At 36.2% G+C, this 72,089-nt stretch overlaps 4 protein-coding genes across 4 annotated transcripts; 1 reads left to right on the top strand and 3 right to left on the bottom strand.

The window, feature by feature from the left end:
• Positions 1–4,988: 4,988 nt before the first annotated feature.
• Positions 4,989–6,635, bottom strand: LOC100459198 (olfactory receptor 13G1). Its single transcript, XM_002809209.5, has one exon. It carries the CDS (start codon positions 6,404–6,406, stop codon positions 5,480–5,482), a length of 927 nt encoding a protein of 308 aa, XP_002809255.3. The 5' UTR covers positions 6,407–6,635; the 3' UTR covers positions 4,989–5,479.
• A 30,154-nt stretch (positions 6,636–36,789) lies between these two features.
• LOC100458835 (olfactory receptor 6F1) lies at positions 36,790–42,545 on the bottom strand. Its single transcript, XM_054560760.2, has one exon. It carries the CDS (start codon positions 39,069–39,071, stop codon positions 38,145–38,147), a length of 927 nt encoding a protein of 308 aa, XP_054416735.1. The 5' UTR covers positions 39,072–42,545; the 3' UTR covers positions 36,790–38,144.
• Positions 42,546–46,641: 4,096 nt separating this feature from the next.
• LOC100458467 (olfactory receptor 14A2) lies at positions 46,642–51,745 on the bottom strand. Its single transcript, XM_054560690.1, has one exon. It carries the CDS (start codon positions 51,708–51,710, stop codon positions 50,766–50,768), a length of 945 nt encoding a protein of 314 aa, XP_054416665.1. The 5' UTR covers positions 51,711–51,745; the 3' UTR covers positions 46,642–50,765.
• A 4,774-nt stretch (positions 51,746–56,519) lies between these two features.
• On the top strand, positions 56,520–65,731 carry LOC100458105 (olfactory receptor 14K1). Its single transcript, XM_054560686.1, has one exon. It carries the CDS (start codon positions 63,030–63,032, stop codon positions 63,972–63,974), a length of 945 nt encoding a protein of 314 aa, XP_054416661.1. The 5' UTR covers positions 56,520–63,029; the 3' UTR covers positions 63,975–65,731.
• Positions 65,732–72,089: the final 6,358 nt, after the last annotated feature.

Genomic DNA, 72,089 nt, shown 5'->3' with positions numbered 1-72,089 from the left:
TTGAGAAATGCACCATCGGCTTTGACTGAATTATGAAATCCCAAATACTGCTGAAGGGTCAACAATGAAAGACAGTTGTACTGAGAAGGTAAATTTTTGAACGTCTCTCTATTTATATAGAGGGTTTCCCCTTGATAAGTAACTGAGGATAAATATTTGAAGAAATATGATGAAGGTTTCCAGCAATACTCATAATAATTGAAACATTTAATTAAAATAGGGCTAACATAATTCATCAGCCTCACAACATCAGCTGTTTTCCAAGAACTTCTTATCACTGGGCCTCTTGTTTTTTTATACTAATGTATGTTTGTTTGTTTCATTCCCCTCCCCCAACTTCCACAGAAAAACCCTTGTGAAGAGAGGAGATGGATGTTCACAATTTGTTCACAGTGACTCAGTTTATCCTTATAGGGCTCTCTTACTTCTCCAATGAGCACTACCTTCTTTTTGTGGCCCTTGCCATTATCTGTCAGGTGTTCTTGGTGTGAAGTGGAGACATTCTTTTGGCCATTGGGACTATGATTAAGTTGCACACTACTCATGTATTATTTTTTGGCAAATTTGTCCATCTTAGACATATTGTGTTCATCAGCTACTATACCTAAGATGTCTAAGATTCTCTAGACTGAGGATCACAGCATTTCTTTTGTTAGGTGAGCTTTGCAGCCGTATTTCCTAGTGGCCCGGGCTGGGAAGAAAGCTTTCTCAGTGTTCTGGCTTATGACTGGTGTGTGGTCATATGTTTCTCCCTTTGTTACATCCTGATCATGAACAAATTGGCTTTGTCCAGCTGGTTTATGGGACCTGAGCAGCTGGGTTTCTAAATTTCCTCCTCCTCCTTGTAGTGTCTACCCTCTGCCTGTCTTTCTGCAAGCCTGATCAAGTTAACCAGTATTATTGTGATATCTCACCAATGGGGGCCCTGTTGTGCCAGTCCATGTACCTGGCAAAAATGCTTGTTTTAGTGGAATCAGTTATCTTGGGGATCAATGCTTTTCTGGCTGCCTTTAACTTTTACATATACATCATCTCCACTATCCTAAAGATCCAGTTTGTAGAGTGGAGTGCAAAGTGCTTCTCTACATGCACTTCCCACCTCCTTATGGTCTGTTTGTTCTATGGCATATTGACATTTACCTACATTTACTCCTTCTCCAGTCAACACTCACATGTCTAAGACAAGCCCAGACTAGCCACAGACAGGCTCATCTCTATGCTATACAGAGTTATTACCCTGATGTTTAACTTCATCACTGACAACCCGAGAAACACAGAGGTAAAAGGAGCCTCAGAAAGGTTTTATGTCATTGAACATGTTTACAGAAACTGTAATTTAAAATAGAATAGAATGACTCAATGTTCCACTTTTAATTCATAGAAAAATAATTTTCCATTGATATATAGAATACATACCTACATATGCATATAAATTTATAGAAAATACATATACATATAACTTCAGTTATATCTATTTATATGTATATGTATATTTCTATCTGTGTCCATTGGGAACTTAACATTTATCAGCCAAGGTAGACTTTTTTTTTTTAAGTTCCAGGGTACATGTACAGGATGTGCAGGTTTGTTATGTAGGTAAACATGTGCCATGGTGGTTTGCTGCACCTATCAACCCATCACCTAGGTATTAAGCCCAGCATGCCTTAGCTTTTTTTCCTGACACTCTGCCTCCCTATGCCACCCCCCACCCAACAGGTCCTAGTGTGTGTTATTCCCTGTAGAGTTTTGCAAAATAAACCAGGAACTGTTAGTAGTAATTACACTGGTATAAAATGTTTAAAATAGGCCTGTCTTAGGCTGGGCGTGGTGCCTCACACCTGTAATCTCAGCACTTTGGGAGGTGGAGGCAGGTGGATTACCTGAGGACAGGAGTTTGAGACCAGCCTGGCTAACATAGTGAAACCCTGCCTCTACTAAAAATACAAAAAAGTAGCCAGATGTGGTGGTAGGCACATGTAGTCCCAGTTACTTGGGAGGCTGAGGCAGGAGAATCACTTGAACCCCAGAGGCTGGGGTTGCAGTGAGCTGAGATCATGCCACTGCACTCAAGCCTGGATGACAGAGTAAAACTCTGTCTCAGTAAATAAATAAAATGGTCCTATCTTAAGTAAACTTGGATCTATAGCACCTTAACTATATTCATACTCATGCTTATACCCGTAGCCATATTTATGTCTACCAATATCTATATTGTGTGTATCTATATGGTTTATATCTGGCTTTCAACCTGTATTTAATCTAGCTGTAGATGTTTTCTTTTTTTCTTTTAATTGCTCATTTACATTTGGAAATTGCTAAGATAGTGGATCTTAAATGTAATCACAATAAAAGATAATTATGCGAGGTGATGGATATGTAAATTCATTTTGTTTGATAATTTCACAGTTTATACCTGTATAAAAGCATCACATTGCATACTATAAATATATGTATATGTGTGTGTGTGTGTGTGTGTGTAAACTATACCTTAAGGCTGGGGGAATAAGCTAAAGTGGTCAGCATAACCTATTATGTAATAAAGATATATCTATGTTGGAAAATTTTCTGATATTGTTATCAAATATGTAAGATTTAAATGACAGTATTTTCATTCTATTATTTGTAACCTGTTTAAATGGAATAAAATACCCATTTATGGCTATCTGGTGAAACTGTTGGGAAGTAAAGCCTGTTCATTGATCACCCTTCTATGTTTGTTGTTATTGATACTTCTCCTTTTTGTTGACATAACATGCTATGACTTCTTCGGTAGTTTTACTTTCAACCTACTTGTTTTGTTACTTTATGTGTTTCTCATAGACAGTTTATAGTTCAATTATGTATTTTTATCCCGTGTCCAATCTCTGTCTTTCAATTTGCATATATTATTGCATCATTTACTTTTAAGGTAATCATTAATATGCTACAATTTGTCAACTTTTTAATTTGTTTTCTGTTTGTTTCTTCTGTTTTTTATTTCTCTGCTTTTCATTTATTGATTTTCTGATGTCTTCTTTAAGATTTTTAAGGATTCTAACTTATGTATAGCATTTTTATTACATCACAATGTATAGTTTTTTAATACCAACTAGTGTTATAATTTTTCTTTCAACCATAAAGTGTAATTTAAGGAACTCATGAGAGAAATATAGTATATTGTAATTATTTCTCTTTGTACAAAATTTTTTTTCCTTTATGACATTGTGACTTTCGTATCTCTGTAGAAAACCATATATACTGTACTCTTTAAGAGAGTGGGTATACAGTGTTTCCACCATGAAAATGATAATTATGTGGGGTAATGCATATCATATGTTAATTAACTAAATTTAGTCACTCCACAATGCATCTATACTTCAAAATGTTAGGCTGTAAACAATAATACATAAATTTTATGTCAATTATTTTTGAATTACAAAAATAATTGATGCAAGTTGATCTCAAAAAGATGTCATAAAGAAGAATAAATAAAATGAGAACACAATATCAACAAATTATATGAACCTAACAAAATAGCCTAAAAAATAAACCAATAGTATTCTATTTTCAGAAATATCAAATATGTAAATACCTTAATAAACTTGAAAATGCATGCATTAAACTAATACTGTATACTATACTCTCCCAAAAAAAGAGTGGAGATTATTTACCAGCACATATAAAATAACTTAAAAATGGATAATTTATTTCACCCTAAAAATGAGTCTCAATAAATTCCAAAGGTTCAAAAAATTACAAATATTGTGGAATGTGTAATACATGTATGCACATGTGGATGTATGTATATCTGTACATATAGGTATATATGTGTGTGAGTGCACATTTATATGTAAGACCATTATGAAGCTATTTCTAGATTATATTGTTAAGTAAAAAAACTATAATGCAGAAAGGGATATTTAATATTTGCTTATATTACAGTTTATGTTATATATAACATATAATGAAACACTGCATATATACATATATCTAAGGTTATATATATAACAGTTTATGATATATATAACATAACATTACATATACCTATATAGTAAGGTTATATATGTTATATATAACATAAGTGTTATTTCTGCATGTTATATAACATGTTACTAATATATGTAACATATAAAACAAAATGTTATATATATAAAACAAAATGTTATATATGTAAAACATGAAATGTTTTATCATTTTCTTTACCAATTTATCTGATGATGGACACAACTGCTCCAGATGTATTTGTAAGGCAAAATTCCAACATGTTTTCATAATTGTGGAAACATATTGTAAAAATATGCTTTACTAATCACAGCAAATGATATATTTCTTCCAACTTGTTATAAGATGTGTTGTATATTTTTATTGTATAGCCTCAGTTTTGGCATTCTCACTCTCTCAACCTAATTTTATTTCACGATTTAGTTTGTGACTTCAAATCTGCATTTATGATACATTTGCTAGTAGATACTCATAGCAACTGCCATAGTATAGACACCCATTTCTTATCCAATCTATGTTACATCCAAATTTTTTCAGGGGTGCCAAGTGCCTAATTTTAGAATATACTCTTCCAATTGGTGCTTACAACTTGAAATGGTGTAATATAGCTATAGCCAGTGTGATGTAGCTTATATTTACTGGGTTAACCTTATAAAAATAATAGACAATGCTTCATTTGCCCCGTGAAATCTCTGTCTTTAACCTTCATTCTACTTGGGTTATGGATGAGATGCCTAGTAATACAAAAGCCATTCATGATCCTAGGGAAAACAATGTTGAAGGGCAGAACAAGATGACTGAAGGTGCCTACTTCATTGATGGCCCCACTGAACTGCCATACACACTGTTGACTGCCTAATGTCAGACTAATATTGCAGGAGGCATGAGTCTACTCACTGGTTTAAAAGGACTGAAGTAATATTGTGTCACTTTTTCCTGAACACATGGAGACTTTAGAATTTGCCCAATAATTTTATTCAGTAGAGCATGGTTTTTCTCCAATGAAATCTAAATAACGTAATGAGGTTCAACCCCAGATTAGATGCCTGATTATCACAATGTTCTAAGTGAATGAACCCAGCCTATTAAGCAAGGGAAAATTTATCACACACACTCCTCTCCAGCTGACATTCACATACCAACAAATAAATGGCACAAAATACACAAAATGTTTTGTGATATTTGCATGTATGATGTGCACATGCACGTATAGGTAAATATTTGTGTATATGCATATATAAGTATTCGAAGTTATGTACATATTTTTGGACAATGTTGGAATGTATATTATATATATGTGAGGGTATTGTGCATATTGCTTTATGAATATTCTTCACATAAAGAGTACAGAATTTTGGAGACAATGAGACTGCTAGGAAGAAGGCAGGAATAAGAGGGAAGGGAAAATTTGGAATGGAGATAACTATGAAAAATCAGTAAAGTCTGAGATGCTCTAGAAGATGGTTCTAGAGTACAGAGGTGATTTTCCTTGTTGAAACTATGAGTGTTTCAGAAATGCAAACACCTTCCTAATTCCTGCCTGCATCTCCCTATTCTGGAAGCTGTACACCATCGGGTTTAATATGGGAGTCACAAGAGTATAGAGTGCAGCTACCACTTTGTCTCTTTCAAATGTATAGCTGGAAGCAGGGCGGATATAGGTGTAGATTACAGGAGAATAGTAAAGGGTCACCACTATGAGATGGGATGAGCATGTTGAGAAGGCCTTCCTCTTGCCTTCTACTGTGCCGATACGGAGAATAGCAGCAATGATAAAACCATAGGAGATGCAGGTAAGAATAAAGTCCCCTATGGCCAGGCTAATATCAGCAACATACACCATCACCTCATTGATTCTTACAGGGCTACAGGACAAAGCCAGCAATGGGAGTATCTCACAGAAGAAGTGGTCAATGGTGTTTGGCCCACAGAAAGTCAACCTCATGATGAGAGCTGTGTGCACCCAGGAATTGGTGACTGCGATAGCCATGACCATGCTGAGCAAGGCTGCACACATATGGTGGTTCATAATAGTACTGTAATGAAGAGGGAAACAAATGGCCACATAGCGGTCATAGGCCATGATGGTGAAGAGAACCATCTCAGCTCCCAGAGACCATGTGAAGAAGAAGAGCTGGGACATGCAGCCTGCATATGAAATGGTATTTTCTGATGTTAGCATGGTCCCCAGCATCTTCGGTATGATGCTTGTTGTGCAGATGATGTCCACAACAGCCAGTGTCAGAAGGCAAATATACATGGGAGTATGCAAGGTGTTGTTATAGATTATGGCAATGATGATGAGCATGTTGCCGAGAAAAGCCACAAGATAGATAATGAGAGAAAAGAGGAAGATAATTCCCTGGAGTTCAGGCTTTTTGGTGAGGCCCAGAATAATGAACTCAGTTACAACGCTGTGATTCATCCTGCTTGGGTGATTGAATGGCACAGAATAAACAACTGAAAATTGAAAGAATCTGTGTGTTGTTAGGAGATAACATGAGGAGTGTGCGTACTTAGGGACTTAATTCTTGATTGGACACAACTTTGCTGCAGGAATTCCCATATGATGGAGTTCTGTATTCCAGGCAATATCCTCTGTTTTCCAGACTAATCCCATTCTCTGATGTGTGTTCCTCCATGGATGACTCAAACTGAAGCCAGTGGTTGAGAAGAAAAATATTTTAAAAATGCCTTCAAATATTTTGATATCATTTTCACTTAAAACTTGTCTACACACACATATATATATACACACACATATGTATGTATTCTGGATATACATATATATCCAATGGAGCTATAATACAAATTATTACATACCTCAATAATTCAGTTAATTGCATGGTACATTTAGGTGTCCTTGAGATATGTATGAGTGAAGAGACTTGAAATAATACAAGCTGACAGGGCTAATTATAGTGGGGATATTTCAGATGAAAAATGCCCAGCCTAGTATTTTGAGGCTGTATATTCATGAGAACATTGACTAACGTATCACAGTCCAAATACTAAACAATTTAACCAAATGTCTGTATTAGTAGTTTTTCATCAGTTTGAGAAGCACATTGCCACAATTCACTGAACCAGCTATTTGTTTTGCTGTTATATAATGGCAAGGTAATTGGATTTAAAAATATAAAATGTAGGGTTGTGTCTTCATTTCATTATAGCTATAGATTGGCCATTTAAGCTCCGTAAGATTTGGATTTATTATTTCTAAACATCGAATAAATTGAAATAAATATCAGATGTTAGAGAGACAGAGCCATGATTTCTAAAGGATACCCAAGGATAAGTGGCAACTGGAGTTTTCTGGAAAATAATTTCTAGGACACAAGAAAAATCTGTATCCTATGTTATTTTCCCCCAACACTTCTATAGCATTCTGATTTCTGTTTTCTTTTATTTTCTTTTTTTAAAAAAGATGGAGGTCTCACTCTTACCCAGGCTGGTCTCAAACTCCAGGCCTCAAGAGATCCTCCTGCCTTGGCCTCCCAAACTGCAGGGATTACAGGCATGAGCCACTGCACCTGGTTGCTGTCCATTTTCTTTTATGCTTATTTATTTTGGTACATTTGTATGCACAGACAGTTACACGAATTCATGGCTTTTAGAACTATTATGATTAGATGAATCTAGTGAAAGTATTCAAAGTAGTTGTGAGTTTAGTCATAAATTTATGTTTATCAATGTTCTTTAAGTTTTCAGAGATCATATTGTACCTCTGATGTCTAAACAGAGACAAATAAAAAACATTCTTGAGTGTGGGTCCACAAATCTAGTCTGTTTTGCTCTCTCATGCCTTGTAACCTCAATAAATTGTTAAACAAATTTTAGCTACTGAGAAATTCATCTTTAACTTTTTAAACTGGAAGAAAAAAATAGAGCTTTTGTCTAATCCATAATCCATTTCAGAATCTCTAGCTTTAGTATTAATTTACCCATACTGAAGGAATGTTACAGCCACCATTATTTGGGTCTTTGACATGTGACAGGCTCTATGTTAGGTCCTCTGCAGAGATGATATAATTTTGTCCTCACAAGCACATTGAGTCTTTAATATTTTTATCTTTATATAGTTGATAAGCAAACAATGCATGGGAGTAAAAATAATAGTAGGTAGATTATGTGTCTCATAAGTGCCAGGATTAACACCTAGATCATCTGACTCCGAAAAATTTGCTATTAACCTCTCTGCTATATGCATCCAAGCAAAACACAAAATAATATGGCAAATGTACACAAAAACTAAGAAATATAAGAGAGATCTGAAAGAATATGGATTTTTATTTTGAATACAAAATGATTTGGAAGAGGAAAATATAGTTGATTCTTAAAATTTAATTCAAATATTAGAATATTTGAAAGATCTGATACTGAAGTGATATTAACTAATTTAGAAAATACTATGTGTTGAATATGTTTTCAGATAGTAAGAGGTTCTGGTCTGGTCATTTCATCTTAATCATAAATCTGACATCAAAGCTTCTTGAGATAAATTTATAAGATAACAGACCCCTTTCAGCCTTTTGGTGATATTAATCACCAAAAACAGGCACTCAAATATAAACTGAGCTTTCATTGTTGAAGAAAAAAGCTTTTTTTTTTTTTTCTTGGAGAACTGTTACTTATTAATGTAAGTACTGTTATTTATCAATGTTATTTATCCATGTAACTCTTACTGATCAGTTTTCCTAAAGCAGGGGATGAAGAAGGAGATCCCAGTCCCAAGTACACAAAGGCAAGTTTCACAAAATTCTTAAAGTTCACAGGAGATAGAAAAGTGCACCCCTGTTCCACCATCTCTAAGTTAAGAGCAAAGGCGAGGGAACCTGAGGATTCTGTTTCTCTTTTCTTCTTGTAATGTCCTCACCCCCTTCACTGGAGTTATGACATTGGTTTGCTTGACTTTGTTCTCAGTGCGGGTTCCTTGGTTTGGGTGGTTATTGTGTGTGAAGGAGGCTGAACCTGGAATGACACTATGGCACAGTTCACTGTGAGAGGGTATCTACTGACTATGAAAACCTTGTTCAGGATGTCCACCATTGGCTTAAGGTGGAGGTATGTACTGTTTTCTATCCATTGGTGTCCAAACAGTGGTCAGTAGTTTCTCTTGAAATTCTGCAATTGATGTTAGTCTGACTTGCATGCTACTGTAGGCTCCAAAAAAGCCACAGTTTCCAGAAGAAGAGGGTCTGCCTGCATCAGCAGGAAAGTGTCTTTCTCCAGAAATAGAAAGTCTATTTCTATTTGCTGCAAATCAAAAGCCATTTACTCCTGGCCATGTCCATCCCTGGTCATCTCCTCTGAAATTATCAATTCAGCTTTAGTAATTATGTTTAATCTAGCTTAGATTTTCTATTGATCAAAATCTGGAGGCAAGAAAAATCGGTGAAATTTAGTTTGAATCATTATAATACATATGGCCTAATCTTGACCCTGTCTGTGACCTTCCATTTTTAACAGACATTCTTCAGGCCTCAGTCCATCCCCATTGGTTAAATGGAGATAACAGTAGTAAACTCACCGAGATTCTTTGAGGATTAAATAATGAATATGAATCTTTAGCCCTATTCTGGGGACTTATTGAGCTACCAAACAAAGGTAGAAATAATTATTATTTAGAGTTCCAAATATATAATTTTGAAAAATCATGTTTTAGTATGTGAGTATTCAGTCATTAATAATGAGGGAGTTTTTTACTATTTAATGGAAGAAATTTCCAGAAATATATTTGAAAAGATTGAATAAATATTATAATAATTTAAGAATAATCAGATTGGGTTAGGGCAATAAAAGATAATTCAATTAATTCTATAATAATTACAATAAAGGTGACTTCATTAAATATTTAAAGGCCACAGTTTATGCTAATCATTATGCTATTAGATTATGACGATGTAGAAAATGTAATATACATTCTCAGTTATTTCAGCATCAGTGATAAAACAATGAACAATAAACATATTCTTTGGGACCATGAGAAAATCATTAGAGTTATAAAACAATTTTATATAGTAACATAACACACAATTTGGTCTTGGATAAAGTAATGAAAAGACTAGCCAAAAACATGAGTGTGGTATCTGAAACCCTAGCACCCGTGATTTTTATTGCTTAGTCAATATTCCTTTATATTTACCATTTATACTATTCTTCTTTCTCCTGCATATCTTCCCTTATATGGGACCATTTTTATTCTCATGAATAACTCTGCTTTTAGTCCACATGAATGTGGTATTGTCTCCAAAAGTAAGCAGGTTTTGAGGAGTGTGAGTGGAAAGGGAAGAGGAAAGAGAAGATAAATTCCAATAAAACTGGCCTGGTGTGTGGTTCACACCTGTAGTCCCAGCACTTTGGCAGGCTGTGGTGGGCAGATGGCTTGAGCCCAGGAGTTTGAAACCAGCCGGGGTAACATAGTGAGACCTCGTTTCTACAAAAAATACAAAAATTAGCCAGCCTGTAATCCCAGCTACTCGGGATGCTGAGGCAGGAGAATCGCTGGAGCCTGGGAGGCAGAGGTTGCAGTGAGCTGAGATTGTGCCACTGCACTGCGGCCTGGGTGACAGAGCCAGACCCTGTCTTAATGAAATAAAAATAAAAATAAGAAAAGATAGGACTACTTGAGATTATTATATTCAAGTGTAAGGAATTATTTTGTTGTTAAGTAGTCGATAGGGAGAAATTTTAGATTTCTGAGAGAGGAAGTAGTATGTGACATACCCCAGTTTTAGAAAGCCAGCCCTGAAGGCATCATAGAGGATGAATTCAGAGGGAGACAGTATTTGTCCATCTTAAACGGAGACTCTGTTTACAGGCACCAACTAGTTTGTAGAACATTATCAATTTAAGTTTAACAATAGGATTTATTTATAATAATTAATTGCCAGAATAAAATGAAAGTGATATAAAATATAAAACTACATACAGAAAAAACTTAGACCATTTTGTTTGGCAGGATGCAGTGCACTGCCAAATAAACACTGGCAACGTTTTCCTGGAAGGAGTGAATTGAGGTCACATTCTGTTTACTTTAGAACACCAAACATTTACTAATAATTCACAATGATGCTTGATTTATGTGCCATTCACCATGCTATTTTGCTGAATCATGAGAATAAGTTTAAGAATTAATAGGGCCGGGCGTGGTGGCTCACGCCTGTAATCCCAGCACTTTGGGAGGCCAAGATGGGCAGATCACCTGAGGTTGGGAGTTCGAGACCAGCCTGACTAACATGGAGAAACCCTGTCTCTAATAAAAATACAAAATTAGCCGGACATGGTGGCACATGCCTGTAATCCCAGCTACTCAAGAGGCTGAGGCAGGAGAATTGCTTGAACCTGGGAGGCGGAGGTTTCAGTGAGCCGAGATCGCACCATTGCACTCCAACCTGGGCAACAAGAGCGAAACTCTGTCTCAAAAAAAAAAATTAATAATATTTATGTCACTATTTTACATACGAAGTAGTTGGTGAAATTTGGTAGTTATCAAATATGCTCATTGTCACACAGTCAGACACTGGCAACATGGAAATCTGAATCCAGGGAGTCTAATGACAAAATTCACTCATGTTGCGTTTTATAAGCCAATGTTATACCTATGTCAACTCCAAGAGCACAGTTTATTCTTATGTATCCATTACATCATTATCATCATCTCCGTTTTCAAGTATTTTCATCTTCATTGTCATAATAAACAATATCGGCATACATTTAAAGGGCCTATGTTGTCTAAGGCAAGGTGCTAAGAACTCACCACAGCAGCCACTGTGTTCTATGGGGACAGAGTGATACAAATTTCCTTATACTCTCATATTCCTGAATGATTTCTGTTAGACAGTTTCATTCTAGGCAACTTTCTATTAGGTAGGGCTAAGTCAGAGGTGATTCTAGTTCAGGCATCCTTTAAGGAGAATATTACATTCTCTTCAGCTTAGCTTCACTGTTGAAGTACGAGAAAAGAAGTGAAAGTAGCTACTTCTTAATTTTCTAGGTTTCGAAGTGATCGAGAGGTAGAAAGGAAGATCAGTGTGAAAGCAGTATAATAAATGGTAAAAAGAGAAAACGTGGTGGAGATTAAGGAGAGTCAATACCTGCATACAAATCATGGCCCTACCCTACAAAGGATAATCAACCACTTGCTTAGCCAGGGATTGTCCAAGTTTTGTCACTGAAAGACCCACATCCTAGGAGACCTGTCCGTCTCAGGCAACCTGGGAAAGTTGGTCACCCTAGGACATCTGAAGCCAATGCAATTCCTGTTTGAAAGCATTGTATTCTCTACGTTTGGGAAGACATTATTTTTCACATTTACATTGTTTTCTAAGTTTTGGAAGAAATCTTCTTTTTTAAAACTCAACTCTGAATGTGCCACTCAGCATTTCACAGAGTCTGTCACGGATTCTTATATATGGTAGGTAGAACATGAACACTAAATGAGTAAATGAAACCCTTGTAAGGCTCTATTTTTGAGAGGCGTTTTAAGCAGCTTAGAGCATCCTGATACAATGAGATGTTTTGCAAGCTAATTCTTAAACCATTTAGCTAAGTCTTTATGATAATTAAAGAATGGACATATTCTAAAACAATTTCTCACACATGTTAAGCATTCCCATAACTTGGTAAAGTATATTAACCTAAATTTAGTTGACTTTCTTTTAAACTCCAACTTTTGCATATTTGATATGAAAGGAAAAATTTTGAAAGGCTGGCAGGCAATATAAATGCTTGCATCATCAGTATTTTGATACATTGATAGCATAAAATCCCCTGTTTTGAATGAAAGTACAATCCATGGATGGATTTTGTGTGTGTGTGTGTGCTATGGCTAAAAAGGAACTAAATATGCTACCTGGCTCAAACAGATCCCTACTCAGGCCATGATTTTATGGTAAACTTAAGAATTAGACAGTCTGCCCACAAATACTCACTGTAGTTTTTTGCAGAGTATTGTCATGTTCAAATGGTGACCTGTATGAAATCACTGTAAAAAACTAAAAGTACAGTAGCTCTTGCCAGTTTGCTATCAAAGGAGCTCTTTCATGCTTGCTTTAGTATTGGTTTATTTATACGTAAGATCAATGAAAAGCATGGTTCCTGACTCAAGGACAAGGGACCCCAGGGAAGAGCATCTTGAAGTGATTTGCTATTAGTTACATTAAAATGTATCCCAGAGGAACAGTTTTTAAAACCCTGAACTAATTACCAATTATGATGTTCAATCACTTGGTCTTTGTGTGTCAGCCTTTTTCTATGAAGACCAAAAGGTATCCTGAGATAATGTCTTCATGGAGTAGGAAACCTGAGTAATGAGACACAGTGGAAATGCTGGTGGGAGATTTAAAGAATAAATGGATGGACATTGTTATAAAAGCAATTATATCTGCTTGGGAGATCTTCTCCCAATATAAACTTAGACAGTGTTAAAAGAAAAACCTTAGACAAGTTAAATTTAACAGAGTCCATTTGAGCAGAGAAAATAAAAAATATTTATGAACCAGATAACATTCAGGACCAAAAGCTGTGCAGAGAGCTTCATCCCACAGGGTGTGCAGGCAATATTTATAGCTGGAGAAATGGAAATGACATGCGGAAATAACCTGATTGACTAGAGTTCTGTGTTTGCCTTATTTGGATGTTTTGGCAGGTTTCGGCCTACAGTTGGCTGAAGGTTAGTTAGGCTGCTGTGATTCGCTGAGAATTTGCTACTTGTTATAATATATGCTCTGAAGTTAGGTTGCAGGTTGTTTATACATTAAGTTAGGTTACAGTTTACCATGTACACAGGCAGATTTAGGACAAACAGTTCAATTTAATAAGAGGAAGAGTGGTAGGAAATGAATTCCAAGATGAAGGTTAAAGCAAAGTTTGTAGTTCATTTAGTCCTCTACTCTGTGCAGGACTGGAGGATCTTACAAATAAACTATGAAATGCAATTTGGTTTTCATTTGTTTAATGTAACACACAAACCCTTCAGCTAAATTTCTTTCTGAATTGTTTGAAAAACTGTTCCGTACATCCTTTTGGTGTTTATGCATACCCAAACACAAATGCAACTCATCGTGTGATGTACTCATAATGAAATAACATTGTCTCTATCCCTCTTGCTGAATAGCCTCATAGTTTGAAACGTTCATTAGAATTCAAACACACATTTACATGTTTACCATATATTTCTTTCTCCTGTTTGTTTATCTTAAAGAAAAGTGACATGGGTAAATATCAGATCACTTCAACAGCTTTTTAAAGCTTCCAGACAGTGATCTAAATGCTTATTTCACATTTATTATAAGCATAGTATTACTAAATATTAGTTAAGTATATCAAACTATCAATATGAGAGCAAGTAAGGGGCAGAAATTATATGTAGTTGTCATCACACGGCCAAATAGAAATTAAATCATTTGCCTTTAAAGAGTGTTTGCTGTTGAGCCAGTTGACATAATTTATCTTGCTTTAGTAATATTCTTTACAGGTAAAATAACCTACTCATTTCCGCAATGATAAAACATTGTCGTTTTATCACTTTGAACAAGTACATTAAAATAATACAGAACAGTTCAAGATGTGATGACTGGACAATGAACCAGAATAACATTGAATTAAATGTATTTGTAAATGGGTGGAGAGGAGGTATTTGGTGGAAAAAAAAAAAAGCTAAAATACTTGAGCCAATTAAGTCCCTTGGCTCCAAACCCATCCCTATGCCCTCAGATCTTGGATGCTGGATTGGGTGAACCCTGCAACCACATCGCTGTTAGCGTGTTGGCACCACATGAACTCTGCCAGTAGGGGGCAATAGAAGTCAACTGTAAGACTAGAGGAGAAAAAAACAGGTCCCTTCCCTGTTTGCTTCTCCTGGTCTTTTTGGTGAAGTTCTAGAACTTCTAGTATTTTGACTTTTGATTTCAAATACCCCAGGATGATTGGAATTTGCCTTATTCTTATTTTCAGTCTGTCAAATTAAGTCATGTATCATTAGAAGCAATACTGTTGTATGCGCCAGAGAACTGGTTTTATGATCTATTTGTAGTGGAAGGGCTGCCTTGTCATTATCAAAGGTTACTCTTCAGAAAAGTTGCTTGCCTTATTAGCTATGTATTCTAATAGCATAACGACTATACCAACTTTGTTTTGTTTAATTTTTTATGGTATATATTTTTCCATCTTCATTTTGGGTCTCCGTGTTCATTTGAAAATATGTTAAGTGTAATACAGTTTTGTTTTTTAACAAAATCAGTCAGTCTTAGTGCTTTAATTTCAGCAGTTTAGTTGCCTTTAATTTAATTTTGGACACATTCGTGTTTGCTTTATGAATATATTATTGTTATTTGGCTCATCTATGTTCTTTCTCCCTGTTTTGTCTTACTTTATTTTATTTTATTCCACATTTCCATCTATGAGGTGAGTAGTCATGCATTTCTACACCGATTTGAGAGTTTATGCATTTTTGACTTATTACAGTCAAGTAGAAATTACTTATTTTACCACTTTCTAGAGACACTGTGCTTTTAGAACACTAACTACTTTAGTCCCTTCTTTGTATTGTTTTTATAATGGATTATAATTAAACGCATATCTCAAACCCCACCACCCATAACTTTTATTGTTTAATCAGTCCGTATTCCTTTGCATGTGCTCTTATATTGCTTTTTTCATTGTTCTTCCACTCTCCTGCCCATTTTTCCCATTTGGGCCGTTTTCTTCTGCCTGCATAACTCTTCTTTTAATGCAAACCTACAGGTTTGCTGACAAGAAATTCTCTCATTCTTTTATGTATTAAAATTTTTGGTTGGTATTAGTTTTGGAAATTATGTTTTCTGGGTATATGATTTTATGTTGACTATTATTTTATTTAGCACATTAAAGATATATCTAAATTGTCTTATAGCATTCACAGTTTATGTTGAAAAGTCAACTGTCAATAGTATTGTTGCTTATTTGAACGAAATGTCTTTTTTTCCTCTTATTGCGGCATTTAAGCTTATCTTTAGTTTTTGGCAATTTTAGTGTGATGTCTCTAGGATATGATTTAACTTTTCTTTATCTTGCTTGAAGCTTGCCAATAGTATTTATCTGTGGGTATCATTATTTATGCTGCTTCTGCCCCCCTTTTTTAATCTGTGTTCCTCCCAGGATGAAAATAACATGCAAGCTAGAACTTTTCACTATGGTTTTTATCTTATGTGTTGTACCTTCCAATTATGTTTCTTCTCTTTGCTTTAAATATTTTTTGTTAACTCATATTCAAGCAAGTAATCAGATCTTGCTGGATCTAACATGCCGTCAATCCCAAACTATTAGCTGTTAACTTCAGGTAGAGTATTTCATGCTTTTATAATTCCATTCTATATTAATTTTAGACATATATATTTACTTCTAACATTTCTAGTTTTTTCTATCTGCATCTTTTCATCTGTCATCTCCATTTTCATCTTATATTGTCTTCAACATATTAATAATAGCCATATTATTTTGTTTATTGTTGATTCATCAAACTTTTATTAAATAAAATTTACTGTATTGTAAAAAAGGGAATTTGGGGTAGTTTCTTCAATGGCACAGTTATACAAGGTAGCTGCGGCCTGATCTCTAGATCTTCTTTATTTTCCATTTTTCAAATTTTCTTTGCCTATTTCCCAATCTCTTATCCCCTGAACACACACAGACACACACACGCACACACACACACACACACCCCTACACACTTTGTGTCCCTTTATAGGGACACATTTACAATAGTCACTTACTATGCAAGTTTACAAGTTTATGGCTGGGGAGGGCACTGAAGAACAAATGCTTTTATATACCTTCAGTGGGCTTTCTTCCACTTTTTCAAGAACACGAGACATTGCTATTAACTATGGTCACCATGTTCTACAATATATTTCTTTAATTCATTCCTTCTATTCAACTGGAATTTTTCATCCTTTGACAAGTATCTCCCCAACTGCCTCCCCACCACACCACCACTACTATCCTAGCCTCTAGTAATCAACATGTTACTCTCTTTTTCTATGAATTTGACTTTTTATGCTCCACATGTAAGTGAAGTCATGAGCTATTTGTCTTTATGTGCTTGGCTTTTCACACCTAACGTAATGCTCTCCAGGTTTATCCATTCTCTTGCAAATGACAGGATCCTTTAATGGCTGAATGGTATTCTCTTGTGTACGTAATACCATATTTTCTTATCCATTCATCTACGATGGACACTTAGGTTGACTCTGTATCTTGACTATTCTGAATAATACTACAGTGAATACAGAAGTGCAGATATGTTTTTGACTTAGTGATTCAATTTCTTTTATGCACACTTAGTAGTGTGATAGCAAAATCATATAGCAGTTTTATTTTTAACTTTTCGAGGAACCTCCATAATGGCTGTACTAATTTTGTATTTCTAAAAATAGTGTGCAAGAGATCCCTTTTTACCATATCTTCACTTTATCTTTTGTACTCTTGGTAATAGCCATTCTAACAGATGTGAAGGTGATATCACTGTGGTTTCAATCTCCATTCCCCTTGATGGCTAATAATGTTGAACAGTTTTTCACGTATCAGTTGGCTATATGCATGACTCCTTTTGAGTGATATCTATTCAGATCCTTGGACCATTTTTTAACTGAGTTATTTGTTTTTTTCTTTTTCACTATTGAATTATTTGAGTTTCTTAGATATTTTTGGCTTTAACCTCTTATCAGAAGTATGATTTTCAAATAGTTTTTTCCATTTCATAGGTTGTCTCTTCACTGCTGATTGTTTCCTCTGCTGTTTACAAGCTTTGTAGCTTGATGTAATCACATTTATTTTTGTTTTTGTTGTTTGCAATTTTAGGATCAAATCCAAGAAAGTCATTGCCAAGACCAATTTCATGGAGCTTTTCTCTTATGTTTTCTTTTTGTACTTTTACAGTTTTAACTTTTACCTTTGTGAGTATAATCTATTTTGAATTAATTTTTTCTTACAGTGTAAGATAAGGCTCTAACTTGATTCTTTTGCATATGGATACCTAGTTTTCTCAGCAACATTTATTGAAGAGACTGCCCTTTCCCCATTGTGTGTTATTGACATATTTGTCAAAAATCAATTGGCCATAAATAACATGTATTTATTGCTGGGCTCTCTATTCTGCCCCATTGGTCTGTTTGTTTTTATGTTAGTGAGTTGTTGTTTGGATGACTATAGCTTTGTAGGAGATATCAGAGTAATACTGACCTTGCAAAATAAGTTTAAAGTAATTTCTTTCTATTCCAATTTTGTAATTGTTTGAGAATAATTGTTACTAATTTTTTCCTTAAATGTTTGATAGAATTCAGCACTGAAGCCATTTGATCTTGACATTCTTTTTTTGATGGGAGATTTTTACTACTGATTCAATGTCCTTATTCACTATTGGTGTGTTCAGATTTTTAAAAAAATAATACAGTTATGGTAGGTTTTATGTGTTTAATAATTTATTCATTTCCTCTAGGTTTTCCAATTAGTTGACTTATAATAGTTAATAACAGTATTTTATAATGCTTCATATTTATGTGGCATCAGTTGTGTAAGGTCTTTTTTAATCTTTTATTTTATTTATTTGAGTCTTGTCTTTTGTTTCTAAGTTATTTTGTCTATTTTTAAAAAAAAATTATTTGTTTCATTGCTCTTTTGTAACTTTTTGTCTCTATTTTGCTTATTTCTACCCTAACCTTTATTATTTCTTTTCTTTTAATAATTTTCAATTAAGTTTTTTCTTATTTTTCTGTTTACTTGTGGTGCAATGTTAGGTTGTTTACTTGAGATCTTACTTTTTTGATGTAGGTGTTTATTGGCATAAATTGAATTTTTAGAACTGCTTTTCCTATATCCCAAATATTTTGATATGTTATTTTTTTATTTGTCTCAAAATTTTTTTAATTTGCTTTTTAATTTCGTCATTTACCAATTGGTTGTTCAGAAGCATTTTGTTCAGTTTCCATGTATTAGTAAACTTTCCAAAGTTCCTCCTCTTGTTGATTCATAGTTTTATATAATAAAAGATACTATAAATTTTAATCATGTTAAATCTGTTAAGACTTGTTATGTGGCTTGATGTGTGATCTATTCTAGGGAATGTTCCATGTGCAATTGAGAAGCATGTGTATTCTGCAGCTGTTGGATGGAATGTTCTGTAAATGTCTGCTAGGTCCATTTGGCCTAGAGTGCAGTTTGGTTCTGGTGGGTTGTACATATCTAGGAATTTCTTCATTTCTCCTAGCTTATCCAATTTGTTGGTGTTTTCTTGTTCGTAAGTGTCTCTCATGTCCTCTGTATTTCTGTGGTATCAGTAGTAATGTCTCATTTCTGTTTCTATGTCTCATTTTTATTTCTATTTTATTTGAGTCTTCTCTTTTATGAGGCTAAGTTTGTCAATTTGTTTATCTTTTAAAAACAATAACTCTTAATTTTGTTGCTCTTTTCCATTTTTTGTCTCTTTTATTTAAATCTGCTCTGAATCTTATTTTTTTCTCTCTCTTTTTTCTTTCTAACTCTAGGCCTAATATGTTATTTTTTCCAGTGCTTTGAAGTGTAATTTTATGTCTTTTTTTATTTGGGAGTCTCTTTCTTTTTAGATGTAGGCTTTTTTATTATGCTATAAACGTTTGTCTTATTACTACATTTTTTAATCCCATACATTTTGGTATCTTGTATATTCATTTTGTTTGTCTCAAGATATTTTTAATATCCCTTTTATTTTCTATTTGAACCACTGGTTGTTTCAAAACATGTTGTTGAATTTCCATATATTTGTGAATTTTCTGATATTTATTCTCTTCCTGATTTCTAGTTTTATATTATGTACTCATGAAAAATACTTGATATTATTTCAGTCTTTTAAAATGCTAAGGCTTGTGTTGTGGCTAAACATATGATATGTCCTGTAAAGGGTTTCATGTGTGCTTGAGAAGAATGTGTATTCTGCTGCTATTGAATACATAATATACATTCTGTATAAGTGTGTTATGGCCATTTAATCTAAATTGTAGTTCATGTCCAATGTTTTCTTATTGATTTTCTTGGTGGATAATGTACTGATTGTTGAAAGGGAATAGAGAAGTCCCCTGCTCTTATTATATGGCAGTTTATCTATTTCTTTATATGTACTAATATTTGCAGATCTGATAATATTAATATTTTACCAGAAGGTGGGAAGGGAGGGGAAGTGAAGAGAAGTTGCTTACTTGTACAAAAATACAGTTAGATAGAATACCTTCTATGGTTTGTAGCACAGTATGGTGACTATAGTTAGCAAAAATTAATTGTATATTTCAAAATAGCTAGAAGTGACGATTTAAATATTTCCAACAAGGGAAATGATCAATATTTGAGGTGATGGATATTCTAATTACCCTGATTTGATAATCGCACATTGTATGCATGTACCAAATGCCATATGAACCCTATAAATATGTACAGTTACAGTTATTATACTTTGATAAAAATACTGCAAAACTTAAAAAATGAAAAGAAAGATCATATTAAAACAATGAGGAAAAATCTTGATGATATTCATTTATAAAGAACAGATGTGTTGCACTGTGTGACAGTATTAAAATACGGTTTAAATGTGCAGTTACAGTGAGGGAAAAAAATAAAATGAAATAAAACAAAAACTTAAGCTTGGAAATAGACTCTAGCATACATAATGTTTTGGTATTTAATAATTTTTGCATTTAAAATCAGTAAAGAAGTAAATTATCTAGAAAGAAATTGTGGAGTAACTAATTAGTCCTTTGGGACACAATAACTGTAGCTCAAAACCACATTCTCTAAACCAAAATTAATTGCAAAACAAATATGATTTCAAATAGTAAAATAAATAAAACCACAGAAGCTATCAGAATTTTTAAGAATTATTTATCACTTTAATCTAAGGATTTACATTCTTGTCTGAACACAAAAACAAATATAATAAAACATGACTAACAAAAAATTCAAATTTATTATTGAAATTATTGTAAATAAATACAATATAAAAATATAAAAATATTGGAAAAGAATATTTGGGATATATATGATAAACTAAATTCAATATTATGTTAAGATTACAATTAATTTAGTGGCTTAAAATAACAATGAAACACATTTATTAACATACATTTATATAGTTTAGAAGTCCAAGATTGGTTTCACTGGGTTAAATTTAAGCCATCAGCAGAATTATATTTCCTTCTGGAGGCTGTAGTGTAGAATTGATTTTCTTGCCTTTTTTTGTTTCTGGAGGCCATTCATTTTCCTTGGTTATTATCAGCTCCCTTCATGTGAGAGCTAGGATCGTTGTACCCCTCCTTCCTGACCTGCCATCTTTCTCGTTCTTACATGTGCCTCCCTCTTCTACTTTTAAGGAATGTTGTGATTACATCAAGCCCACCTGAATCATCCAGAATAATCTCCCTATTTTTAGATCAGCTGATAAGCAAAGTTAATTCCATCTGAAACCTTAATTATTTCCCCATGTAACCTAACGTATTTACATGTTCTAGGGATTAGAACTTGGACATCTTTGAGAGCTCATTATTCTGCTTATTATAATTGCATGTCTCAAACATCATTGATGAGGCAAGTTTTCATTTTAAAACAAAACTTCAAAAAGTCCATTGCTTTCGTTATCACAAAAAAAAATTGTTAACTGACTCAACTGAACATCTTTACATGAAAATATTTATTTTTGAAAAGACTTTAGTGTCTGAAGTCTGGACCAAGTACAAACTTCACACTCAACTCACATGCCCATGTCTGGGCAAGTACAAAACTCACATTCAACTCACATGCCAATGTCTAGGCAAAATTGCTACAGTGAAACTAAAACATACAAAATAGCAGAATAAACTAAAACCAAAAATAACATGAGCCCTAAAACTGAAGTAGCATATTTCAATAAACCATCAAAAAGTGTTAAACCAATCTCATGCAGTATAATTTTCTATAAACCTTAAGGATATTTGATGACGATACAATTTTTTTAAGTTGAAATGTTGGCCGACTTGTCATTTGGCAAATTAGCTTTTTTTCACTTGACCTCATGAAGTTGATTTTCAGTTAACTGTTTCTGTAAGTGAAGCTTATAAAATAAATAAATGAATTAGTAAATTCACCTTTTGAGCAATTAGTTTGCTGTGAATTTGTTCATTCAGTAAATTAGTCATGAACAGATTTTGATGAATTGATTTAAATCGAATTGGCCCAATTTGTAGTAATAACTCCTAAGGTTCTGGGCAAGATTAATTAAGGCTGAATAACTCTGGGCTAGCTGAATGGTGAGTATTTTTATTTGCCAAGTGGTATCCTCCATCCAATGAGACTCAATCTCAGAGCAGTTTGCTATTATACTGAACTGCATAGACATGGTATGTTTTTGATCCTCAATCAAGGATCCTGGATTCAGTACAAGGCAGATGAGTTAGAAAGGAGATTTGAGAATGTAGAAATCCCACAATGCCAGGATTTGCTGTTTGAGGGCTGCTGAAAAGGGAGATCAATGAGAATGTCTTGGTTACAAGAAGGAGGTACCTCAGAAGGCTCAAGAGGGAAAGTTGGTAACAAGGGCCCCATGTATGTCGGGGAACCAGATGTATTCTTTCTTCTGATAGGGAAAGACCACCCATCATGAGCCTAAAAGGAATCTGTAGACCGCAGCACAGCACCAAATGCAAGGGCTCCTTTTGGCAGTCTGACTTTACCCATCCTTAGAGCTTCTCTGGAAAACCAAAGATCTCCTAATTTTTAGTGGAAGATGGGTGTGGAGAGAGGAAACAAGCCTGTCATAGAAGCCTGTATCTCATAATTAACCTAAAATCAGTCTCAGAAGAAAGGACTTCAAAAGACAGGTTAAGGATAAATGAACTTAGACACCCCAACAGTGACAGCAGGGCAGGCAGAACGTAGGCCATACCTAGGCTGTCTGACCTCCAGAGTTGCTTAACACCTGGTCTTTGTGGTTTCTTTCATACTCTGAGAGAAATGGTGTGCTACCAAGCAGGAGACATTGATTCACAGTACATTCTGCAGGCTGCAACTCTATCTCCCTTATAACCTGACTATCAAATCAACCAAGGTGTGAGGGAAGGTGGAGGACAAGGGAGATGTGTGGGAGCAGGCCTTGCCTGTTCTTGGATCCTTGACAGACAGCTCTTCTAGCCTTTGTTCAAGATTCCTATGAAGAGTCTTCATTCTGTAATTGGGTTTACCTGTGTAGTCAATCAGCTGGGTCACTTCTTGTCAGCCCCCTTCCACCCAGTCCCCAAGCGTCCTGCTAGGGCACCTCCTCTTTCCATACAAATGTGGCCTCCAGATCAAGAATTCATTGACTATGGTCCTCTCCCACGGGAGGATGTACACATAGGAATTGTTCACTCTCTATTTGAGGGCTGTGAAGATGCTGCAAATGACAACTAGAATAAATACAGAGCACAGGAACCGTGAAAAGCCCATGACTTCTTATAACAGGAATTATTCCTGTTAGGTGGCAGGCTTCCCTGTGTGTACCCTTTTAGAAAAATACATGATATTATACATGAAAAACCATAATCGATGATAAAATGAATATCAACAATAAAAGAATTCAACATGGTAGAAGGATATAAAGTTAAGATGCAAAAGTCAGTAGCATTCATATAACAAATAGTAGCCATAAAATATAATGAATAGTTAAAACCCAACTTACCAAAAATTGATCTGAATCCATGTGAAGAAAACCATAAAACATCCTGAAAGATACCAAATAGACAAGGCAAGGAATAGAACAGTATAGACCATTTCTTCTCACTCCACTCTACTAAGCACAACTATAAAAGTGAAACCACAGAGGAACGTTTAAATGTGGTAGGAAGAATGCAACCTAGTTTGGGAACCCAAAACTGGATGAACAACACAGTGATGGGGTATCCTAGTCCCCCACTCGACTCAAGAAGGAGAAACAGACCCAATCTTTTTTAATTCCCAACATACCAACAAACACAGACCAGCTAGGCTTACCCTCCCACGGTCAAACCATACTGCATTACTATAAGAGCAAGAGCAAAATGATCTCACTGACAACTAGAAGGCAAGGGAAGCACTCTACACTCTTGTCAGGCCTGAGACTCTCCACTCCATCTAAACCTGCTAACCCCACTGCTGAGCAGAGCCAGCAAGAGGGACTCTACCAAAAGGAGTAATAATTCTGGAAAGTCTCTATCCCCCAGCCCCTAGAACAGCAGTCCTTAACCTTTTTGGCACCAGGGACCAGTTTTGGGGAAGACAGTTTTTCCATAGATGGAGGAGGTTAAGGGATGATTTGGGGATGATTCAAGTGCATTACATTTATTGTGCACTTTATTTCTGTTATTATTATATTGTAATATATATATTTTTATAACTCACCATGATGTAGAATCAGTGGGAGCCCTAAGCTTGTTTTCCTGCAACCAGACAGTCCCATCTGGGCATGATGGGAGACAGTGACAGATTATCAGGCATTAGATTCTCACTGGAGTGCACAATCTAGATCCCTCATATGCACAGTTCACAGTAGGGCTCACACTCCTATGAGAATCTCATGCCATCGCTGATCTGACAGGAGGCGAGATCAGGAACCGTAATCGTCTGTGGCCAGGGGATTGGGGATCTCTGCCATAGGAGACCCCAAAGTAGCCAAAGACCACCAGCAAATATGATTATCCCAAAATAGGCACAGTGAGAGGTCAAGGAAACCTCTTTTCTCCAGAAACCTGATACTCCCCTCCCATGCCAATTGGGCCTATCACTACTGATCCTTCAGCTATTGAAAAGATAATACAACCAACTTTATGCTCATAAATTCAACAACTTAGAAAAAAGAATAGATACAAATTTCTTTTGTAAGGAAAATTTCTCAAAAATTGTAAACTACTCAAACTCAATGAAGATGAAAGGTAATATGAGTATTCCCATAACCACTAAGGAAATTTAATTTATAAATTAAAGCCTCTGACAGAGACATTTTCAGTCCAAAATGGTTCACTAAAGAATTGACCAAACTTTTAAAGAAAATATTAATGTGGATTTTATACAATATCTTATGAGGTTAATTTTTGTTTTGTTTTGTTGTTTTTTGAGACAGACTTTCGCTCAGTCGCCCAGGCTGGAGGGCAATCGTGCTATCTCGGCTCACTGCAACCTCCACCTCCCGGGTTCAAGCGATTCTCCCATCTCAGCCTCCTAAATAGCTGGAATTACAGGAACCTGCAATCCTGCCTGGCTAATTTTTGTATTTTTAATAGATACGGGGTTTCACCATATTGGCCAGGCTAGTGTTGAACCCCTGAGCTCAATTAATACAACAAAAAAAATATAAAAACAGTACACACACAAAAAACTACACTATTTCTTATGACCAGTGACTCTTATGAGCCTAGATATAAAATATTTAACGAAATATGAAAACAAATCTAACAATGTATAAAAAGTATGGTATAACACAAGAAAGGACATTTACTCCAGGTACGCAAGCTTAGTTCAATATATGAAAATTAATAGAATCAACTATGTTAACAGGGAAAAGATGCAGCAAAAGCATTTGTCAAAATTCAGCTCTTATTTATAATCATTTTATTTTAAATTTTCAGCAAGTCAAAAATAGACAGAAATTATCTCAACCTGCTGAAGACCATCTACAAAAAAATCTACAGGTAACATGAGACTTAATAAAGACTAAATGCTCTTCCAAATAATAGGGAACAAGGTAAGAATGTCCATTTTCATCTTTCTTAATAAAAAGGTACTGGAAGTTCTAGCTTCTATAATAAGAGAACGAAAAATAATAAAAGGTATAGAGATTGGAAAAGAAGAAAGAAGAAAATCTCTAGTTGCAGATGACATTTTGTCTATGTAGAAATTCCCAAAGAATCTACAAAAAAAAAAAAAGATAAACATCCAATTATAAAAGGAACATAAGACATGGATAGATATTTCACTAGGGAGGATATACACATGGCAAATAAACACATGAAAATATGTTCAAAATGACTAGCCATTAAATAAATGTAAATTTAAACTGTCATGGGCTATCAGAATGACTATTTTTAAAAAAAATCAGGATAAAGAAAAACTGGATTGCTTATGCATTGCTAGTGGGAATGTAAAATGGTATGGGGCCTCTGGAAAACAGGTTCATCAGGTTCTTATAAAACTCAACATGCAATTATTATACAATCCAACGATTCTACTTTTGGGTGTTAATCCCACAGGAATGAAGATACATATATATGTGTGTGTATATATACATATATGCAATATATATGCATATATATACATATTGCGTGTATATATATGTATATACATATATATGCAATATGTCCTATATATCTATATATACATATATGTCCCATATATCTATATATACACATATGTCCCATATATCTGTATATACATATATGCCATATATGTGCACACATACGTGTATGCACGTGTATACATATACATACATGTCCCATATATATATACACGTGCATACATACAGGTCCCATATATGGATACACGTGTATACATACAGGTCCCATATATGTATACACGTGTATACATACAGGTCCCATATAGTATATGTACATATATGCATGTGCATATGTGGCATGTATGCATGCACATATGTGGCATGTATGTATATATAGATATATGTACATATACACATATATATTACAAACTTGTACATGAAAGCTCATAGATAGAAGCTTTCTTCATAATTTTCAAAAAGTGAAAGCATCCCAGAAGTCCTTCAATAGGTGAATGGTTAAATGAACTGTGAAACATACATAGCATCATATGCTACTTGAAATAAAAAGAAGTAAACTGTTGATATACATAACAATTTCGATAATCTCAAAGGAACTATGCTGAGTAATAAAAGGTAATAGTATAATATTACAAGTTGTATGATCCACTTATAAAACATTGTTGAAATAATAAACTGTTAAGAAAGGAAACAGATTGCTGGTTGCCAGCGATAAAGGATAAGCAGTGGAAAGGAAGTGGTTGCTATAAAAGGACAACTTAAGAGATCCTTGTGGTGATGGAACTGTTTATTATCTTTGCTACAGTGGTGGATAAACCTTCACATGTGATAAAATTATACAGAAATAAATTCACTCACACAAATAAGTGAAAGTAAAACTGGGGAAATTGGAATAAGATTGTGGATTTTATCAATGTCAATTGCTGTTTGTGATATTGTACTAAAGTTTTGCAAAATGTTACCATTGTGAGAAACTAGTAAACTGTACCAAGAACCTCTTAGTATTATTTCTTAAAACTACATGTGAAACTACAATGACCTTAATTACAAATTTTAATGGAAAAGTATACTTGCATAAATTGAAATGTAATCTATGTTCTAAGTTAGAAAGTCTCATGAAATGGTCAGTTCTAAAGTTATTTTTATACATTTAATACAAAAGCAATGAAAATTGCAAGCTTTTTGGTCAAGCTAGACACATGATCCTAAATCATGGAAAAGTAAATACATAATATTAACTAGAAAAATACTGAGCAGAAATAGTTATGAGGCAGGACTTGCTGTATTAAATTTTAAAATTACTGCTGAGACTCTAATAGAATAATGAGGCATTGGAGCCTGTATGAAAGGAGAGAAGAAGGAAAGGGACCAGGAAGTGAAGGGAGGGAGATAGAAGACAAACCTAGAAATAGGTCCTACTACATATAGAAATTTAACATATGATAAAATCACTATTGCAAATTACTGGGGCAAAGATAGTTTTTCAAATATATGGAGTTAGAACAACAGTATAGTTATTTGCCAGAATCAAAATTAGATTCATTCCTCATGTTACCCACAGGAAAAAAAAGGGTTCAGAGATCTAAATGTAAAACTGGAAATGTGGCAATTACAAATACTAGGAAAAAATGGATTTTTTTTTCTGTAATCTCAGAGTAGGGAATGGCTTCCTAACCAAGACTTAAAATCTATGTGCAATAGAAATATAATCTGTTTGACTACATAAAATTAAAGTAAAATACAAGGGGAAAACAACATGAGCAGTTAAAAATAATGGAGAAAAAATATTTGTGACATACATTATAGGTGAAAGGCTAACATCCTTAATATATAAAAAGATTAAACATTGACTAAAGATTTTTAAACTCTGGAAAATTGGCAAAAGATATTAGAGCAATTCATATAGAGATATGAAAATCGTTATTGGATATATTTTTAATGGTGAACTTCACAATAATAAGATGAATGCAAATTAAAACAACCTTAAGATGCCACTTCTCATGAAACTGGCAAAAATGCAAAACCTTGACAGGGCATTCTGTTGATGGGAATGTGGAGAAACAGGCATTCTCACATATTATTCATGATAATACAAATGGTGCAACCCTGTTTTGGAAATTTGGGTTTTATCTAACAAAACTAACTAAGCATCGACCCAATAATTTGCTGATAACCAGAAAATAGATCTCTGACAGTACAAAAAAGATGTAGAAAATTATTCATCATAGCACTATTTATAATTGCTAAATATTGTAAAATAACTTCAATATTCAGGCACAGAAAATTGATTGAATAAGCTTTTGTACATCTACACAATGGAAGCATTATGCAAATGTAAGAAAAGAATGAGGTAGATCTGTATATAGCATTTCCAAGAAATATTGCTAAGTGAAAAAAGCTAACTACTAAAAAATATAGAGTACAACCTCTTGTATAGAAAGAAAAGGAAAATAGAGAAAGCATATCTGCTAGCCTACAAATGAAAACATAGAAAATAAAAGTAAAAAAAAATTTTAGTATATTAGCTGCAATAGGTGAAGAGTGGGAAGAAGTAAAAGGTATAGGGCAGGGAATATCCCTTCTTGCATGTATCTTCTTGTGCATTTTTGACTTCTGAAGCATGTTAATATTCTTCATATTCAAAACACGCAATACAATCTATAACAATGAGAAACATGGAAGTCCTAAAACTGAAAGAAAATGAAATCAAATAAACTTAAGCATACTTGAAATGCATATCAGATACACACTGAAGGGGGAAAAAGAAGACAGAATAAAATAACAAAACCAGGTTAGTAATAATATAGTCCTTGATCATATATGATGTTATGGGTGGGGTGAAATATGGGAGAATTGCTAGCAAATCCTGAACTACTTTTAATAAATGTGTTTGTTTATTTATCTAAGTTTTATTTTAGATTCCGGGGTACATGTGCAGGTTTGTTACGTAGGTAAACTTGTGTCATGGGGGTTTGTTGCACAAATTATTTCGTCACACAGGTATTAAGCCTAGTAGCCATTTGTTATTTTTCTGGATTCTCTCCCTCCTCCCACCCTCCACCCCGATATGCCCCAGTATGTGTTGTTCCCCTCTGTGTGTCCATGTGTTCTCACCATTTAGCTCCCACTTATAAGTGAGAACATGTGGAATTTGGTTTCTGTTCCTAGGTTAGTTTGCTAAGGATAATGGTCTCCAGCTCCATCCATGTTTCTGCAAAGGACATGATCTCATTCTTTTTTACAGCTGCATAGTATTCCATGGTGTGTATGTACCACATTTTCTTATCGGGTCTATTTGTGATGGACATTTAGGTTGATTCCATGTCATTGCTATTGTGAATAGTGTTGCAATGAACATACATGTGCATGTGTCTTTATGTATTATAATGATTTATTTTCTTTTTGGTAGATAGTAATGGAATTGCTGTTTTGAATATAATGACTAAATATAATTTAATTTTACCCTCACCATTGTACAAAAAATTATGTGTGCATAGATGTAATGTTTAGATTGATTGCTATATTCCTTCAGTGCTGTATTTGTTGTACAAAGTCAATTTATTATGGTTAAACCTATTTTTTTCAAACTTCTATTTTCCCTGATGGGGCATCTATTGTTTTTCCACTGCCAGTAATTTATTACTGGAAGATAATTCTGAATAATAATGTATTTTATCTATAAATGTATCATCATAAGTTATAGGCTAAAGAAAGAAGAAAGAAAAGTGAATCGGAATTCTAGTAGTCAAGTATATTTGCTTGAAAATTAATTATGCAAATTATGCTTAAGTGGGATGTGTTTTTCAATCAATGTAGAAAGAAAAGACCTGAGTCAATGAAAGCATTCTGTTCATTTTGATACTCCTTCACTTAACATTAAGTTTTAGATACAATTCCATATCAGACTGATTCATTCACTTTAAAAGCTGAAGACTACATTCTTCTTTTCAGTATTGAGGTGAGTAGCAGAAGTAGAGAGGTGTTGAAGATAACTCTTGTTGAGATAGATAGCAGGTGCTGCTTTTGGGGGTTTTGGAAATTGAGGCCTAACCTATGGAAGCAGGAAGGCTATTCATCCTCAGAGGGTAGCAATCTGATTTTTATTAGAAATTTTGATTTTTAGAAATCTCCAAGAATATGTTTAGGAATGCCATGGATCTGAAACTAATCCTCAGAATGAATAAACGAAGGGAACAGATCAGGTATGCAGTGTTTTTTATGAGTACTGTATTAGGGTTCTCTAGAGAGACAGAACTAATAGGATATGTATTAACATATATATACATGTATGGGGAGTTTACTAAGTATTAACTTACACGATCACAAAGTCCCACAATCGGGTGTCTGCAGGCTGAAGAGCATGGAGAGCCAGTCCGAGTCCCAAAACTGAAGAACTTGGTGTCCTATGTTGGAGGGCAGGAAGCATCCAGCCCAGGAGAAAGATGTAGGCTGGGAGGCTAGATCTTTCCTTTTCATGTTTTTCTGCCTGCTTTATGTTCCCTGGCAGCTGATTAGATTGTGTCCACTAGATTAAGGGTGGATCTGCCGTCCCCAGCCCACTGACTCAAATGTTAATCTCTTTTGGCAACACCCTCACAGATACACCCAGGAGCAATACCTTGTATCCTTCAATCCAATCAAATTGTCACTCAGTATTAACCATCACAAGTCCACACTTTGTCAACTTGAACCCATACACATCTCCTGAAATCATACCTAATCTTCAAATAAAGACAATAATAAGGTCATAATTATGCCTAACATAATACAGCTATCCCTCATACAACTGGAAACACACTGGTCCCCAGCTCAAATGCTACTACATAAAGTTAACAATATTTAAATGCTGATATGAAGTCAATAAATTTTATGTCACATGATAAAGGAAAAAAGAAATAAAATACAGATATTTTCTTAATACAAGTGTATACATGCACAAACATGGTTTTAACAAAAGAAGGAAGACATACTCATGACAATTACAGTCCCCATTTCTACAGCTGGTCACGTGGTCACAGTTGGTACTGATGACTACCTTCTTCTACTACCCATTCTGTATTCCCTTTGCCCTCAGCAATCACCTCAGCACATTGCGGTTATTTTCCTGATGGAGTGACCCAAACTTTCATTCCTGAAGGGTCTGGGCCATTTGTAGTCCTGCCTGGATTGGGCTGTTGTAGTTTCCCATTGACGTTAATCACAGGGCATGGTAATACTAAGAGATGCTCATGGATCTCCTGTATTTCATGCATACTCTTCTTCACCTCCGTTGTGGAGTAGTAGACTGATTTCATCTTGATAGTCTGGGCCAATCACCCCAGCCAACATGGTAACTTCCTTCTTAGCCTGTTGACTTAAAGATAGGAGGAGCCCAAAGTGTCCAAGTGGCGATCTTAACTTCCAGTTTAATAGGATCATTGTTGTGTCTCCTGGTGGCAGCGTTCCTCCCTCTGGAACTAAGACTTCTAGACAAGAAGAACGTAATATTGTGGGAAAAGGAAGCAAAAATTTTGCTACTGGATCACTAGCGGTGATGGTGAGTGGTGCCACTTCCATTTCCACCCACTGAATCCTGGACCCATGAATCCTGGCTATGGGAGAAAGAGTACCATATATTGGATGCTGATTCAGAGCATACATGGCCTTCTGGAGAACTTTGCCCCAGCCCTGCAAAGTACTGTCACCTAGTTGGCATTGTAATTGTGACTTCAAAAGGCCATTCTCCCGTTCTATCAATCCAGCTGCTTCAGGATGATGGGGAACATGGTAAGACCAGTGAATTCCATGAACATGAGACACTGCTGCACTTCTTCAGCCATAAAGTGAGTGCCTTGGTCAGAGGCAATGCTATGTGGAATACCATGAGAGTCGATAATAAATTCCATGAGTTCATGGAAGGTAGTCTTGGCAGAAGCCTTTCATGAAGGATAGGCAAACTCCCATCCAGATTAAGTGTCTGTTCCAGTGAGCACAAATCTCTGCCCATTCCAAGATGGAAGAGGTCCAATATAATCAACCTGCCACTGGGTAGCTGGCTGATACCCTGAGGAATGGTGCCATATCAAGGTCTCAGTGATGGTCTCTGCTGCTGGCAAGTTGGGCACTCAGCAGTGGCCGTAACAAGGTCAGCCTTGGTAAGTGGAAGTCCATGTTGCTGAGCCCATGTGTAACCTCCATCCCTGCCACCATGGCCACTTTGTCCATGGGCCAAAGACATGGGCGATGACAGAGGTGGCTGGGGAAAGAGGCTGTGTGGTGTCCACATAATGGGTCATCCTGTTCACTTTATTATTAAAATCTTCCTCTGCTGAGGTCAACCATTGCTGAGAACTTACATGGGGTACAAATATCTTCACAGTTTTTGTCCACTCAGAGAGGTCCACCCACATACCTCCTCCCCAGATTTCTTTGTCACCAATTTTCCAATCATGCTTCTTCCAAGTCCCTGACCATCCAGCCATACCATTGGCTACAGCCCATGAATCAGCACATAATCACACATCTGGCCATTTCTCCTTCCATGCAAGGTGCACAACCAGGTGCACTGCTTGAAGTTCTGCTCACTGGGAAGATTTACTTTCACCGCTGTCCTTCAGGGATGTCCTAGAAAGGAGCTGTAGTGCTGCAGCTGTCCACTTTCTGGTGGTGCCTACATATCATGCAGAACCATCTGTAAACCAGGCCCTAGTCCTCTCTTCCTCTGTCAACTGATCATAAGGAACTCCTGATGAGGCCATCGGTGCAGGCTTTGGTGAGAGAAGGCAGGTGGCAGGAGTGGAGACTATGGGCATTTGAGCAATTTCCTCGTGTAACTTACTTGTGCCTTCAGGATCTGCTGGAGCCTGATCACATATATACCACTTCCATTTGATGATGGAATGCTGCTGTCTATGACCCACTTTATGGCTGGATGGGTCAGAAAGCACCCAGTTAATGATAGGCAGTTCAGGTCGCATGTTGACTTGATGACTCATAGTCAAATTTTCAGTTTCCACCAAAGCCCAGTAACAGGCCAAGAGCTGTCTCTCAAAAGGAGAGTAGTTATCTGCAGAAGATGGCAGGGCCTTGCTCCAAAATCCTAGAGGCCTCCACTGTAATTCACCTATGGAGGCCTGCCAAAGGCTCCCAAACAGTATCACTATCTGCCACTGACACCTCAAGGACCATTGGATCTTCTGGGTCATATGGCCCAAGTGGCAGAGCAGCTGGCACAGCAGCCTGGACCTGTTGCAGAGCCTTCTCCTGTGCTGGACACCACTCAAAACTGGCAGCCTTTCAGGACACTTGATAAATGGGCCACAGTAACCCACCCAAATGAGAAATGTGTTGCCTCCAAAGTCCAAATAGGCTCACTAGGCATTGTGCCTCTTTCTTGGTAGGAAGGGCCAAATGCAGCAAATTATCCTTCACCTTAGAAGGAATATCTCAACAGGCCCCATAACCACTGGACCCCTAGAAATTTTACTGAGGTAGAAGGTCCCTGAATTTTAGTCGGATTTATTTCCCATCACATCTTTGGCACGCAAATGTCTCACCAATAAGTCCAATGTGTTTGCTACTTCTTGCTCCTTTGATCCATCAGCATAATGTCATCAATGTAACCAACCAGTGTGATATCTTGTGGAAGCAAAAAGCGATCAAGATCTCTCTGAATAAGATTATAACACAAAGCTGGAGAGTTGATATACCCCCGAGGTAGGACAGTAAAGGTATGTTGCTGGCCTTACCAGCTGAAGGCAAATTTCTTCTGGTGGGCCTTACAGATAGGAATGGAGAAAAACACATTTGCCAAGTCAATGGCTGCATACCTAGTACCAGGAGATGTGTTAATTTGCTCAAGCAATAAAATTACATCTGGTACAGCAGCTGCAATTGGTATCACCACTTGGTTAAACTTAAAATAATCCACTGTCTTTCTTCAAGATCCAAATGGGAGAGTTGAATGGGGATGTGGTGGGAATCACCATCCCTGCATCTTTCAAGTTCTTGATAGTGGCACTAATCTCCACAGTCCCTCAAGGGATGCAATGTTGTTTTTGATTTACTATTTTTCTAGGTAGAGGCAGCTCTAATTGCTTTCGTTTGGCCTTTTTCACCATAATAGCCCTCACCCTACCAGTCAGGGAGCCAATGTGAGGGTTCTGATAGCTGCTAAGTATGTCTATGCCAATTATGCATTCTGGCACTGGGGAAGTGACCACAGGATAAGTCTGGGGACCCACTGGACCCACTGTAAGTCAGACAGAGCTAAAATTCCATTAATTACCTGACCTCCCTAAGCCCTTACTTTAACTAGAGGTCCACAATGATATTTTGGATCCCCTGGAATCAATGTCAGCTCAGAACCAGTGTCCAGTAGTCCCCACAATGTCTGATCATTTCCCTTTCCCCAACGTACAGTTACCCTGGTAAAAGGCCAGAGGTCTCCTTGAAGAAGGATGGGAGACTCACTGCATAAATTATCGGTAATGTAGTGGGGTCCCTCCTCAAGGGGACCCAGCCTCCCCTTCAAGGTAGCTACTCCCACTTTGCCTTTTACAGTTGAGTGCTGCTGCTTGGCCCCTGACTCCTTGGGATCCAATTATTTTCATTGTATTTAAATTTTGTAGTTGAGTAACTGCAGTTCCCACAGTTAGATCTGACATACAGAGAAGAGCAATTACAGAGCGCTTCAAAGATGCAGGTGCTGTCCTCACAAATCTAATTCGCAAGGCATTGGTCAAGTATATATCTTTTGGACCCTCCCAGCTGGGATGAGTAGGTCTAAAGTGACTAATCCACCCTACCATCCCAATCTCCCTAAGCCTTTGGATCTGTTCCTCTACATTAAACCAACGGAGATCAGGCATTTCCAGCTCACTCACAGTGGGCCATCTTTTAACCCATATTTCAGCTAAACAAACAAATAAACTATTAGAACCTTTTTTAGCTCCCTGATCTGCAACATTAAAGCAGGGTCCCTACTTAGTGGGCCCAAATCAATAAATTCAGCCTGATCCAACTTTACGTTCCTTCCACCATTATCATCCAGCAGCACATCAAAAAGCTTATCCACCATGATCAAGTGGGCTTCATCCCTGGGATGCAAGGCTGCTTCAATATACGCAAATAAATAAATGTAATCCAGCATATAAACAGAACCAAAGACAAAAACCACATGATTATCTCAATAGATGCAGAAAAGGCCTTTGACAAAATTCAACAACCTTCATGCTAAAAACTCTCAATCAATTAGGTATTGATGGGACGTATCTCAAAATAATAAGAGCTATCTATGACAAACCCACAGCCAATATCATACTGAATGGGCAAAAACTGGAAGCATTCCCTTTGAAAACTGGCACAAGACAGGGATGCCCTCTCTCACCACTCCTATTCAACATAGTGTTGGAAGTTCTGGCCAGGGCAATCAGGCAGGAGAAGGAAATAAAGGGTATTCAATTAGGAAAAGAGGAAATCAAATTGTCCCTGTTTGCAGACAACATGATTGTATATCTAGAAAACCCCATTGTCTCAGCCCAAAATCTTCTTAAGCTGATAAGCAACTTCAGCAAAGTCTTAGGATACAAAATCAATGTACAAAAATCACAAGCATTCTTATACACCAACAACAGACAAACAGAGAGCCAAATCATGAGTGAACTCCCATTCACAATGCTTCAAAGAGAATAAAATACTTAGGAATCCAACTTACAAGGGACGTGAAGGACCTCTTCAAGGAGAACTACAAACCACTGCTCAATGAAATAAAAGAGGATACAAAGAAATGGAAGAACATTCCATGCTCATGGGTAGGAAGAATCAATATCGTGAAAATGGCCATACTACCCAAGGTAATTTATAGATTCAATGCCATCCCCATCAAGCTACCAATGACTTTCCTATACCCTTAATATCCATTCCCATGCCTGTTCTCCAAATTTCTGTTTATATAAATTAGAGAACTCAAACAGTTCTTTTTGAGTGTAGCACATCTCCTCATAGGTCACACTCTCAACCTCACCTCTAGGGGCCCACTGCGACTTTAGTCTAGTTATAGGTCTGGAAGTAAACAGAGGCATTGGGGGTGGCTCCTAAGGAGAATCAACATTATCTTGCCTGGCAACTGCCTCAGGGGAGGCCATCACTGTTGCCTCGGTCAGATGTTCAATAGCAGGAAGCATCCAGCACAGGAGAAAGATGGAGGCTGGGAGCCTAGGCCAATCTCTCCTTTTCACGTTTTTCTGCCTGCTTTATATTCCCTGGCAGCTGATTAGATTGTGCCCACCAGATTAAGGGTGTGTCTGCCTTTCGCAGTCCACTGACTCAAATGTTGATCTCTTTTGGCAATACCCTCACAGACACACCCAGGATCAATACTTTGTATCCTTCAATCCAATCAAGTTGACGCTCAGTATTAACCATCACAGGTACCTTAAGAGGTAGACTTTCGACATAGATATAACTTCTGAAAGTTAATATGCATCATTCTCACAATGAGATATCTTCCCCTATTTTCTTCAAACATATAGCTTTCTTGTTCTATTTTATACCACTTTACTTTTGAAACCAGAAGGGGTTTCAAATCATACAAACAAGCAAGGTCTGAAGAGTAGCTTCTTTTCTTTTTTTTGTGAGACGGAGTTTTCGCTCTTGTCGCCCAGGCTGGAGTGCAATGGCATGATCTCGGCTCACTGCAACCTCCGCCTCCTGGGTTCAAGTGATTCTCCTGCCTCAGCCTCCCAAGTAACTGGGATTACAGGCATGTGCCTCCACGCCCAGCCAATTTTGTATTTTTAGTAGAGAGGGGGTTTCTCCATGTTGGTCAGGCTGGTCTCGAACTCCTGACCTCAGGTGATCACCCACCTTGGCCTCCCAAAGTGCTGGGATTACAGGCGTGAGCCACTGTGCCCGGCCTGAAGAGTGGCTTCTATTTAGCCCCTTAGGCATTTCTTTGAGAAGCAGACTACTTTGTACACATGCGAGTCAGTATGAGTAAGACAAACAGAATATCCCTGCAGCCTGTGTTAGCCTGCTGGAGCCCCATTTTCCACAGCCATACAATAATGAGGAAAGGGAGGAGAAGGGACCTATCATATGTTGATGGTTGAAAAGGAAAGTATTTTGCTTTCTGTGGAATGCAGTACTTTGGAGGAAAATCAAATAGTTATTACCATTATTGTTTCCTATGGTTATGTTTTCCTTGAAGCCACTGTATGTTCTATACTTGCTGACTTGCCAATGGAATCTTTAGTATTTTTCCTTTTCTATGATCAATATTGTTATGCAAGAAACTTCTATTGCTTTGTTCAAACTCTCCTGCAGTCCCGTTTATCTACTTTTCATCATCCACTTTTTGGATTGCTTTGTTCACTATCCTTGTGAAACAAATGTGGCACCTTGTAATGATCAAGTTCTATTCCATATCTGTCTATTTTACTATACCTTATTAAAAAATACTATGCTGCAATAACCGCACACACTCTAATTTCAGTTACATGTTTTAATTCATTTAACCTTTGCATATTTCTCTTCCCTCGTGTTCCACAAATGTAGTTCTCAATATTTTATACTAAGACAATTTTGCTAATCTTTAAAGAGAAACAAGAATTTAGAGCTGATATACCAAAACACTCTTTTTATTGCAGATGTCTCTAATTTATAAACCAAAGTCCAGAGCAAACCTAATTCAATGTACAATTATTTTTTACTTAAAAAGTCCCATTTGCTTATGTCAAAAACTCCCATTTTTATCATACATGATAATGTATAGAAAATATAGTATTGCTTGTTTTGTTTGTTTTTTCTCTGTGTACCAAGAAAGATTTGCCCTGTTCCTCCACATTCTTACTTGGAACCTCTGTATAGATGCAGAGACCATTTACAGGACATCTGTTGTGGCAGAGGAGATTTATTTTCCCTTCCATTTCTTCAGCAGAGTTTCTCTTACTTCCTTATTACGAAGCGTATAGATGAAGGGGTTTAAAACTGGAGTCACCACAGTGTTCAGGACGTGGACAGCTTTGGTCAGATCCAAGGCGTCTTTGATAGAGGTGCGGACGTGAAGGAAAATTGTGGACCCATACCAAATGAGCACCACGGTGAGATGCGAGGAGCACGTGGAGAAGGCTTTGCTCCGGCCACTGGCAGAGGGGATCCCAAGGATGGTGCTGATGATGTACACGTAGGAGACAAGGGTGATGAGGCATGAACTCAGGATAACCACAAAAGCAGTCACAAAGGCCACAAGCTCTACTGCCTGTGTGTTGGTGCAGGCCAGGGCAATCCAGGGTGCAATGTCACAGAAGAAGTGGTTGATGGCACGGGGGCCACAGAAGGACAGGCCACTGATGAGGGCTGTGGGCACTGCAATGGCCATGAAACCGCAGACCCAGGAGCCCAGGGCCAGCTGCACTGAGAGCAGGCTACTCATGATGGCTCTGTAGTGTAAAGGATAGCAGATGGCAAGACAGCGGTCATAAGCCATGGCTGCCAGGAGGAAGTACTCTGTGCAGCCTAATGAGAAAACAAGGTACATCTGCAAAAGACAGCTTGTAAATGATATGCTCTGACTTCTCCCCAGTAGGATGGCCAGTGCTTTGGGGACTGCTGCTGTGGTATACCAAATCTCCAGGAAGGAGAGGTTGCTCAGAAAGAAGTACATGGGGGTATGCAACTGATGGGAGGTGCTCACCAACATCAAGATAGCCACATTACCACTAACTGTGAGGATGTACATCACCAGAAAAAGCATGAAGAGAGAGAGCTGAAGAGTTTGAGAACCAGGAAAGCCCAGTAAGAGAAAGTCCTGGGGCAGAGTTTTGTTGCCTGTGTCCATTGTGGTACTTAAACCAGAAAACAGAGTCCCCGCACTGAGCCCTTTAGCCCAATCACACAGTCCTAGAAAGATAAAAAGAATGGATTCATCAAAGAGCTCCAATAATTAAATGTAATTATTGGAGATATGATGTAACTTTCATTGAATGCCTGCTCTGTGTTTGGGGGCATAGTTAATATCAGTTATTTTAATGAAACAGTGAGATATGTATTATTATAACCAATTACCAGTTTAGAAAACAAATATGCAAAAAATGTCAGCAATTCTGGAAAGACTGCACTAATAGCTACATTTCAGCTCCAAGATTCAACTCCAGTCTTTCTGCCTTCATCCCACTCTGAGCCACATTCCAGCTCAGTCCCACATTACATCTAAACCCAGAAAGGGCTGACTGAATTTACTACATTTTAACTAGACTCTGCATGGCCCCTGGCCAAAACATGTAATTTTGTCTTTGTTTAGGAATTGGCCCACTAAACCTAGGTTCTAGTCACATACATATTTAACAGTTGTAGCTTCTAAATTGATCTAATTCATAAGATTCGTCTTCAAAAATGTTCAAAAGTCACCAAAGTTAACTTTAAAATTAGTTTCAAAATGAGTTTTGTCTTCTCTTGATGATTTCATGTTTAAACATTATATGACAGATACTTCTCATAAAAAAATATATTTCCATATTGAACAATACACTGAAGGTAACAATCTAGGAAATCCTGATGCCCACTTGGAAGTGAGTACACTGAAAGCAGGTGAAGGGCAAAAAATCATTGTGAAACCAGTTTTTAAAATTCTCATAGTTTATTTCTAAGCACTAGTTTTGAAAATAGAGTCTATAAATTCGAAGGTCAATTGGGAAGCTATTACTGTCAAACGTACAGGTGACCAAAACCTATGTTTAGGAGACAGTTTTGAAGAAAGACAGTGAAGACTTTGGTGGCTTCATTCTAGGAATTCCTTTATAAATAGAAATGTTCTCTCTCCATCCTCATGTGTCATACCCTTGCATTCACCAACGCCAAATGTTGTTTCCTGCATAAACTCAAATTTATTGCATGTATCCAATGTTACTAAGTGCATTTAGACTATAAAATGGGTCTACAAAGTAAATGGGTACATACATTGGCTTTACCTCATTTATGGCAGAAGGGGCTTCCAAGCAGTGCTTCTCAAGCTCTAATGGGTGCATGAATCACCTAAGGATATTGCCAAAATGCAAATTTTGATTAATGCACCCTTGACATAGGGCCTGTGGTTTTTCATTTCATATGTTTCCAAATGTCACTGGCCAGGACCATACACTGAGAAGCAAGGATCTAGCATCTTTCTCATTTTATAAAAAAGTAATAAATCTGCAGCTTTGCTTGATTGGGTAATGAAGAAGTTCAGAGTACGCCACCATAAAATGTGCTCCTCTGGCACTGGATTATTTTGAACTGAAGACAATTGTGATAAACAAAAAAATAGAGAGACACAAGAAAAACTCTCTGGCCGCCTCCTTTCTACCAGGAAGGATTGGATGATTTTTAATCACCAAAGAGAACTCTAGGGTCTTATTGTCCTAGAGAAGGCAACAGAGGAATATACTCAACAGACCTTGCTTAAATAACCCTTATATTCCATTAATCTCCCCATATATCTACCTTCCCACAATTCATACCCCGAGAACCCCTTCGTCTGGTCACTTCTCTACAAATTTATTGTATTTTCGTTAAAATACTATATATGACCAAGTTCTAACCAATTCTTTGAGTTACTCATCCCTGAGTTCTCCCGTGTGTATGTACAATGCACTTGTCAATAAACTTCTGGTTTTTTTTGCTTATATGTCTTTGATCAGTCTAAATTGCAGGATTCCACCCACTGAACCTAAGATGGGAAGAAGGAAAATATTTTTTTCCTCCTTTACACTGGTAAAGGAGCCTAGATTATGAATTCATTACCCTAATACAGAAAAAAATGCCCTAGATACTGATGGGTGACATAGAATAAGAAACACAAAGAAAAGATGTTCTTTAACAATAAATACTAAATAATAGATTTGCAAATTTCTTAAAGCTAATATATTCCAACATATTTATCATTCATGGCCAACCAGTATATGTAATAACTATTTTTGAATTGAAGCACCAATGTCAATTGTTAATGTCTTTTGGTATAATCCGTTTTCTTTTTCTTTAAAGGTCATCAGGGAGCATTGTTATGAACAGCAAAAAGTAGCTGACATAGTGAGTGGTGAATTGCCAGTCACTAGACTGTGAGCTAACATGATCTTTGTAAATCCTATTAACTGGCTTTTATCCTACTTGTTTCACAAATGAGAAAACTGAAACACAAAGAAGCTGAAGAAGTTATTCAAGGTGGAGTCATGACTATCAATCCAAGATGTCTGATTCTGGAGCCAAAGCACTTTGAACCTGAGGCTTTCAGATATTTTTTATAGGTTCCTATGGTATCTGATTGGCAGATTGTAAAAATATTTTAATTTATTTTCAAATAGAAATCACTGGGCAAAGCTATTTTGAAAAGCTAGTATGAAATAATTCTATCTTAACTTCTATGAGTAATGTGAATAAGGCAATTATACTCATAATTTTCTATATTCAAAATTCAAAAATCATTTTGATAACTAAAAATTAGAAAATAAATATCCAGAACCATATTATGAAATGACATTTTCATATTTTACTTTTAATTATGCTGCTGAATTTGTCAGATACCATAACCTAATATTTACTTGAAGCACATGATGATTAACCCCACATTTAAAAACCTGTATATATTGCTTTAGACTTGAGTGTTTCTAGTTTTACTTCTAAGATAGCCTAAATGGAAATCTGTGGATGTGACTTAACAAGAGCTTAAAATAAAAATCAGAGAAAAATATAGTTTGATTTATTAGGTTGAAATAAATTACCTTTTAATTTTTCAGATTAACTAACAGATTAACCTTTCTTATATAAGTAGATTGAATTTTTAATAATTTTTTTGTTTGAGTATAAGTAATTTTAATTTCTTACATATGAAAAGTAATTTTAAATACATAATATAACAATTATTTTTTCATAGAAATATGCAATATCTTATTTTAAAACACCTACATTAAAATCGTTTCTTAATCTCAGGAGGTTTTCAGTATTGATTGAATACTATGATGGATCAATCATACACCACAATTTTGTGATTACAAATTTACGCATCTGGTGGACGTGGTGACTGACACCTCTAATCCTAGCACTTTGGGAGGCCACGGCGGGGGGATCACTTGAGGACAGGAATTTGAGGCCAGCCTGGGTGACATGGTGAAACCCCGTCTCTACTAAAAATACAAAAATTAGCCAGGTGTGGTGGTGCGTGCCTGTAGTCCCAGCTACTATGGAGCCTGAGGCAGGAGAATCATCTGAACCCAGGAGGCGGAGGTTGCAGTGAGCCAGGATCGCGCCACTGCACTCCAGCCTGGGCGACAGAGTGAGACACTGTCTCAAAAAAACAAAAAAAATAAGAAATTACCCATTGATGAAACAACGGACAAAACTTGTCGAATGCATAATCACCCTTTTCACTTACCCAGTTGAAATTCTTTCTGCCATAAACTCCAAAAGCTTTGTCTCTTGTCCTGACTTTTACTCATTTTTTATTCCATGATTTTCTTTATTTAAAAATAATATATTTTGATTGCAATTATTCCCTCTATATCTCTGTTTTTCTTTGATTATCTTGCTATTTAATAGTGTGCTTCCTTCTGTTGACATCCATTACTCCTTTATTAACTCAAACTTTCATATCTTTGAAATTTGAGCTCAGTCTTTTTCTGTTTCCCTTTGTTCTTATACTCTGACCCCATTCTGTCCTAGTTCCCTTTTGGTGTTTTATATTTTCTCCACCTCTCTTCATCATAATTGGCTCGACTCTGGAAACCACTTGTTTTTAAGTAATTGCTTATGTACGGATCAATCTTCTGGGAGATGAAGTCTCTCTCAGGTATCTAGGGCTAGTTCAAAAAGACATGATGACCTTGTACTAAATCTTTCCAAATGGATGACTTCAGAATGTTTTCAGTCATTTGATTTAAACAACTAAATTGTAAAGTTACTGGAACAGGAAAAGGATATCTCTTTGGGCTTTACATATGCTAATCTAAGTATTTTGTCTTGCAGAGAGTTTTTAGCAAATATCGCTGTTTAATAAGCTCAACAAATTTGTGAAAAACTCTTTAAAACAAATCAAACAGAATAAAATTGGACAAATGACCTTAACTAAAAATATAATTAAGTAATATGAAGCATGATAGAACTAGAAACTTAAAATTATCTCTGAATTAAGAAAAATCTGCCTGACTGTTCATCGGACTAAAATAGCAAGGGAAGAAAAAGCCAGTTTAAATATATCAGAAAACAGTTTTACCCAAGGACATGTTGCAGTTGTAAATTGTCATAATGATTCCTTTCTTTGAGTGATAACTGTTTTCTCACTCAGTGGGAAAATTTCTTATTTAAAATCTTTGATATCAGAAATTTGTTGTTTTCAATCATATGGATAAGAATAAAATATGGCACCCTTTCTAGGAGTACCTAATTCACGCTGACAGAGACATACAACCTCACATTCTATTCCAGGAGCAGAGCTTCAGATAAGTTTCTGAACACAAAATTTCTCATGTATCTTTATATATATATATATATATTTTTTTTTATTATACTGTAAGTTCTAGGGTACATGTGCACAATGTGCAGGTTTGTTACATATGTATACATGTGCCATGTTGGTGTGCTGCACCCATTAACTCGTCATTTACATTAGGTATATCTCCTAATGCTATCCCTCCCCTCTCCTGCCACCCCACAACAGGCCCTGGTGTGTGATGTTCCCCTTCCTGTGTCCATGTGTTCTCATTGTTCAATTCCCACCTATGAGTGAGAACATGCGGTGTTTGCTTTTTTGTCCTTGAGATAATTTGCTGAGAATGATGGTTTCCAGCTTTATCCATGTCCCTACAAAGGACATGAACTCATCATTTTTTATGGCTGCATAGTATTCCATGGTGTATATGTGCCACATTTTCTTAATCCAGTCTATCATTATTGGACATTTGGGTTGGTTCCAAGTCTTTGCTATTGTGAGTAGTGCCGCAAGAAACATACATGTGCATGTGTCTTTATAGCAGCATGATTTATAATCCTTTGGGTATATACCCAGTAACGGGATAGCTGGGTCAAATGGTATTTCTAGTTCTAGATCCCTGAGGAATCGCTACACTGACTTCCACAATGGTTGAACTAGTTTACAGTCCCATCAACAGTGTAAAAGTGTTCCTATTTCTCCACATCCTCTCCAGCACCTGTTGTTTCCTGACTTTTTAACGATTGTCATTCTAACTGGTGTGAGATAATATCTCATTGTGGTTTTGATTTGCATTTCTCTGATGACCAGTGATGATGAGCATTTTTTCATGTGTCTGTTGGCTCCATAAATGTCTTCTTTTGAGAAGTGTCTGTTTATATCCTTCGCCCACTATTTGATGGGGTTGTTTGTTTTTTTCTTGTAAATTTGTTTGAGTTCATTGTAGATTCTGGATATTAGCCCCTTGTCAGATGAGTAGATTGCAAAAATTTTCTCCCATTCTGTTGGTTGCCTGTTCACTCTGATGGTAGTTTCTTTTGCTGTGCAGAAGCTCTTGAGTTTAATTAGATCCCATTTGTCAATTTTGGCTTTTGTTGCCATTGCTTTTGGTGTTTTAGACATGAAGTCCTTGCCCATGCCTATGTCCTGAATGGTATTGCCTAGGTTTTCTTCTAGGGTTTTTATGGTTTTAGGTCTAACATGTAAGTCTTTAATCCATCTTGAATTAATTTTTGTATAAGGTGTAAGGAAGGGATCCAGTTTCAGCTTTCTACATATGGCTAGCCAGTTTTCCCAGATATAGACCAATGGAACAGAACAGACTCCTCAGAAATAATACCACACATCTACAACTATCTGATCTTTGACAAACCTGACAAAAACAAGAAATGGGGAAAGGATTTCGTATTTAACAAATGGTGCTGGGAAAACTGGCTAGTCATGTATCTTAATTTTGTAGTTTCCAAGGAAAAAGAACATTTGGTTTCAGATCTGATGTTGACCCTTCATAAGGAGCTTTCTTTGCTTTCCGCCTATAAAATCACTTCTTTTACATTTCACCTCAACTTCACCGTTCCCCAAATTTAAAATAATTGTCTTTTATATTGTTTAATGAGACGCCCTGTGATCCTTGTGGTTTGCAGCCTCCTTTACGTCCATGGGTCGATAAAGCTGACTGCTGGACTATAAGGATGCCTCTAGAAGACTTAGGCTGATTGAGCTCAGGTAAAACTAGAAGAGTGAAAACACATGCCGTGATCCTTCTACAGAAATATTTCCTGAATTCTAGAAAATTCACTTGCAAACTTATAATTGTTCTACACAATTACATTTTAGTTAAAGGTATATTACCATCTATGTGCTTGTAGGGGAGAGAAAATGGCTTTCCTTCACCCTTCTAGGTTCTTTGACAGGGCTACAAATTAAATTGCCACAAGACAGACTAACAGGAGAAAAATTACATTCAATAATGTTCATATAGACAGGAGTCCCACAAAATATGAGATTCAAAGAAGGGCCACATGATTGAGGCTTATATAACACACTAGGCTATAGATAAGATTAGGGGGTAGGGATCTCTGGAGCATAGGGTTGACAAGTTATGGGAGCGTGAGGGGGAAAAATGTATTGTGCATACACATTGTCTTGTTATGCAGATAAAAAGTATTTCAGATAATGGAAGTTGCCCTAGGGCAGCCTTCTTCCTGATACAGATACTTTTACTATTGTAGATTTTCTCTATAGATGTACTTTTTTAAAAACATAAAAAAGTAGCTGTGTCTGCAGTTTCTCAAAGTAAACTGCTGGAAATTTGCCCGAGAAGTGTACTTTGAGGTGACATATTCTTATCTCCTACAGTCATATTTTGGAGTTGTATCCTAAGACCCAACACGTTGATAAGCACTTTTTTAAGTTATTGAGAAATAAATCACTGTGCAAAACAATTTAAGAGACAGAAAAGAAATAATAGAATTTCTCTTCTTTGCTGTTTATATTTAATATTTTTTGTTTGTTTGTTCATGTGAAACAATCTGAAAATATATTCTACAGTAACACCAGTAATGCTTATGTTTGGGCTCAGAAAATGATACCTCAAAGTATGACACTTTGGCATGCTGAGTACTTTGGAAAAACTGGATAGCTATATACAGAAGAATGAAATTGGATCCTGTCTCACACAATATGCAACAATCAATGCAAAATGAATTAAAATTCCATGACTTTGGTCTGGGCAATGATTTCTTGGATAGGACCCCCAAAACACTGGCAACAAAAGCATTAGACAAATGGGATTGCATCAAACTAAAAGGCTTCTGCATAGCAAAGGAAATAGTTAACAAGAGACAAACTGAATTAGGAGAAAACTTTTGCAAACCATATGTCTGATACAGAGTTAATATCTGAAATAAATAAGATGCTAAACTCAATAGCAAGAAAACAAATAATCTAATTTAAAAATGGGCAAAGGACCTGAACAGTTATTTCTTAAAGGAAGGTATATAGTCAACAAATATATGAAAAAGTGCACAGCATCCCTAAAGATCAGGGAAATGCAAATTAAAACCACAATGAGACATTACCTCACACCTGTTAGAGTGGCTATCATAAAAAAGATAAAAGTGTCAGTGAGGATGTGAACTTTGGCATATTTAGGTTTGTAATTCATCTGAATTTTATTTTTTGTATGTGTAGTGTAAGGCAGATTTTAAAAATATTTAATTCTATTTTTTTCTACATCATTTTCCTTTCTAGTCCTTCCTTTTCCAGTAATGTATGATTTATCCTCTGTCATATTCTGGTCACCATTCATGAATGGATTGAGTTTTCTTCCTTTGGTCCATTTTCTATCTGTAAACAACCATAATCTTTCAATTACTATAATATAGACATGTTTATATCTGAAAAGCCATTACTCTACTTCTTACTTTTTCATCTTAAAAATTGTTTTAATTTTCATGGCTGTTCAGTTGTATATATGAATTTTTTAAAAACTTAAGTTCCATTTTGAACTACTTTAAGACTTCAAATGAAAAGTTTATCGGTTACTTATGGAGAATCAACACCTTTATTGAGTCTTCTCATCCCTGTACACAGTATATAATCCAACTACTTTCATTTTGTTCATACTCTTAGGTAACTTAAAAATTTATATTCTCCAAAAGTTATTTTTCCCCATTGATGAGTTATTCTCAGATACCATATACTTTTCAATGTTCTTGTGAATATGTAATCCATCTTTAGTTTCTTTTACTCTAGGACTCTCCTTGGTCATTTTGCCTCCAAATTTGACTTTTTGAGCTGTCTCATCAGTCTCTTACAGGATGTCTCATATTATTCGTTTGTTCGTTTCTCATGTGGTATGATTAAATTTCTATCTTCTGTTTTTCTGAAAACTGGAAGTTAGTTCTGAGGCTTGATTAAACTCCAGGTTAAATATTTTAAGAGAATATTTCAAGGATGATGTGGTCTACATATTGTAACATATCAGGAGGCACATAAGTTATTTTACTATTATTGTTACCAGTTTTGATCAATTAGATTATGGAGGCTATCATCCATTCTGTTTATTGTAAATACAGAATAGATAGTTGGAGGTTAAAAGCTTGTCATTATGAAGATATCTCATTTTCTTAAAACTCTTTTTCTAGTGGTTTTATCATCCATGGCTGATTCTTGCCTGAATCAATTCCAATATAGATTATTAATACTATGAATTTTTAAATTCTGTTATTTCTTAAATATTTACCAGCTGCCAATCTTCTAAAAAATGGTTTTTTATCATTTTTTCCCTGGTAATTAAAACATATTATAGAAAAATAGGGCACTGATATAATTTGGACAGCTGTCATTAAGATGGCTAACTAGAGATGCCCAGCACTCACCTACTCCAAAAAGAAGGACTGAAATAGCAAGTAAATAGCCAAATGTTGACGGCACTGTCTAGGAGAGAATGCTGGTATCCAGCAGGGAAGCAAAAGGAACCTTCTGAGGTATAGGAACTCAAGATGGCAGCATAGAGAAGGAAGTAAGGCAGCCACTTGGATGGGCTAGGAGCCAGGAAGTATTTCCCTTCTCATGTGGAAAAAAGGTAAATGAGAGATCCATGTAAGTACACATGTAGGTACCTGCACACACTGTCTAGAGGCTGAAGAGTGGTGTGTCCAGCCTACCAGAACCCACATACAGAACCCAGGAGCCTGAGGGCCAGCCTGCCCAGCCTGCTGTTTCTACAGCCAGCATCCTCGTTACACACTCAGAGGTCCAAAGACTGGCCTACTGAGGGTTCACTGCCACTACTGCTAGCACTTGCCACACCACGAAAAGGCCGAAGCACCAGTCAGCTTGTGTCCCCATCTTCAGCAAAGGCTAGTCAAAGCATCTGCAAGCAACTGCAGCCTAAGCCACTAAGGAACTCACAGAAACTACTGACATTGATAACAGCAAAAGAAATCATACAGTGGCTACAGTATGGTGCATATCCAGAACCAAAGCCAAAGCAATCTGCCCAACCAAAATTGAAGGCACATATATAGTAAGAAAAAGTATTTCCTTACAGAAGCTACTCCATAAACCTGGAAGAAGTGACTGTTAAATGAGATGCACAGATATCAACATAGGGATGAAAGAAACACAAAACAGCAAGGAAACATGACACCTACAAAGGAAGATAATAATTCCCCAGGAAGACCCCAAAGAACAGGCATATAAAATGCCTGAAAAAAATTATTCTCTGAAAGAACCCGAATGAGATACAAAAGAACACAGATAAACAATACAAAGAATAAGAAAAAAAAATCATGATCTGAATCAGAAATTCAACAAGAAATTGATACCATAAAAAAGAACAAATAGAAATTCTGGAACTAAAACATTTAATGAATGGAATAAAAATGTAATTGAGAGCTTCAACAAAATACTAGATGAAGTAGAAGAAAAAAATTTTGAACTTGAAGACAACTCTGTTGAAATAATTCAGGCAGACAAAGAAAAACACAAATACTCCAATTTGATTATTATACATTATATGCCTGAATCAATATATCATACGTACCCTATAAATATATACAATTATTGTGTATCAATAAAACTAATAAAGTATAAGAAAAAGAGTACTATAATTATAAAATATCAGATGCTACTAAAAAACAAAACGGAGGACACTGAAAAATCTCAGCAGATTTTCCACAATGTATGTAATTTCTCAAATATTTAAACCAAAAACATTTTACCAATATAATTTAACTGACGGTAGGGTAACAGTCTTTTCTGTTTTACAACTCTGCCCACTCAACTCTGACAACAGGTAGATGTACACGTCAAAGTAATCTATTTACGTTTAGCATATATTTTTTCTTTAAAGGGAAAGAACAAATAATTGTGTGATTTTCCCTTTGGTAGAACTTAAAGGAAATTTTATGTGTAAGATATATCATGAAAGTTTAATTTAACCTTATTTATATTTTTAGCATCTTATTTTGGTATGGTAAAAATCAACATAGCTGTCAGAGGATATTTGAGACATGATTAAATAAGATAACATGTGACTCAGAATTAATACCTGGCCATCTAGTTAATTCAATGGTTAATAAAACATTAGTAACATGATTGAAAAAAGATCATAATAATTGAGAACAATCTTAGGAACATTTGTATTTTTTCTTAGATAAATAAGAACATAACGAAGTCAATATAAAACTCAGAAAGTTATTGTAATAAGACACAGAATCTCTAGGGGGGTTACATAGAAGGTAAAGAAAAAGGTTTCACATTGTAGACACTAGTGGTTAAAACGAAGGAAGTCTATCACAACTGAATGACTTGGGCAATCATTTTAACACATTTCCAAGCTTCTTTTCAGAATCAGATTTAAAACATTATTCTTTATACAGGGAGAGGTAAAGGCCTTTCTGAATTATAGACATGCAGACACATAGAAACACACAGTCCTTAGACCTTTGGAACTCTGCCTGTTCTGTTTCTGGAAATACTATTTACTGGATGACCACCATTTGCCTAGGAGACCTTGGCTCAGACATGTCTTTTCACCTCTGCTTTAGGTGTCCTGAGGACTGTTTACAGATCTGGGCACACCTCTAAAATGGCCTTAGCTTACTGTGTTATTTTTGCCTAGTATTCTTCCTGAGCACTAGCTAGATTCTCAGGGGAGTCGCGTGTGAATTTTATCTGGGTAGTGCAAATTATACTGTACTCATTGAATCACCTCAGCATTTTTAATTTGTTCTCAGTGAATAAAATAGAGAAAATGGGTTATTAAGAGACCAAAGATGAAAGCATCTTGTTAAACAGAACCAATTCTTTCAGAAAGTTATAATACAAAGACAGAAATGCTTTGTCATAGAAGAATACCAAATGATTACTATAACACTATATATTATCCTGATGTAATGCAATTAAGTAACCTTAGAAATAGTCAGTTAGGCTCTTGAGTATTTATTTCTTCAGGGAAAAAATAATGTGAGTATGTTGCTTTCTTTTCTCAGGTCTTTCCAAAGTTAAAGATAAGGAAAGTTTCTTGTGATCTGTAAGGCACTATATCACTGACAGAACTTGAAAGTGTTAAATGAAGTAAACCTTCTGACCATATGTTTTCTGCAACAACCTTATCAGAGCACATTTCATGTCATTGTTCCGCAGGCTGTAGGTTACAGGGTTAAATACTGGAGGCATCACAGTGTAGATCACAGAAAGCAGCCTGTCAATAACAGATGGTGAATTTGAAGGTGGCTTAAGATAAACAAAATAAGCAGTTATGATAAAAACAGTGAAAACAATGAGATGGGGGAGGCATGTGGAAAAAGCTTTGGACTGACCTTTAGTGGTAGGGATCTTCAGTACAGTGGAGAAGATATAAATGTAAGAGATCACAATACAGATGAAACAAGAAATGCTTAAACACGCACCAACTCCAATACCTGCATAAATTACCATGAGTGTTTCAGAACAGGAAATCCTTAGTAATGAAGGAACATCACAGAAAAACTGTGGAATCACACTGGAGCCACAGAAAGGCATGGAAAATGTGCCAGCTGTGTACACAGTACCAAAGAGCCCTCCAATGGCCCAGGAAACACTTGCCATTAACACACAGACGCCAGTATTCATGATTACCTCGTAGTGCAGGGGACAGCAGATGGCTACATAGCGGTCATAAGACATGGCAGTGAGGATAAATATCTCGCCTGCTGAGAAGGAAGTCATTAAAAGTAGCTGGAAGGCACATCCTAGAATGGAAATGGAATTGTTGTGGGTTAGGTTGTTGACAATGAATTTTGGGATTGGAACAGACGCCAGGAAGACATCCAAAAAGGATAAGTTCTTCAGGAAGAAGTACATGGGTGTTTGGAGCTTTACGTCTAGGGTAATGAGAGTAATGATGAGAAGGTTACTCATTAGGGCTGCCAGGTAAATCAGTAGGAAGAGCAAACCATATAAAATCTGCAGCTTCTGGACATTAGAAAACCCCATAAGAAGAAATCCTGTCACCAAGGTGACATTGGCCATACTAGATTCTCTTCAGTGCCTGTCAAGGTGAGAAAATATGCAAAAAAAGAATAAAGGAGAAAAAAATTAAAAAATTAAGCTATACAGACTAGCAAGAGTCATATTGATATACAAAAATATTCAGTGGAAAGGAGTCATGTACCTACCTAAAATGGCTCTCCATTTACTTAAAACTTCATTGTTCATTTTTTAAGATAAACTCCATGAGTAATGTGTAAATTCCATTATACTTTATAAGAGTTTTACCTAATCCTATAGCCTCACACTTAATTTGTTACGAGACACATATAACTTGACTAAACACAGAAGCTTTTCCAACCCACTGAGAATTTGCATCAAATTATTATTATGCCATGCTTCATGGTGAATCCTTTGCTTTCAGAAAAGCAATCCAAAGGCCCATGTCTTTACATTGTGTTAGTTTCCCTAATATCCTATACAGGTGCAAAATATCAATTATCATGTGATGTTACAAACACAAAGTCACACTTACAGATACATTGAATCATCTAACAGGTAAATAACCTTCTCTATTCTAATGATAGTAAGCAAGGGAAAATAAACAAGGATTTGTTGTTTAATGTTTGTATTATCTTGAGGTCATGCAATTCTAACATAATGAATATTTCATTTAGTGTAGAAATAAAAAATGAATTATTTAGCAAAATTTCATGTTCTTTGAATGTGCACATGTGTACTAAAGCCACATCATTATAAGGGTGGTTGATTTGTTTATAAAGGAATTTTGACAGGGCACCAAGATAAAATGGCTTTCCCACCCTAACTGAATGATTTTTCTTGATCATGGTCAGTTGTCCATAATTTGCTTTGTAAAACTATCAAATATCTTCTTTCAATGTTTAAAATATTTCCCTCAATTATTAGTTACTGATGCAGAGTTATTTATTCTTTATTGAAAAGATCAGAAAAATGTTCCATATATATCAGACATCAAACTAGTTTGTAGAGATTTAAAAAATAAACAACTTGTATTTTTACCCTGGGAGCTTGCTGTTAATGGGAGGAGGCAGAAAAAGAACAAATAAATTAGTAAACAAGATAAACTCAGATTGGGGCAGGCATTAAGATAACATAAAGGTGTTATTTTAGAGATTAACCAGATGAAAGGGCTTTCTATGTGGGTGACCTGGGGGCTGACAACAAAATGAAGAGAAGAAATGCAGGACAAAGATCTGTAGAGAAGATGCTTTAGGAAGAGAAGCTTAAAAAATAAAGTAAAGGTGATGGACATTTGGATCACATGTGGAGAAGCAGTATATAGTGAACTTGGAAAATGTGATAGAGTGATTAAATAATTCTGAAGACATTTATTAGCTTACTTCAATGGTCAGTCTGGAGAAATACACAAGGAAGGACAAAAGGGAGGAGGAAGGATATAGAAACTGGCCATTAAATTTAATTGTTTTTTTGTCTGCCCTAAATTTCCTTAATATCTACAAGATTTTTAAAATTTTGGTTTGGAGCAGAGAGTAGTTTAACATTTTACCAATAGAAATTTGAAATTAATACCGTAAAATAATTCCAATTCTTCAACCACATGAACACAGGATTACTCATCAGATGTCCTTAAGGAGATAATTCCATCACATCTACACAAGGGTAGAAATATTTCTCCCAGAATAAAAAGTTTAATTTGTCAGTTGATTACCTGAAATTAAAACAAAACATCTAGCTTCCTTCATAAACTCCGTGTCAACATAGCACATGGTTCCATTTCTAGACTTTTGATAAAATACTCAAAGAGCTCTGCAAAGCTGTGGTAGTTTCTTCACATGGAAGGATGCATACTACCACAGTGAGGAAGGCTATTTGCCTTTCTTTTATTTCAAATTTGACATAATTTGGAAACTTCTATAGTCAAAGGGACTGCAACAAATTATTTTTAAGGCACTTGGCTAATACTTTAGAATTCCCCAAAGAAAAATGTCTTAAATATTTTCTGAATCACCTTGTTAAGTGATTATCTCTTAAGACCATTAGCATTATAATCACATGTGTTTTCTGTAGGGAGGAAACAACTGTTTCCAACATAGGTCCAGAACATTCTGAAATACACTGTTAAGGACATGACTCAGTCTTTTAGCAGAAAAATAATAAAGTACTCAAATATTCCCTTAATTCTACTTATCATAGAGTTATAGGCTATAGGACAGTGATAACCAAACTATGTAATATACTGTATAATAATCATTTGAGCACTTTTCCAAAAATGAAGACTCCTGAAACATACAACAAGCCAACATAACATAGTTGAAGATTTGCTTGTAGCTCTGTTCCCCTTTAGACTAAGAGTTTATATTAAGCCTATGGTTAAGTTACTTAGAATGGTTTCTTTTTATTTTCTTTTGAACATGGTTATGTTTTTCATTCGAAGTATAGTTATTTCATTCGATTTGGCTTGCATTTAAAGATTTTTGGCCTTTACTTTTGTTGACAGTTTTTATATGTAAAAAATCAATATGCTTCTCCAAAGTAAAAATAAACACAAAAACCCCACAGAATACTATTCTTAATGAAATGTCACTCTCTATCCTTTCCACCCCATTGCTCGAGATCTACAGAAAAGCAGTTTCAGGGTTTACTGGTTTATTGTTCGTATGTTTCAATTTTACAAAAAAAGATTTGCTCATGTTTTCTTGTTACTTATAGCATGCGAGGTATACTCCCTTACATTTGATTCTTTAATGTAATAAATGCTGGCAAACATTAGATACAGTTTATGGAAACTGCCTTCATTATCATTATTTTTTAATGGTTGAAGAATACTCCAATGTAAATATAGGTAATAGTTTATTCAATAATTACTGTATGTTTTGGTATTTAGTTTTCAAAATTTTGTGGTTATAAACGAAGCTGCCAAATAGAAACCTTGTGAACATTTATTAAATTACAGTAGGTACACTTCAGGGTATTATATAAATGAGTCAAAGGTGGCTCCTGTAGATTGGCCCTCACGTAGTTTAATTCTTCACAGCTGGCTGTGACAGTTAGCTCAAACCCTGATGACACCAAACTCAAATCCTTACACATCCAGTTGATTCAAACATAGCAAAAAAACCTCACATGTGTTAGTCATATCTAACCTGCCTACTTCTACCTGCACAACTGCACCCAACATCTGCTAGCTACAATTAAAATTAACCCTGGGGCTACAAAACACTTCAAACCACTTACCCTGCCAGATAATTTCTGTTTTTTACTGTTTTATTTCCTGTTTCTTTTCCTCCATTTCTTCTTTCCTGCCATTTTTCAGTGATTATTTGAATAATTTTAAAAATTTCTTTTAAAATTTTGTTGGTTTTCTAGCTGCTTTTTATTGTGTAAAGCTGCCCCAGGAATGAGAAAATATACATACTTAACTTTTTCTAACTCTACTTATAATTGATAATGCACTGTCTTCTTGTAAAATAATGTCTGTGGCATTTACACATGTATTAGTCAGGGTTCTCCAGAGAAACAAAACCAACTGCATAAAAATATATATATATTTGAAGGCCTGGAAATGGGAACTCTGATGTTAGAGGGCCGGGAGAAGGTTGCTATCCCAGCCCAAGAAGAGGGTGTGAATTCACCTTTCCTCTGCCTTTTTGTTCTATCTGTGCTCTCATTGAATTGGATGATGCCTCTCCACATTGGTGCAGGCCAGTTTCTTTACTCAGTCTACTTATTCAAATGCTAATTTCTTTTGGAAACACCATGATAGACACACTCAGAAATAATGTTTTACCAGCTACCTAGGCACTGTTTAGCCCAATCGTATTGACACATAAAATTAACTATCATAGCCCATATATGACCATGTCTGATACTATTAACTTTTTTTAGTATTTCAGTATATTTCTTGTATTATTTATTTCATTCTAAAGATCTTACTTCAGTATTTCTTACAGGCAGTTTTGCTGTCAACAAATTCCTCTTAGGCTTTTTTAATCTAGTGCTGTCTTTATTTTTCCTTCATTCTCAATTGTATTTTTGCTGGACATAAAATTTTTGATTGATAGTTGCCCCTCCAAACCTTTCAACCTTTCAGTATGCTGGGGATGTTTTTCTATTCTCTTTGTGTAATCATCATTTCTAGTGAGAAGTCATTCATTATTCACAGTATCTTTTCCCTTTATGTAATATATTACTAATTTTTTCTTGCTGCTTTAAAGATTGGTGCTTATACTTTGCTTTCAATAGTTTTACTAATATTAATTTTTGTTTGAGTTATTTGTGTTTGTGTTCTGACTGCTGTTTTTTAGCACCTTGTACCCACAGACTTCTATTTCCCTCAGATTTCAAAAAATATTGGCCATTATATCTGTAATTATTTTTTCTGGCATGTTCTTTTTTTTTCTCCTTCCAATTCATCAGCTTAGATAATTTATATGCTCTATCTTCAATGTACTTACTCCCTCAGTAAAATTTTAATTTCAGAAATAGAAATTTTCAATTTTATAATTTCTATTTGGTTATTTTAAAATGTTTCTATTTCTTTGTGGAGAAATCCCATTTATATACTGAGATTTCACATGTATTGAAAACATATTTTTTTTATTAATTGAGATAAATGACCAATATAAGTATCTCTGTCTGTTTGCTTCAACATCTGGTTCATCTTGAGGTTGGCCTAGATTTGTTTTCTTTTCACATCTTAATGGGTTTAATTTTTAGATTCCTCATATGATGGGTAGAATTTATCCTGAATATTATGAATGCTGAATTGTAGAGATTCTACGTTTTATTTTATTTTTAAGTGAGTATTATTTCTACATATCAACAAGCCATTTCTTGATTGGTCTTGAATTACAATTTTTATTTCATTTGCAGCGGCTTCTATTTCATTCAGATCTTGGTATGGCTGAATATCTTTCGGTCTTTCTGTGCATGTGTGATTCAGGGGTAAGCAAGAGATGTGGGTAGAAAGTGTTTGGCCTAACTTTTTTTTTGTATTTTACTTTAAAGATCTCTTCACTCAGGATTTATAGTCCCTGTCTTCTCTTTTCTGGCACCCCAATCCAGAAAAAAATAGGATCTATCTCTATCCATTTTGGCCAGCATCGTAAGCTCACCACTGTCGTGTTGCTTTATGAATTGCACATATCCCAACACTGAAAGCTGTGATGGAGGAAACTAAATGGTTAAGTGTCCTTACAACACTTCTCCAAGTGAAAAGAAACCTTTGGCCACAGTCTGCCAGCACTTATTCAGGTGTTTTTTATATTATGTTTAGGTTTCACATGTGCTTTCTGTGGAGAAAAGGAGTGGTCTGAGGAGCTCTTTCCTAGTCCATCTTATTTGGAAGTAAAACCTCTCTTTTGGCAAAACCGAGCACGGCCTTACCAAATGACCTAGTGATTTGGTCCCTTGGTACTTACCCAAGTGATTTGAAAAGTTATGTGCAAACAAACCCTGCATATAAATGCTTATAGAAGTTTTATTTATAATCACCAAAACTGAAAGAAACTAAGTATTCCTTCAGTAGGTGAGTGGATAAAGTGTACTTCAACAATACAGTAGAATACTAATCATCAGTAAAAAGGCATGAGATATCCACACAGCAACATAGATGAATCTTGGATGCATTTTGCTCAGTGAAGAAGCAAGTCTGAAAGTCTGGCTTCTTTCAGACTCAGCACGTCCTTCCCCCAGGCGGGATATGTTTATAGTAAAGTCTTTTTGCCTGGAGTGGTCCTCTGATCTGGGAAAGCTCTGGCCATGCTATGGTTACTTTTTCCACCCTTTTGCCATTCCAGGAGGGATTCTTTCTTGGCTTTTATTTGAGAGCCTTAGTGGGATTCCTAGATATAAAACCAATGAAAGTACGAGGTGCCCCTGAGACTGCGGCCCTCAGTAGTTTCCTACTCTCACACCATCCTGATGGCATATTCGGAAATTCATCAAAACTTGTGGTCCTTCCGGTTTATTATTTCTGGGGCTTTCGTGCCTAGTGAGCGGATCTCTCTATATTCACGCGTCTCTAGATCTAAGGATTAGTTCCATAATAACGGACTAAAGATGAAAAATGAATAGATACAGTTACCTCATTATCAGAAAACAGATTAGAAAGATTTGAAGAAATTTGTGACAAAAACCCTCAGTAACCTGGTATTGAAGGTAACCTCTTAAACTGATAAAAGGCATCTGAAAAGAAACAAAAATCAAAGAAATACATTGGACTATGGAACAATTCCTATTTTACAAAACCTTCTGAACCTTAAGGAAAGACGTTTCCTGTTTATCTGTTCAATCGTGCTACCTGCTCATTCTACTCCCTCACTCCATGTCCTTTCTAGCCTTCCTCACTCTCCCTATGTAACAAAAGCCCTTTCTGCCTGACCATTTAGAGGACTACAGGTATCATGTTTGGGGAAATTCTTTCTATTGCAATACTGTTTTTGAATAAGTTATCTGCTAACTCAAAACCAAGAAGAACAAAAACAAAAGCCAACAAAATGAACAAAAGACAAAACACTGCAACTAATATCATAGTTAATGCTGAAAGCCAGAATGCTTATTCTGTAGATCTGGATCAAAAAGGATTATTCTCTCACCACCTCTATTTAGCCCCAAGTAGTGAAAAAAGGTAAGAAAAAGAAAAAGAAAATTCATTAAAAATGAAGAAGTGCAACTTTTCCTCACAAAATAAATATCTACGTAGACATTTTGAGAAATCTACAAAACAGCTACTAGAGCTACTATGCTAGTTAAGAAGATTGCATGATAAAAATCAGGCTGTTACATGGTATTAAAAAACAAATGGAAATGGAAAGCAAAAGCAATATCATTTATATTATGTTACAGGTTGAACTGTGTCCTTCCAAAATTCATCTGTTGAAGTCCTAACCTCCAATACCTCTGAATGTGACTGTATTTGGAGAAAAATCCTTTAAAGAGCTTATTAAGATAAAGTGAGGCCATGAGGGTGGTCCCCAATCTAAACTTATTGATGCCTTATAAGAACAGGGATTAGGGCATGCAGAGAGACCCTGGGGGCATGCATGCACAGAGGAGAGGCAGCAAGACAGTGTCCATCTGCAGCCCGAGGAGAAGATTCAGAGGCAACCAAGGCAGCTGACGTCTTGATCTCAGATGTTTAGCCTCCAGAATCGTGAGAAACACCCACTCACAGATGGCATGTTTAAGCCACCCCATCTGTAGTATTTTGTCATGGCAGCCTAAACAAACAAATACAGATTTGGATCAAACTCATGAAGTATTTACTGATTAATTTAACAAAATAAGCTTGGGGTTTGTGTACTGATATGTACTGAAATAACAAAATGTTTCTGAGAATCTTTTAAAGACTTAAAAATGTAGGGATATACCATGTTTGTTGCTCAAAATACTCAATGTTGCTACAAATAGTGTTTTCCACATTGATCTAGATTCAGTCCCTGTCAAAATCCCTAGGAATACCTTAAAAATCGGTAAGCTAATTTTTAAAATGTAGATAATGAAGTCCTATGGGGCTGGATGTCATATGTCTCTTACGAAATGTCATAAAATGATGAAGAAGAAGGTCTAATCTAAACGTCAACTTTGCGATGAATGTGGGGTGTCCACAAGAGGTTGCTGAATGACAGAAACAAGCTCTAGGCAGCATAGAGGCTGTCCCCACCAGGATATCTAGAAAGTCAGTCATTCAAAGAAAACTAATGAGCAAATAACTGGAAATTATGTGACTATAGTAAGAATATTACATAATAATAAGAATCACTATAATAAGAATCTGAAAATAAACTGCACCTCATCCCAACCCTGGAGAAGACCCTGCTGAGGTTCATTTTGTTGCTGCTTCCAAGAGAAGCCTGAACTCGTAGGATGCTCATGAAGATGCCACTGCCATCACCTGAGAATGAAACAGATGTTGGGAATTCGGTGCTCTTGGGAACTTTCTATACAGACATCTCTAGTCATTTGTGAGAATCTGAAGGGACGTTATCTTCACTGGAGGCTTAAATCCAGAGTGAGAGCGGAAAAGAAAGATCCAAGGGAAGTGTGATGGCTCCAGGACTTAAACAAATCCATGTTTCAGACCCCAAAGTCAGAGCACTGCATCTCCCAGTGTCCTTCTCAGTTGAAACTGGACTGAGATTATTACACTCAATTTAAAGATTCTGTGTACACACACCTAAATTTAAGTTGTTACATGCAAATGAATGTCTAGGATCCATTAGTCACATGTTATGGATGCAATAAATAAAGGTTTATTCTCATGAGACGCAGAAAGATCTCCTTTTCTGTCTCACTGGAGGAAAAGGTAGTGGCATCACCTCTCAGATCTGAGTGGGAGTGAAGAGCTGGATCTCCAGGGCTTTAAAACCTATGAAATAAAATAGAAGCACAAGTAAAATTGTGACCTCCCGGGAGAGTCCCATGTAGTCAATGAAAGTCTGTTTAAAGCTGCTTTAAAAGCCTTGCTCCTTCTTGGAGAAGGAAGTGCCTGATATAGAGGACATCAGGCGGAGCTTGGAGACTGCACAAAAGAAACAAATACTGATACATAGAGGACAGAAATGGTCAATCGAAATCATCGTGAGTTTAACCCGGGGAGTTGGGGTCTTGAAGCAGGAATCAGTAAGCATATAGGAAACTGTTTGCAGCGTTCACTAAATCTCCCTAAGAATTGCAAACTAGAGCTCTCTTTGAACAAAAACTGAAAAGAAGCCCTAAATTACTTAGACATTTCATTTTTATTTTTTTCTCTTCTGAAATTATTTTGAAATAAAAATAGAACTGTTTGGGAAAGCATTCTCACCGGCCTTTGTTATGAATGTTGCTTCTATTGATCTTACTCGAGAACGGAAACATTTTCCGGAGCTGAAGACTCCACATAGGCCTCCCCTCCCCTCCCCTCTCCTCTCTTTTCCTCTCCTCTTCTCTTCCCCTTCGCTCTCTCATTCTCTCCATTCCTCATATTCTTGACAAAAGTGACAAAATTTGTTGTTAATATGATATAGAAATGGTAAAGAAACATATAAACCTGAACTTACCCTATCTTCCCAGCCTCCTTAGATACCCCTTGATTTTAGGATTATTTTGTGTATTATATGTATTTTCCCAGTTTTAGATTGATTGAGACTCAGATTGCATATTTTTATTTAATCATGTGGAATTTCCCTGGACCAAATAAGTATATAAATATAATGAGGCAAAGCTTTATTGTTATTAATGTTATCTGTAAAGAAAAGCACACAGACTTTTAAACTAATGCTATCACTCATTTCATATGTAAGCATGTGAAATAAGGTGAAATACAAATCAAAAATGAGAATGAAGGGATAAAAATCTAGCACTGAAGTCAAACATCACTGCTGTGGAAGGAACTCAAAAGGACACTCACTCACTCCCTGAGCTACCCTGGCCGTCTCTAAAACACACAGGCTGATGCAACAGAAACCAGGATGGATGGTTTGCTAGTTTGGAGGTAGCTCTTGGGGTATGTAGACACTGCTCGAGGTTTTATTCCCCAGCAGGTTAAACAAAGGAGGCTTTACGTTTGGGGCTTCCATGAATTAGCTCATGTTAAGTTATGAGTCAGGCTCTCCATTATTGCTCTAAAGCTAGGGCCAGTGCTTTCTCCAACAAGAAAGCCCAAGGTTTGCAACATAGTAAGAAATTTCCATTTGCTCATGAGTCTTTTCAACTTAAAACGTTATTTTATTTAATTTTTGTGGACATAGAGGGGTCTCATCTTGTTGTCCAGGCTTGTCTCAAACTCCTGGCCTCAAGAGATCCTCTGGCCTCAGCCTCCTAAAATGCTGGGATTACCGGCATGAGCCACCATGCCTGGTCCCTTTTCAGCTTTAAATCGCTTGTTAATTTAGTTCTCAGAAAATCACCTGTACTGAAATGGACGTATTCTGTGAAAGTTAGAGGTACGACTGCTCATCCTGCAAAAGCTCTGTTTATTCTTGCTCATCCTCTCGGCTGTGTGTGTGTGCATATGTGTGTATAGAGAAGGGGGAGAATGTATGTAGTAATGGTCTGCTACATTCTCTTTCAGTTGAAAAACTGTTGAGCAACAAAGTGAGACCCTCTTGTGTCTACACGAATAAAATATTTTTTAAGTTGAAAAGACTCAAGAGCAAATGGAAATCTCATGCTATGTTGCAAACTTTGGGTGTTCTTGTTGGAAGAAGCACTGGCGGTAGCTTTAGAGCAATCATGGAGAGCCTGACTTATAGTTCAACATGAGCAAATTCATGGCTGCCCCAAACTTAAAGCCTCCTCTGTTTGACCTGCTGGGGAGAATAAAACCTAGAGCAGTGTCTACATACCCTAAGAGCCACTTCCAAACTAGCAAATCGTCCATCCTGTTTTCTGTTCTGTGTGTTTTAGAGATGGCCTGGAAAGCAAAGGGGAAAGTGAAAAAATTGCCATTGAAGTGATATTAAAGTAAAATCAACAGAGGTTCTAAAGACAAGATGAGCTGAGGGAAAAACATGGCCAAAACTCTTCCTCACGTTGGGGTGTGTGAGTGATCTCAGATGACAATCTCTAAATGTCTTTGACATAAGAGGACACACTGCATCTCTGGTTAGATGCAGTAGGTATCCCTGTCTGTCACTTCCCCTGGTTAATTAAATCCTTCCTATAACATTATGTTAATCATCTGGCTAAGTCTCAGGTTTTGTTCTTTTCATGAAAAATGACACTATATGTTTGAAAAATGATTTGTGAAAATAATGAGTACTTTTTAATTTTTGTGCTATGCTATGTATATGGACTAAAGAAAGAAAAAAATGATACTATAATCACATTTTTTGCCAAAGGAGTAAACTTTAATGCAAAAATGGGAGAATAATCTTAACATCCTTCAGTGAGAAGGGGATAGTAAATTAGAGTATCACCTGAGGATAATAACTATTTTAAATATTGCAGTAAGTAGCAAGCAGAAATTTCATTCATAACATTTAATACACACAACACTACATTAACCAGGATATTTATACATGAAAATGTATGCCCTATTACAGTTTTATATATAATTGCATAGCCAACCCTGTAATTCCCAATGGAAATAAAATCACTCAAAAGTCATTTCAAGTAATGAGGTAGAGAAGTGAAGTTCTTGGCTTCTTTCACAATAAATCTTAGTCCAGGACTACTAAGTGTTAGACTGATATACCCACAGTTGTTTTACACCTGAGTCAATGAGAAATATAAATTGCTTGATATTTTTAAACTTTTTGTCTAGCCCTTGATGCCATACATACCTTCATTCAACAAATGAAGAAACAAATGATATTTTTTAATATTAGTATGACACTTATTTTCCTTTACTCAATAAGGCGCTTATAATTTTGAACTATGACCAATCAGACACAGATGATGGAATTTTTGCTTATGAGATTTACTGAGAATTGGATGCTCCTGAGGCTGTATGCTGTGCTCTTCTCACTGATTTACCTCACGGCCATGCTGATGAATTTAGTCATCATTCTCCTCATGATTCTTGACCATCGTCTCCACATGGCAATGTACTTTTTCCTCCGACGTTTGTCCTTCTTAGACCTGTGTCTCATTTCTGCCACAGTCCCCAAATCCATCCTCAACTCCGTCACCTCCACTGACTCCATCTCCTTCCTGGGGTGTGTGTTGCAGCTCTTCTTGGTGGTACTGCTGGCTGGATCAGAGATTGGCATCCTCACTGCCATGTCCTATGACCGCTATGCTGCCATCTGCCACCCCCTACACTATGAGGCTGTCATGAGCAGAGGGCTCTGTGTCCAGTTGATGGTTCTGTCCTGGCTCAACGGAGGGGCCTTGGGACTCTTGGACACAGCTGGAACATTCTCTCTGAATTTTTGTGGCTCTAATGAGATACATCAGTTCTTCTGCGATGTCCCTGCCCTACTAAAGCTCACTTGTTCTAAAGAACATGCCATCATTAGTGTCAGTGTGGCCATTGGGCTCTGTTATGCATTTTCATGTTTAGTTTGCATTGTAGTTTCCTATGTGTACATTTTCTCTGCTGTGTTAAGGATATCACCAAGACAGAGACAATCCAAAGCCTTTTCCAACTCTGTGCCTCACCTCATTGTTGTCACTGTGTTTCTTGTAACAGGTGCTGTTGCTTATTTAAAGCCAGGGTCAGATGCACCTTCTATTCTAGACTTGCTGGTGTCTGTGTTCTATTCTGTCGCACCTCCAACCTTGAACCCTGTTATCTACTGTCTGAGGAACAAGGACATTAAATCCGCTCTGAGTAAAGTCCTGTGGAATGTTAGAAGCAGTGGGGTAATGAAAAGATGACTAAAGTTGAAGCTAGGAAGTAACCTTTTTTGTTGTTGTTGTTCTGCCATCCACTAGTTGTTTAAAATTATCTCTATTTTGGTATCAAAATGTCGTGGAGTCTTGCTACTGATAATCTCAAGTAGTCAGTTTTAATAGAAATAGAAAGCAACTATTTTCCTACAATTTTTGCACTTTTTTTTTTTTGAGATGGAATCTCTCTCTGTTGCCCAGGCTGGAGTGCAGGGGCGTGATCTTGGCTCAAGCAATTATCATGTCTCGGCTTCCCAAGTAGCTGGGATTACAGGTGTGTGCAACCACGCCCAGCTATTTTTTTGTATTATTTTAGTGGAGACGGAGTTCCACCATGTTGGCCAGGCTGGTCTTAAATTCCTGACCTCAAGCAATCCATTGGCCTCAGCCTCCAAAAGTGTTGGGATTACAGCGTAAGCCATCGTGCCCATCTCTTTTCCTACACTTCTTCACTTTATATCTCTTATTCATGTAGAAATGATTAAAGTTTTCCTATGACACCTTCAATGATTTTTACTCTTGTTCTGAAGATCCACACGCATTGCATGAGATTTGTATGAGGTTCTCATTCCTCAAAAAGCTTTAATCTTTTCTGGCATTCTCTTCAGTTAGTTCCTGCTTTATTGTCCTATCTTTTCCGGCATTCTCTTCAGTTAGTTTCTGCTTTATTGTCCTATCTTTTCCGGCATTCTCTTCAGTTAGTTCCTGCTTTATTGTCCTAGATTTTGCATTGCATCTCAGGTTTTATCGATTCAACTTTCTTTATAGCTTCTGATTTTCACTATTTGGTAAAAATTGTAATTTTAACTTAAAGTTATGATTTCAACTTACTTTTACAGTTTAGAAAATGTACTCAATTTTATTGCGTTTTACCTATTTGATTCATGTGTGCTTGGTAGATTTTATACAATTACCCAAACACTTAGGAAGGTGATTTTCTCATGTCTTTTTAAAAATAAATTATGTTTTTGGAGTAGAATATTTTTCTTTTCATTAAAACTTCTTTTTATCTAATGTGTTGATTCCTGACTTGTGCAAATTGCTTTCATAATGTATTAGAATTAATGAAATAGCATTTAGCACTGTTTCTAACATTGTGATAAATTATACATTTTCTGGACTTTTAATATTATATAACATTTCAAATACCCTAAATGTGTAGAACTGTTTTCTACTCCTTGCTGCAGGAAACAATCCTGTCACCCTATTTGTCCTCTTGCTGCTTCTTTCCTAGAGATGGAAGTTAACATTTGTTGCCTAATTTCACTGTATCAGACACTTTTGTGTATACCACCTCTGTTAATCCTCTGACTAACATGAGGCAGCATGTAGTACTGTTAAGCAGATGGGACAGCTGAGACTAAGCATCTTTTTTGTTTATGTTACTCATAACTTAAGAATATAATAAAATGTGTTTCTAGCCTTTGGCAATACCTTTCAAACTCTGTATGCTCACTACAGCATCTTTGAAACTTGGTCCGTATTAGCTTCCTCATGAAATCTTCTATTTGCCCAAATTCTCCCCAAATATTAAAATCTAGCTTAGATTTTTAGAGTCTAGCTATAAAACATTATGAAAGTGCTTAATTACACATTTCTCTGTCTCTAAACTCTTGTATGTCATTGTATGTATTGTATGTCAGAAAATAATTTAAATATCTTCTAGTGAGCTTTGCACAAATATTTGACAGAAAATAAATATATTTTTAAAATTTGTTTAACACAGAAACTGGATTATCTAATGCCTGCATGGAAAGTTCATGCATAAACTCTTTGATTTACTCTTACAGTGCAGTTCACAGTTGTGAGCATATAATGGTTTTGTCATTACTTCTTTAACACTGCCTGGATCCTAAGTCAATTCATTTCAATGCACCATAAATTTAGTTATGTGTGTTTAAGGAAAAATAAACATTGCATTAAATGAGCTTATCAACTTTGAGTTGAATCCCTGTTATAGAAACACTGAATTGGAATATGAATAAAAAAGTGTATCTGAGAACTGAAGGCACTGGATAATGACTATGTTTTTGGAGAGCAACCATACAGAGTGAGCGATAAATCACACAAGTATACATATATAAATATACATATAGATACAATCAAAGTTTCAATGGAAAAAAAGGGTAAGAAGTAGTAACAGGAAGTGAATTTTTGCTGTTTTACATTCAAAGCAAAGAAAGCTATAACTTGTCTTGAATCTATTGGTCATGTAGTTTTACATTTAAAGAGTACATTGCTGATGTTTGCTGTGATAGGTTGTGCTATGAAACTCTTTATTCACCATTTGACACTTCTCTGCTTACTTTATGAAACGTTCATTGTACTATACCTACGTGCATTAGAGGGAGACATGCCACAACGATTGAGAACACTGCAAGCTTACAGATCACTTCTGTGATGCCCTCCCCAACTTGTTTTCCAAAATTTTACCTTTACAATGATGATACAGATGAAAGTAAATTGAAATAGTACTTCTATTTCAGTTCAAAGGAATTCCGAGTATCTGGAAAAAATAGCTTTCCTCAAATGTTGAAACAAAATGTGTATTGCACTTTTGGAAAGTTTCTTCACAGTAGTTTGTTATGGGTTTATGGAAAAGTCTGAACTTGGTATGGTGTGAAACAGATTTCTTTATTATTTGATTTCAAATACCATGTAATTTTTATTTTAACCATGTAATTTCCAGTCTGCTTTTCTTATACCTCAATATTGAAGTTTTGTGGAGATAATACACACACACACACACACACACACACACACACACACACACACCATGAAGTGAAGACTGTGTTTACTAATGTAGAATGTAATCTGACATAACAAGATACTTATTTAAAAGACCCCACCAGTAGCTAATTAAATCAAATATCTAATACTAGCCACTTAACTGCTTGTTCAAGGAAAGTGAACTTCTACTCTCTGTGGGGCTATATGAAAAAGGATAACCAATCAATATGATAATAAAATAGGGAATTAAAAAGATTGCAAATATTTGATTTTTCCATTTACAAATTTAGGAAACTAGTATATGGAAATAATGATTTGAGATAGCAAAACAACAAGAGGATACAAGAACAGGGGAAAGACACAAAAAGGGGCACAAAAGTTTTCAAAAATATGCATTGGAAAGTAGATGTAGGTTATTTAATTAGAGATAGGAACTCTACAATTAAAAGTAATTTTTCAAGTTAAATGTATCTAGAACTATGCTATCAAATATGGCACCACTAGACACACGTGACTACTGTGTACTTTGAAATATAATGCGTATAACTAAGGAGCTAAATTAGTACTTTTAATTAATTTGCATTTAAAAATTGATAGTTGATTCATTTATTGGAACATTTTTAAGTGTGCTTGAAACAACCAGAGTATGGAAATCTATTTTTTTCCACTTCAAATTTCATAAAGTCTAAATATAAATTATTTCCAGTGAAAGTTTAGTGTTCCACTTCCTGCCCACAGAGCCCTCCACTGGAGTGCTTCCTGACTGTGGTGTCCCCCACCAGAACTCCCCCTACCAGAGCACCCCCTACCAGAGCACCCCCTACCCATAGCACTCCTCTCTGGAATGACCCCTCCTCTCTCGAATGACCCTACCTGCAGAGCACCATGCCAGAACACCTCCCACCTATGATGCCCCTGCTGTCTCCACTGGAGCATCTATAATGGCAGCCCCCAATCATTTCCTACAGAGTGCTGTTGCCAGTGGTTTGGAAGCACCTTGGCCCCTCCAGCCCAGCCAGAGATTGGCCTCAAGGGACAAAGTTTTGCACCAATTTTTATTTCCACCAATCATCTATGACAATTTCTATGGTTCTGCAGTTTCAAGACTACTTGATATTTGGCAGGCCTTTTAATTTTAGGCATTCTGGTGGGTCTGCAGGGACGTTTCATTATGTGTTTAAGATGCATTTCATTCATAATTAATGATTTTGAACACATTTGCAAATGTTTGTTGGCATTGCCTTTTTTGTGTGCTGCCTCTTCAAGTTTTTTCATTATTGATTTATAGGAGTTTTTAAAAAAATATTTTGGGTATGAGACCTTTGTTGGTTATATGTGTTTCCAGTGTCTTTTTGTACCTTAGAGTCTATCTTTTTAACTGTCTTCATGGAAACATAAGTCTTTAAGTGTGTTGTAATTAGTAAAAATTTTCCTTCATGGTTAGATCTTTTTCTGTTTCATTGAAGGTTTATTTTTCTAACCTCACGAGAAATATTGAATATATTCTGCTATATTATGTTTAAAAGCTTTATATTTTACCATTAAATTTTAGATCAATTATCTACCTATAACTAATTTTTTGCACACTGGGTAAAGCAGGCATCAAATTTTATTTTTAACCATATGGACATTTAAATGACTGCATCTTTTTCTCTGAAGTTCTACCTTGGCCACTGCTCATGTCTTATATAAGCATGGTATAGTTTTTGGCCCTTATGTTGCCTACACCTGAACAAATACCATAGTGTTCTAATGATTGTAATTCTGTAATATATTGATATCCACAGAGCAAATTATTTTTCCTTTATGATGAAAGTTTTAGCTCTTTTCATATAATTTATATATGTTTTAGAACAGACTACAGATTTTCACACATATACATATAATAGCTGGGATCTTTTTGTTTTGTTTAATGTAATCACATTAAATCTATTGATTAAGGAAAATAGAAATATTTATCATTTGGATCTTCAAATACATAAATATCGTGAATTTTTATTGGTCTTCATTCCTCAATATATCTCTGACCTTCCTACTTGAATAAATATTATTATCTAAGAAGAACACTAATTTTCTTTGGGACAAATTGTTTAGGGTTGAATTCTCTGAGGTTTCTTAATTTCTTCTATTTGTGGGGGATAAGAGTTTTGGATGTATTACACCTCTTCAAAGCAGATGCCAAATCAAAATTTGACATGGAAAATATCTATTGGTGGAGGACACTGTCCGTAGATCTAGATCGTTATAATTCCCATGTATCTTGATGGATATGCCAAAAATGTAAGCCTCTTCTTGTTCTTTTTAAATCTAACTTTAAGGGGTATATGTGCAGTTCTGCTACATGGCTATATTGCATAGCCACGGGCCGAAGTTGAGCACAGCTGCCTGAGACATACTTTAAAGTTGCCTCAAGGAGTGCTTCAGAAAACAAAGGAGAGGCTCCAGTTTTTAAAGAAAAAGGAACAAATCAGGAAAGAGGGAGATTATGAAGTTATCTGTGAGAAATTGGATATACGTTGTGGAAGTATAGGGTAATAGTTACTCTGTTCAGTGTATGGTATTTTATGGCTACTTGGTGTCAGTCTAGAGCCCATGCAGACAGTGGCTTCAAGAGATAATTATTTAGCTCAAGGGAAGGGGTAAGACATGACTGTTATTGCACTTCAATGCATTTCTTGGCCTGAAAATTAAAGGGGCTAGCACTCCTCACATAAAAATACCTTCTCTTTCTTACCTGGAAAACTAAGAATAATAGTATATTGAAGTAATAAGATAATTCTATAATTACATTAATAAAGCCATTGTGATCTATAATTAGGTAATTATCACCTATGAAATGCAATGGAAAATACATCCAAACTAGATTAATAAATTATTACTTAAATCATTTGGAAAAGGAGCTAAGAAAAATCCTACAGTGATGCTATGAAAACATACACATTTAAAATACTCCTGCTGAGTGAAGGGGTTAAAAAAAAAGGATGGTAGCTTGGAAAAAAAAATAGAAAGATGTCTTTTGGCCTTCTTTTTTTTTTTTTTTTTTGATAGTATGAACCGTAATGTAGTGAAACAGAGAAAAAACCTTCCCTAAGCAAAACCCCAAAGCCAGAAGCCTTAAAAGAAAAGACCAGTAGATTTAACTAGATTGAATAAAATCTCATGGACAAAATGTAATCACAAAAAGAGTTTTAGAAAGCAGCTTTAACTTTTCTTTTTTTTTTTTGTATTTAAGAAGCATGAGACCTACAGGACCTAAATTTTCTAATATATAGAAAACTTAAGCAAAGCAATAAAAATCAATAATATAGGGAAAAGTTATAAAAAGACATCAGACAAAAAATTAAAACAAATGGCTCATATACTTTGTAAAACTTGCCTGGACTGACTGACAAATATATGCACATCAGAACAAGAAGACATTTATTTCTCCTCTCATAATGTTAAGGAAGGATGGACCTAGATTAAAAAGTTATCTGTCTTTTGAGACTTCCTTGCATCTCTGGGGGTAAAATGAGGCAGCTCCTGTAAAGTCTTGTTCTTTCCAAGGGCAGATGGTGGTTAATTTGGTTCTACTCCCAGGATATTTACTTAACCAATTAGGAGAATCACCTTAAAACAGGGAAAAACCATGGGCATAGCAGTTGATGGTTCTTGCCCTGTCTGGACAAGATTGTGTACATGATCATCTCTGCAGCTAAAAGAATCCAATGAAATTCATGCCGTTATTGTTTTCCAAACTTTTTCTGTCCTTTTCTTTGCAACCCTAGTTGGATGTCTTAACTTCTGTAAGTATTCACCTTTTGTCTTTAGATTGTGAATAATTGGTCTACTTTGAAGCTCAGAAGAGTCATTGTGAGTAATATGGACAGAGTAAGAGAGTTATGACATTAGTTGTTAGTGACATTAGCTGGAAACCCACAACAGTCATAGAAAGGGGGAGACTTCACAACACCATCTCCCTGGTATCCACTGGACTTTGATGGGTGGCATCCACTAGCAGAATTCAGAAAAATGAAGGTGTGAAATTGGTTTTTATAAAGAAGAGAACCATGCTATGGAGGAAGATTACTGTATCGCCTCTTCAGAAGCCTTGTATGATGCCATCCTGCGATACAGCTGAGTAAGCCTGCATTCTTAACATTGTATAGGACATTCTAGCATAGAAGCCTATGGAATGAGGCCACCTGTTTTCAAATCCAGCCCCCACCCTTGTGTGACCATGGGCTAATTGCTTAAGCTCCCCACAGGTCCAATTTCTCCATATAGTTGGCATACAAGGGTTTGTTTTGAGCATTGATGTAAGTTATATCCAGTAATATTTGCAAACATCTTAGAATGTGGCTGGTGTAGGTAAGTGCTCTCGATCTCACATTCCCAAGAGCACATTTCTCAGACCATGAGTCATTCCTGCCTCTGACCATCCTGCCAAAATGCATGCCTTCTCAGGTCCCCTTATTCTGAAGAAAATAAAACAACAACTTGTTGTTATTGAAGGATTAGAGTGTGGGAGGATGATCTGTATAAACTTCTTGATATATCCTCCTACACATAATCCATGGATCTGACCTCTTAGATACTTAAAAAAGGTGGACAAGTTTACATCAAAATTATTTGTAAGCCTAGAAATATTTTCAGAGGCTGAGGGGAGGAGCCAAGATGGCCAAATAGGAACAGCTCCGGTTTACAACTCCCAGCGTGAGCCACGCAGAAGACGGTGATTTCTGTATTTCCATCTGAGGTACCGGGTTCATCTCCCTAGGGAGTGCCAGACAGTGGGCGCAGGTCAGTGGGTGCGAGCACCGTGCGTGAGCCGAAGAAGGGCGAGGCATTGCCTCACTGGGAAGCGCAAGGGGTCAGGGAGTTCCCTTTCCTGGTCAAAGAAAGGGGTGACAGATGGCACCTAGAAAACTGGGTCACTCCCACCCAAATACTGCGCTTTTCCGACGGGCTTAAAAAATGGCACACCAGGAGATTATATTCCGCACCTGGCTCAGAGGGTCCTATGCCCACGGAGTCTCGCTGATTGCTAGCACAGCAGTCTGAGATCAAACTGCAAGGCGGCAGCGAGGCTGGGGGAGGGGTGCCTGATATTGCCCAGGCTTGCTTAGGTAAACAAAGCAGCTGGGAAGCTCAAACTGGGTGGAGCCCACCACAGCTCAAGGAGGCCTGCCTGCCTCTGTAGGCTCCACCTCTGGGGGCAGGGCACAGACAAACAAAAAGACAGCAGTAACCTCTGCAGACTTAAATGGCCCTGTCTGACAGCTTTGAAGAGAGCAGTGGTTCTCCCAGCACGCAGCTGGAGATCTGAGAACGGGCAGACTGCCTCCTCAAGTGGGTCCCTGACCCCTGACCCCCGAGCAGCCTAACTGGGAG

Source organism: Pongo abelii, chromosome 1 (assembly GCF_028885655.2).
Source record: "Pongo abelii isolate AG06213 chromosome 1, NHGRI_mPonAbe1-v2.0_pri, whole genome shotgun sequence".
Taxonomy (NCBI): Eukaryota; Metazoa; Chordata; class Mammalia; order Primates; family Hominidae; genus Pongo; species Pongo abelii.
Note: the sequence above shows the minus strand (reverse complement) of the source record. Positions and strands in the feature narration are given on the sequence as shown.

Bases quoted from the DNA above. Each gene is read 5' to 3' on its own strand.
- LOC100458467 (XM_054560690.1), bottom strand. From the start codon at position 51,710: ATGGCCAATGTCACCTTGGTGACAGGATTTCTTCTTATGGGGTTTTCT.
- LOC100458105 (XM_054560686.1), top strand. From the start codon at position 63,030: ATGACCAATCAGACACAGATGATGGAATTTTTGCTTATGAGATTTACT.
- LOC100459198 (XM_002809209.5), bottom strand. From the start codon at position 6,406: ATGAATCACAGCGTTGTAACTGAGTTCATTATTCTGGGCCTCACCAAA.
- LOC100458835 (XM_054560760.2), bottom strand. From the start codon at position 39,071: ATGGACACAGGCAACAAAACTCTGCCCCAGGACTTTCTCTTACTGGGC.